Source organism: Saccopteryx leptura, chromosome 13, assembly GCF_036850995.1.
Source record: "Saccopteryx leptura isolate mSacLep1 chromosome 13, mSacLep1_pri_phased_curated, whole genome shotgun sequence".
Classification (NCBI taxonomy): Eukaryota; Metazoa; Chordata; class Mammalia; order Chiroptera; family Emballonuridae; genus Saccopteryx; species Saccopteryx leptura.
The window spans coordinates 10991994-11064082 of NC_089515.1; the positions used below are offsets into that span (position 1 = coordinate 10991994).

General features: G+C 42.4%; 1 protein-coding gene across 1 annotated transcript; it reads left to right on the forward strand.

Annotated features, from left to right (window-relative positions):
- Positions 1-5133: 5133 nt before the first annotated feature.
- CACUL1 (CDK2 associated cullin domain 1) lies at positions 5134-56704 on the forward strand. Its single transcript, XM_066355500.1, has 9 exons — positions 5134-6223; positions 24026-24152; positions 24930-25032; positions 37835-37930; positions 38834-38936; positions 42962-43051; positions 46232-46370; positions 52891-52934; positions 53351-56704. Exons 1-9 carry the CDS (start codon positions 5866-5868, stop codon positions 53389-53391), a joined length of 1101 nt encoding a protein of 366 aa, XP_066211597.1. The 5' UTR covers positions 5134-5865; the 3' UTR covers positions 53392-56704.
- Positions 56705-72089: the final 15385 nt, after the last annotated feature.

Genomic DNA, 72089 nt, shown 5'->3' on the forward strand with positions numbered 1-72089 from the left:
AAATGTTGCTATGGCACAGGCAGTGTTTTAAGAGATGAAAGAAAAAAGGACTGTTGATGTGAAATAAGATTTAAGGGAGATTTAAGTTAGTCATATGTTTATCCATTTAAAAATATTGAACAATTGCAATGAAGTGTTCTCTGGGAAAGATGACATTATGGTATTTAAAGCCACACAAAGACTAATTCTTAATGACAATGTCTTTGTGCCCATACTCCCACCCTAAATTTTAACTATTTTTAGAAAATTATCCACCATTTATATATATATAAAATATATATATTATTTATATAATATATAATATATATATAAACACAAGTTATGGCTTCCTTGTTTCTAAGTCAGTACAGTACTGTATAAGTACTGTATAAGTTTGTATAACATATTGGATAGAGAGGCATTTCTGAAGGGGAGGGAGTGGAGATACTGGGTAAGGCTATTTAATAGATAGGCTCCAATGGATTAGGTACTTGGGTTTTGTTTTGTTTTTTAGAGTTTATTTATTCATTTTAGAGAGAGGAGAGAGAGAGAGAGAGAGAGAGAGAGAGAGAGAGAAAGAAAGAGAAGGGGGGAGAGAGGAGCAGGAAGCATCAACTCCCATACGTGCCTTGACAGGCAGCCCAGTGTTTTGAACTGGCGACCTCAGTGTACCAGGTTGATGCTTTATCCACTGCGCCACCACAGGTCAGGCATGCTTGGACTTTTCTAATGGGCACTGTTGCCTATCCCGCATTCTTTTAAACTTCCCAACCTGTCCCCCAATGTTTGTTCTTATATCTTCCCTTCTCAGCCGATTACGTAAGGAAAAGCCAGTCCTATTCTGAATTCCAGGGGTAGGGCTTATTGGAATAAATCCAAACTCTTTCCAGTAAATGGCTCTGGAATGAAGGTCTAAATATTGGTTCAGGAATGGGCCAATGAGACACGGGGAGGAAGTTTACTGAGAGCTTTTGGGAAAGAACCTGCTTGCTCCTAACAGAGAGCTACCAGAAGTCATGGGCCCTCTTCATGTTGACATTGGTGTCTGTGTCCACGAGGCCTGGGGCCACTGAGAACAGGGCTGGAGCCCTGGCAGAGCTGCCCTCACCCCTTTGCCCTTCCTAGACCTTATTAGTGAGCCAATGAATAGCCTTGGTTTCAAAGGAATTTCTACTTGAGATTTCCGTTTCTAGAAGCCAAAACAAACATTTTAACATATAGAATTCCAATTTATACTTCCTTACTGTTGTTTGTACTTATTTTTAATTATAAGGCTTGGAATATTTTTCTGATTATAAAACTAATACGTGCTCATTGTAGAGAACATGGAAAACATTGAAAGATACCAAGAACCATTAAATATACTCACAACCCCTAGAAACCTGCTATTAAAATGTTTTGAATTAGTCTTTTCTTTACATACACAAACTTACATATATATATTTATTTATCCTGCTTTAGAGAAACTGACAGCCTAGTGGAAAATAGGAAACAACCTCAAGAAGCCAAACATTAATATCAGTGACTGTGGACAGTTGTAGTAATTACTAACCTTTTTTATAACTGTCCAGTGTGGCTGAGTCAATGACTGCTGGTCATGTTACTCTCCATCTCTATGTACCAGAACAAATCATTGAAGATTTTAAATAATAACTATTAAAATATATTGTTTTTAATTACAACATAATAAAGTCCCATAATGTCCGTAAAATTAACTAGTTATCAATATGTCCACTTGGTTTCCCTTAAGTAGGTGGGAAATTTTTCTTTTCTTTTTTTTAGGGGGGGGTGTTTCTCCTTATTTATGGCAAATTGCACCCTGTCACCCACTGCTTTGGCCCCATCATCATTGGATTTTTCTGTTGTGGGGTAGGAAGGAACTTGCCTCTATTTTTCAATGGTCTTTCAGCTGATCTAATAATGAATATACACAAGGCAGATTAATAAGAGACAATGACCAAATTATACATGCATGCGTGGGAGGGTCAGAGACACCACAGACACCAGAGATTCAGGGACAGGAAGTTAAAATGAGGTACATGGCATTCTGAGCTAAGGCCTTGTGGCTTCAGAGGGGAGGAAGGTCATACACAGAAATGATAAGAAGGGCAGATGTTTAGTAATTAGTAATTTGCTTTGCCCTACAGATAGGTCATAGAAAATTATTTCTGATTAATAACTCTTATTAGGGGCAAGGCCCCTAATTCAAATTCTTCTAAGTAGTTAAGGTGGGGATGGGGTGGGCGGCAGGAGCTTCTCCTGGGCCTGCAGGGTCTCAGTTGATTTAGCTCAAAATAATCCACATTATCACAAAGGCACATCTTAGGGTGACTTGTTCTGCACCCCAACACCATAACGGTGTATGTAACCAATTAGAGCAAAAATGAATAGGTCCTGGCTGGTTGGCTCAGCAGTAGAGTGTTGGCCTGGCATGTTGAACTCCCAGGTTCAATTCCTGGCTAGGGCACACAGAAGCGCCCATCTGCTTCTCCACCCTTACCTCTCTCCTTTCTCTCTGTCTCTCCCTTCCCCTCTTTTCCCCTTGGCCTAGCAGCCAAGGCTCCATGGGAGCAAAGTTGGTCCTGGATGCTGAGGACTGCTCCATGGCCACCACCTCAGGCACTAGAATGGCTCCCATCCCAACGGAGCAATGCCTCAGATAGGCAGAGCATCGCCCCCTGGTGGGCATGCCGGGTGGATCCTGGTTGGGCGCATGCGGGAGTCTGTCTGACTGCCTCCCTGCTTCTAACTTCGGAAAAATTAAAAAAAAATTGAATGTCTTATATTGATCATTTTGGCAGTATACAAGTGAAAGGTGCAGCATTCACCAATATACTGAGTTAAAATCCCTGGAGTAGGACCTTGCTAGAATTAAAGTTATATTTCATTAAAGTACCATTCCCTTCAGTTCTAAACATTTTCTAATTTCCATTATGACTTTCTGACCCATGAGTTGATTGAAAGAGTAGAAATATGGGAGTTTACTGGCTGTCTTTTGATCATTGATTTCTAACTTAACTACATAGTGGTCAGAGAATGTGGTTGCTATGATACCAATCCTTTGACATGTAGAGAGACTTGCTTTATGACCAGTATGTTCAATTTTTGTAAACGTTTACCATATACTTGAAAAGAATGTATATATCTGCAGTTATTGAGTGTAGTGTTCTGTATGTATTCATCAAATCAAGCTTGACAATTGTGTTGTTATTCAAATCTTCTAAGTCCCTAAAGATTTTGTTCCCTTGATCTGTGTATTAGTTTTCTGTGGCTGCTGTAACAAATTACCACAAAAGGGTGGCTTTGAGCAACAGAAATGTATTCTTTGACGATTCTGAAAGCTAGAATCAAGCTATCAGCAGGGTTGCATTCTCTCTGGAATCTCTAGGGAAGAATCCAGTCTTTGTTTCACCTAGCTTTTATGCTGGCTGTCAGTATTTGGGGGTGTCACTCCAGTCTCTGCCTCTGTGGTCACATTATCTTTTCCTCTTCTTTGTCTCCTCTTCTGTCTCAGATCTCCCCCTGCTTTCCTCTTATGCAGACACTTGTCATTGTATTTATGATCCACCTGGATAATCCAGAGTGATTTTCTCAAGATCTTTAATTACATCTGCAAAGATCCTGTTTCCATATAGAGTTAACATTCACAGGTTCCCGGGATTAGCACATGAATATATCTTATGAGGGGTTACTATTAACCCATTGCAATCTGCTAGAGAGCTGTGTGAAGATCATCTGCTTTGATGGCAGATTTCTCTCTCTTTTAGTACTTGCCAATTTTCGCTTTAATGATTTTTTTTTTACATTTTTCTGAAGTGAGAAGCGGGGAGGCAGAGTGACAGACTCCTGGATGCGCCCAACTGGAATCCACCTGGCAAGCCCACTAGGGAGCGATGCTCTGCTCATTTGGGGTGTTGTTCCTTAGCAACCAGAGCCATTTTAGTGCCTGAGGCGGAGGCCATAGAGCCGTCCTCAGCGCCCGGGCCAACTTTGCTCCAATGGAGCCTTGGCTCGGGAGGGGAACATAGAGATAAGAGAGAAAGGAGAGAGGGAAGGGTGGAGAGGCAGGTGGGTGCTTCTCCTGTGTGCCCTGGCCAGGAATCAAACCCAGGACTTCCCACATGCCAGGCAGATGCTCTACCACTGAGCAACTGGCCAGGTCGCTTTATGTATTTTGTGATCATGTTATTAAACACATGTATAACTTTTATCTTCCTTGAGTATTGAGTCTTTTATTATGTAAAGACCTCTCTTTATCTCTGGTCATACATACCCATCTACCTACTTAGAATGTTTATTGATGACACACTCAGTTGTTCGTCTGAAAGACTAATTCTTCCTTCTATTCTTTGTGTTGTTATTTTTGCGGGGCATAGAATTAATTGTACATTCCCCCCCTCAGCATTTCACTCAATTGTCTTTTACTTAAAAATTTCCCCCTTATTTTTTATTCCCAAAACGTCCAGGACTAGAGAATTAAAAATGTACTGATTCAAAATATATGTCTTTAATTAAGGGAGCATTGTCTGAAATCATTCTGTTATTGGTAAAACAGTTCCATTGGGTATAGTGCAGAATATACTGGGAAAATATATGAAAGTAATAGAAACAACTGTGGATGTTGTAGTTCATCAGAGCTTCTTGGCTGAAGTGATTCTTCACTTCATGCTAATTACATATTTGTGGAAATAAAGATTCATTATCTGCTAGCTTAAATGTAATTAAGAGGTTTTCTTAGACACTCCTTAGCACCAGTAGCTATCAATAGAACGAGCTCCACAATTATAATATATAATCTGCTATTACTGTTATTTGCTACAATTTGAGAATACAAAGGAATGAAAAAAATTATTATAGTTCCATAATCATTTTTCTTTGACCCTCAAGACTCTTACAAACTCAAACTTGTAGTCAGATTTGTGAAACAGAGCACGAAGCTTGAGATTTTAAGTTGAAATTTTCTGGCCTCAGGGTATGGAGAAGGAGGAACTTAAAAATCCATGACTATTTCAAACACATTAATTTTTTTAAGCCATCCTGCCAAGTGTCAGTTTTTATTCTCGGTTCTGAGTTGTGTGGGCTAAGGCCCGCGGGCGGTCCCACAAAGGGCTGTCCCATAAAGGGCTGTCCAAGGCGGCTCCACACGTTTTCAATGTGCGACTTGGGGACTTTGTGGCTCCAAGGCTTGGACCTCAAGCCGAGACCGGGCTGCGAGACCCTCTGCGGCGAGGAGGCCACAGAACCCGGGTGAGCGCAAGAGAAACACCGCCAAACGGGTAGCAGGTGCCATAAGACCCCGGGTCGGGGGTCTGCGTCCAGCTTTAGAGGCCGGTTAGGCTCCCGGTAGTCCTGGCAACCACAGTGCGACTGCGCGTGCGCGGCCGAACCCCCTTATTACGCCAGGCCGGGCCGGGGGCGGGGCCGACGCGTGCTCCCGGGACCGTCGCCCTCAGTTGTCCGGGCAGGGCCAGCCGAGGCGGGGCGAACCTCTGCCCTGTTCCGTGAGGGTGAGTGCAGCTCCCGCCCCTTTTCGTTTTCCCTTGTCGCAGCTCGTTCCTCGCACCACGTGCTCTTCGGGCCGCTCCCCCAGCTGCCCTTTCCAACTGCCTGTAGGTAGCTGCTGTGAAATGTCGTGAGGGGCGTTGCCTCTTTACGGTCGCCTCTCCCCGACGGCAGACTGGAGCGCCCACCGCCGCCAGCTCTGCCTGCGAGAGTCCGCCCGGCGGAGGGGGAGACCCGGCGCCCCGCTGCCCGCCCCGCCCTGCCGCGCCCGGCCCGGCCCGGCCCCCGGCGATGTGACCTCGAGGAGGCCGCGGCGCCCCCTGGCCCCTGGTTGAGACAGGCGGCAGGTGCCTGCGAGGCGGGCGGGTGCTGGGGGCCAGCAGGATGGAGGAAAGCATGGAGGAGGAGGAGGGGGGCACCTACGAGGCGATGATGGATGACCAGAACCACAACAACTGGGAGGCTGCCGTGGACGGCTTCCGGCAGCCGCCGCCGCCCCCCTCGTCGATCCCGGCCCCTGTCCGGGAGCCTCCGGGGGGGCAGCTGCTGGCCGTGCCTGCGGTCTCGGTGGACAGGAAGGGCCCCAAGGAGGGGCTCCAGCTGGGGCCGCCGGCGGCGGCGGAGGCCAATGGGGTGATCATGATGTTGAAGAGCTGCGACGCGGCCGCCGCCGTGGCCAAGGCGGTCCCCGCCCCCACCCCCAGCTCCACCATCAACATCAACACCTCCACCTCCAAGTTCTGTGAGTCCGGCCTCTCCCCGGCAGCCTCGGCCTTCCTCTTCCCCACCCGGACTCCGAGCCCACCCCTCTCGGAGCCCCGCTTCCTTTGTTTAAGGCCCGGGTCCCCCCTCCGCTCCGCTCCGCTCCGCTCCCTCCCGTCCCCGCCTCCCTTCCCCCGTTTGGTGGCGGCGGCCAGCGCCGCGGCGGCCCTGGCTTCTTGTATTACCTGGCCGGGAGAAAGCCGCCTGGTGCGCGCACAGCCGCAAGTTCTGCGGAGGCGATCCTTATCACAGATGGGTGTCCCTCATTGGGACGCTCTTTTCTTCTCGGTAGCCCCCTTCCTCCTTAAAGTTGCACCCTCAAACGTGAGAGGAAAATGAGGCAGTCTGAGTTTGCATTAGGGAGAGGCCTTCAGTCTTTCCTTCTTGCAGCCGGGGAGAGAAAAATCTGGCAACTTCTGTGCTTGCGCTTTCAGCCAGTCTGCCTTAATCGGGAATCAGAAAGTTGACCTACATCGACACCCGTTCTCTCTCTTCTCCAGTGTGCACCTTCTGTCTGCACCCTAAGAGGAAAATATATGAGTTGCTTCTCGAGTAAACTAATGCAGTGGGAGCTGTGACGACATCCGTTTTGAAGTTAATCTATAAAATTATTTTCAAAGCCTACACTGATGCGAACAAGCCATTCAGCATGTGTCCAAATCCAAAATTCTGTTGCGTGTTGAACTTGTACTGATTTGCCTTAACGCTCAACTGCAGGCAGAAAAACCTAAAACCAAAATCTGCCTTGCATTCCTAAACTGCCCCCAGCCAGGATGTATGCTTTCATAGCTAGGGAAAAAAGTGCGCTTTTGCTTTGAGTGGATTTTTTGGGGGGAGGGGGGTGCAAATTTACCGTTACAGCCAGAATTTTTTGTCCTATTAATAACTGCAAGTTTTGAATGGCATCTGGTAAAGCAACTGGGAGATGTCATTTCTAGTTACTAATTCTATCAAACCGCACCACTAATTGTCCAATTATCATTGCAGAAAAATGTTTGTCTTGCTTCAGATAGATAGTCACAGCCTTATACATTTGTGTGTGAGTGTGGGATCAGCACATAACTAATTTACCTTCAAGATGCTGCTTTAATTAGACATTCACAAGTAGGTATGGTTGATAAGATTTGTATTTGATTCTTTCCTGTGTCATGCATACATGCAAATAATATTTATATTGTATAGTTTTTGTGTTGAAGTCTGTGTGGTAAAAGCAGACCTTGGACAGAGTGGCAGGTGACTTACTTAAATGCTGCAGGAAGCTTGCTTTAGTGCCTAAACAGAGTTCATATGAAGAGTTAAAAAAAAACATAAAAGAGCAGAAATCTGTGAAGTTATAACAAAATTTGCCAAATTCTTTGAAGATTAATAAGCTAGACCTCTTTCTAATAAGATAAAGGAAAGAAGATGCAAATAAAATAAGTGAAAAATGGGAAATAATTATAAACATGAGATTAAAAAATAATTTTATGAATTTCTATAGGTTAATAAATTTGGAAGCCTAGCCCTAGATGGAATGTATAAATTCTTAGTCCTGGGTAGCTCAGCTGGTTAGAGTGTCATCCCCATATGGCAAGGTTGTGGGTTCGATCCCCAGTCAGGGCGCATACAAGAACCAATCAATGAATGCATAAATAAGTGGAACAACAAATCAATGTTTCTCTCTCTCTCTCTAAAATCAATCAAATCAAAAAGAAATGTAAAAATTCTTTAAAAACTATAAACTGAAAGTATCAGAAGAAAAAGATAGCTTGAACTGCCTCATAAATATTTAAGAAACTGAAATAGTAGTTAAAGGTATCTCCTTTCAAAAACTCTGGACCCAGATACTCTTATAAGTGAGTTGCATTGAACTTTTAGATAACACAATTCCTTTTTACTAGTTCTGGGAAATGAGAAGAAGAAAAAAGAGATGTCAAGCTCATTTTAGGAGATTAGTGAGATCTTGATTCTAAAACTAGATAAGGATAATATGAGAAAAGTATAACTCTTATTTTATTTATTAGCACAGATGGGAAAATCGTACATAGTGTACAAGCTCATCATATCTAACCATGTTTTGAAAGAATTCTGATCCGTAGAATTTGTTTTAGGAATGTAAGCATGGTTTAACATTTATTTATCTATTAATGTAATTTATCTCATTGATAGGCTAAAGGAGGAAAACCATAATTATCTTGGTACCATAAAATTATTTAATAAGATCCAGCTCAAAATATAAGATAACTATATAAAAGTTATTACCAGAAACCTACAACAATAATATTTAATGGAGAAATTTTAAGTACTTCAAGATTGGTAATAAGCTAAGGGTATCCCCATCACTATTACTATTTAATATGATAAGAAAGTTCCTGGCTAAGGCTGTAAAGGGAAATAGTAAGTATAAGGATAGGGAGGGAAACAATAAAACTCATTGTTTGCAGATAATACCACTTACCTAGAAAAACCATTAGAATCAAGAGAGAAACTATTAGGATTAGATCTAGTAAGAGTTTAGCAGGGTTGCTGGATTAAAGATCACCTACAGAAGTCAATAATAGCATTTACTACACTAGCAATAATCAACTAGTAACCAAACTAAATATTGTATAAAATAATAGAAACAAAACTATAAAGTCTCTAGAAGTTAACTCAAGAATACATAAAACTTTTAAAGGGGAAAACTTTACAACTTTAATAGGAAACTAGAAGAGGACCTAAATAAATGGAAAAACTTTTTTATGTTCTTGGGATAAGATTACTTACAAGAACAGGCCCTGGTGGAATAGCTGGATTGGTTGGGGCATCGTCCTGATGCGCTACTGGGGTTGCTGGTTTGATCCCTAGTCAGGGAACATGTAGGGGTCAACCAGTGAATCCATGGATGGGTAGAACAGCAAATAGTTGTTTCTTTTCTTTCTCCCTTCCTCTCTAAATCAATAAATTAAAAAATGTTTTAAAAGAATGTCAGTTTTCTCCATTTTAATCTATAAATTTAATAAGTGCTATCAAAATTCCTTTTGGTTTGTCTGACAAACTCAATCATCTAAATTTAAGATATATATGTCAGGCAGGATAATGCTTGTGAAAAGCTAAACCAGTCTTAAAGATCGGCTTTAACAGGGCTTGCCTTATTGGAAGTTAAAATACTGTTTCAAGGATATAAAACTAGTGTAAGTGCAAGAATAAAAAAAATAGATGGGAGGGGGACAAATTAGAGAGCTGAGACTTACCTGTATATGTTTAGAACTTTAAGGTGGCATCATAAATCACTGGAGAGGCCCTGGCTGATTGGCTCAATGGATGGAGCCTCATCCCAGCCTGTGGACATCCCGGGTTCGATTCCTGATCAGGGCACACAGAAGCGACCATCTGCTTCTCTTCCCCTCCCTCTCCCTCCTGCTTCTCTTCCCCTCCCTCTCCTTCTCGCAGCTAGAGGTTAGATTGGTTCAAGTGTCAGCCCTGGGCACTGAGGATAGCTTGGTTGAATCAAGCATCGGCCCCAGGCAGGGATTGTTAAATGAATCATGGGGAATCTGTCTCACTATCTCTCTTCCTCTCACTTAAAAAAATAAAAAAATCAGGGAAGGAGAAGAGAGTAGTGTTGTTAGGGAGAATGGCTCTCTGTGTGAAGAATAAACTAGCCTAAAACTGTAACATAGGATGGACTTGGGATAAAGGAAAGATCTAAATGTGGAAGGAAAAACTGAAAAATTAATAAAAGACAATGCTAAAGGAGATCTTCACCTCAGGACAGAGAAAGACTTCTCAAACTTTTACAAACTTTTAAAACTGAAAAAATAATGACTTTGATTATATAAAAGTTAAGGATTTCCATTCAGCAAAAGGCAAATGAATGAGAACATACTTTAGAAGTGCCTAAAATTTATAAGGGAATCAATAAAAAGAGGACAGTGATGTCTGTGGAAGAATGGGCAAATGATAGTAATACATAGATTACAGAATAGGACATCCTAACCAGCATAGGAAGACATTTGAAATTACTAAATAATCAGATATGTAAATTAAAACTAATGCAACATCTTTTTTGAACCTATTAGGTTGGCGATAATGAGAAAGCTGCATAGTACGAAGTGTGCGTGGGATGTGGGGATGGAGTTGCTGGGCGGAGTCCCCCTGGAGTGGACCTGTGAAGTGCTGAGATGGCCACAGTAGTATGGACCAATAATGAAAGCTAGTCGGAGTACTGGTGTAGCCTTGAGCTATGACCGTGAGTGGACTTTCCCACTGCTACGTGCAAACAGCTCTGGTGGTTTGTTCTGGAATAGATAAAAAAAAGCATTTGTTAGCTTGACGGGTACATACTAAGGTGTTGGATATACTGTGTTGATTTGTCCCTGTAAAAAGGCCATATCTGGAACAGCAACTACCATTGCAGTCTCTGCCTGATTTGATTTCCTAGAATGTGTTCTTTAAGACCTGTCTCGGCCTAACCTGTGGTGGTGCAGTGGATAAAGCGTCGACCTGGAAATGCTGAGGTCGCCGGTTCGAAACCCTGGGCTTGCCTGGTCAAGGCACATATGGGAGTTGATGCTTCCAGATCCTCCCCCCTGTCTCTCTCTCTCCTCTCTATCTCTCTCTCTCTCCTCTCTAAATTGATTAAATAAAAATTAAAAAAAAAAAAAAAAAAAAAAAAAAAAAAAAAGACCTGTCTGCTCTGCACTGGCCCAATAGGCGAGTGAGATCAGAGTGCCGCAATGATCGCTATTCCTCTATCTTTCAAGTCTTTGAAAGACAGGTTCTCTGCAGTTTCCACAGGGTGTGCTTTGAGTTTATTATTTGGGTAGGAAGGGGCACACTTAGGGCATGTACTTGGCCCTTCCTACACTGATACCCCTTAATCCATAGTTCAGGGAGCTGTTAATTGTGCATTTAGGAACTCGGAAATTACAGGCTGAGTCCATGGCTCTACTGGGCCCACTACAAGGTGGACTGAGGCCCAAACAGCGTTTATCAGTGTGACACCAAGCTGATCGGACTGGTTTGCCACAGTGACATTCTGGTCCCCAGTGGTGACTTTCAGCTCAGAGCGAGTGCCTTGCATGAGTCTATTTCCCAGATGTATTCTTCTGGATAAATAGCTGCAGATTCTGCTGGAAGAGGCCAGGTGGGAGGCTAAGGATGCTCTCGGTGCAGTTCTATAGGGCCTTTCCTCGGTGGGACCCATCCTCCCCTGCTCTGCCTCTGTCTCTGTCAACAGGCTCCATCTGTGGACTAAGGTGCCATAACCTTCCACTGTGGTCACTTCAGTCAGGCCTCTGTTAGATAGACCTAGAGTTTTTCTCTTTTTTTCTGCTGATTTCTACACACCAAGTAATTCTAGCTTAGTGTGTAGTGTCTAGTTGTTTTTGCTAAGGACATCATGGCTAGCTACCACCAGAAATCCAAGCCATTCTGATATTTAGTCTGGTCCTGCTGCCTGTTACCATAATCACGCTCATTTTACACGAGGATTGAATATTTCTACTTCTCCTTTATCACCCTGGGAATCTTATTATCCCATTGAAATGAGGAAGCCCCTTTTAATGGCAGTATTGCCTATCTTTAACTCAGAACTGCAAAGGACAGCCATTATGGCATTTTTTCAAGGATATTAATGTATTCCTCGCCAGTATACTTCTCAGTTCCTTCTCAGAGGACAGTTTAAGCGTGTGTGTGTGTGTGTGTGTGTGTGTGTGTGTGTGTCTGTGAGAGAGAGAGAGAGCAGGTTGGGCATAATAAGACCATACTGACATTCCTGCCATCCTAAATCTGGATTCACTCTTCTACTAGGGAATTTCTGGTGTCTTGACTTTTTCCCTCTCCTCTCCCTCTTCCTTCCTCCCTTCCTCCCCTTCTTCCCCTTCCTCCTCTTCCTTCCTTCCTCCTCCTTCCTTCCCTTCTTCCTCTTCTTTTTCTTCCTCCTCCTCCTCCTCCCATTTTCTTCTTTCTCCTTCCCTTTATCTCTTCTCCGTCCTCCATATTTATTAATAGAGTGTACTTATTTTGGCCATGTAGGTTGTGAATTTTGACCCAGGTGACTGTTTGATCTGGGATTTGGGCAAGCTATAAAAGAATAGCTAGGCCTACTGTGATTACTGGGTGCTGGCAGAAGCTGGGATATGCCTGGGTCAGAGAAAGAGTTTCTTATTCATGGCCCAGCAGATAGCATGAGAATCAGCAGATTTGTTTAGGTTCCCTTCCTCCCAAGTCCTCCGGGGGTGACAGAGTGTGGTCAAGATGGATGCTCCCTCAGTGGATTTATGTCGCGGCTGAAGAAGGCTGAACTTGGGGAATCCACTGCTTTTTATAGAAAGCTGTCGGCAAGCCTTCTCTTTGTCCAGGGGGAGACATGATCTCATCTTTGAAGGGTACCAGCTGTGCAGGGGCCCCCGCGTTCAGGGGCAGTTGTCTGGGCCGTGCAGCGTTGGCACACTCAACAAGACATGTAGGAGTGTAAGAGGCCCGAGCAGGACTGACTGTCTCTCCAGTAGTGACCACTACTGGTGGCTCAGTCAGGAGGTGGAACAGTTCCTTCACTGAAATATGGACTTTTTAAGCTTTGTAGTCAGTACTCCTGCCCCTAACCCCAAGTATCCATTGATTTCTGTCACTAGTTTTTCATATAAATGGAATCATACAATCTGTATTATTTCATGCTTGGCTTCTTTCCTTCACTCTGTTTTTGAGATTTGTTATTGTTTTTGCATGGATAAGTTATTACTTTTTATGGCTGATTACTGTTCTTTTTTGGGATATACCACAAATTGTTTATGTACTCATCTGTTGATAATCATTGGGGTTGTTTCCAGTTTGGGTTGTTATTAATAAAGCTGTTGTGTGCAATCATGTAGGTTTTGTGTGGACTTAGGTTTTCATATGAATACCTACAATTAGAATTGCTTGGTCATATTTTAACTATATGTTTAACTTGAGAGAAACTGCTAAACTGTTTTCCAAAGTGGCTGAACAGTTTAATTCCCACGAACAATGTGTGAGAGTTCCCGTTGCTCCACATACTAGTGGACACTTGTACTGGGAAGGCTTCACATGTAAGCCTTGTCAGTCTTTCATTTCAGCCTCTCTAGAGGTCAGTAGTGTATCTCCTTGTGGTTTTATTTTGCATTTCCTTTTTACATGTGCTGTCGGCTTTTTCAACCCTGTGCCTGTAAGATTTAAGAGATTATTTTATGGCAGTCGTGGATGCTTAAGCTAATAAATTCCTTCAAGCTTTCACCTGTTGTCAGGATCCATATTTCTCATTTCCATCATAACTGTCAGATTTTTTCTTCAAGAACTTTATTCTAGGTACTTATAGGCGATAATTTAAATAACTCCTTGCTACTGTGTGCCGTGCACTATTAGTATTATGTTATCTAATGGTAGCAATGTCATTACCTTGACATCCAACTGGATTGGAAGACCAAAAACAGCTTCCTAGCTTTTGAGAGTCTGTGTCCTGTAACTACTCTGGAACCAAATCTTTGTCACAGTTCAGTGTAAGAAACCAACGTAGGTCTCAAAGCAAGAAGAGATCTAATACTGAGTATCAGATGCTCTAGAGATTCTTGGGAAGGTTAGAGGTATAGAGGCTGCTCCCCTACAGCCTCATTCCAGAGGGCAGGTGACTGTGCCTCTCCTACATCATCCCAGCTGCCCCCATCACCCCCACGTCTGGTGACCAGACACTGGAACTTGGAGTTTGGCTGCCTCAGACTCTCACACCCCAACCTTGCTTGCTAGAACCAGCAGCAGCAGCAATAATATATCCTTTGCCTTGCTCTAGCCTTCCAAATCTCACTCATGTATCATTGGCAGAATCTAATTAGGGAAGTGTAACTGTTTAGTGTACCTCTTCATTCTATGTTAGTCAGTTTTCTATGATAGTAACCACCAAGAGCTGGCTTGTCACAAGTCATCCCATTCTGGAGAGAAGCTCTCTTCTGGGTCCTGGCATTCTCAGCAGAGACAAAGATGAGAGTGAACAGAATGGGTTTTACAGCTTCTGCCCCGATGGAGCCTATGTCGTATCTACTCATATTCCAACTGTGTTGAACAGAATAGAATGGTTCCCTCTCTGAACATGTTGGGGGATGGGGCAGATGGGATGAGGTAACAGCCAATGGATGGGTGGAGGGAGGGATCTTGCATTGATGATCCTGTGCCATGATCTCAGGACAGTCACTAACCCGGTGCATTGAAGGTTCTCTTCTGATGAACAGAACCTTCACAGTATTTTAAACTGAACTTGGTGAAATTATTCTGTTTTTTTAAAATTACTGTTAAAAATGTGTTCAAAATTGATTGTTGAACTGAATGAAATTTATTTTCGTTAAATCATAAATAAAGTTGCCCTTTACTTGGTCAGGTCCTGTCTGCCAGTTTTCAGATTGGTCAGTCATTTTACAAGTGCATCAGTTAAAGTATTCAGGTCTTAAAATATGCACTGTTTGCAGCATTGGTGGTGGTTATTCGGAATCTTCTTGCCGTCCAGATCAGTGGAATTGTGCTGCAGCAAGCATCGCTAGGATATTGATTGGCTAAATTTGGAAATCTTACCGGGATTTAGTCTTGCCATTTTTTGACATTTATTGCACAAAGTGGCATGGATGGATCTGTAAAGAGAAAGACATCAGAATGTTTATGTAAGGCCCAGTCCCAAACCCTTAGAGACAATAAATGCCGTTTTCTTCCTCTTTAAATACTGCAAGTAAAGTTAACTCTGCAAGTTGTAGACCATTATAATCACATTGTAAACTGTTAAATATTATATAAAAAAATTGTTGAGGTCCTTTTGTGATATGTCTTGGCAGAGCCAGCATGCCTTTCAGTTTTCTTCTTCTGTGGACATTTGGCTATTAATCTCTGTAGATAGAGTTGCAGAGATCTGTAATTTGTAGTTGCAGGTGTTCTGACTACGCATCTGTCTGAACGGTGTTCTTTTCAACTAACTGTACGCCAGGGACTTTAGTTTAGCCTCTGGTGATGAATGAGACTCAGTTTAGTATGGCAGATGATGGACAGATCATTAAGGTTGAGTGGTAAAGTTATGTGTGTACATGGTAGCATAGAGGAGACAGAGAAGCTGTACAAGGATGTTTGTCAGGAGAATTGAGGATGACTTGAAGAGACTTAGGCAGGCTGTGCCTAAGACCCAGAGTTGAAATTATTGTTGGAACACAGAGTGTGAGGCAGGCACATTGGGTGTGCCCCAGTTACACGTGGGTAGATAGAAAGGCCTAGAGAGTGAAGGGTGAAGGGCCTGTGTTCCCTGTTAGATGGAGGGTTTTCTTCAGTAGAAGCCACTGAGCGATGTTAGAGTCCACTTAGTGAATGCTGTCTTAGTGAGTGAATTTAGATGAGAAAGGAGAATGAATGGAGGCCTGAAGACTAGTTAGGGGGTTGTAATTATTGTGGTCTAGACAGCTGTCGGTTAAATAAGTTTGTGAATATGATATATATTTTTGCTTGCTTATAGTTTGCATTGGGGTATGAGGGACAGGCTGTAAGCAGGCAGGGTCCTTATAGCCTAAGGCTTAGTTTTAAAACTAAGCTTTTCCCCACACCCTTGACTGTTGCATGGTGGGGTGGTGCACTCTCATGAGGAATCCCATCATGCCTCAGATAGTGACTTTGTATCAGAGACTTCCTTGTTTATATATTGGATTAAAGGTTTTGATTTTTACACTATAAAATGGGGCAGAGGAGCCCATGCTGGAGCAGGGTAGAGAAAGGCCATGTGGAGGAGAGGAGAGGCAGCCAAGATGGTGGAATGCTGAGGGAGTAGCCAGTTTGTGCAGAGTTTGTGCAGAGAGGAGGAGATGGGGAACAGAGGTGAATAAGGCTGGTGAGGTAGAAACCTTTGATTCTAGGAAACTCAGATAAGTCAGTGGCTTTGGGAGCCCTGAATGGAAAGGGAAGTGTTTTCCTACTGTGTGTATTTCTCGCCTGTGGGGTGCAAGGTAGGATTAAAGCTAACTGGTCCCCCAGTTCTTGGCTCCGTTGTTTCATTACTGTCTGTCCGAATCAAATGCGAACCTGCATGGGCCAGGCAGCTGTGATGGTGGCCGTGGCAACTGGCTTTACAACAGGAGATGAAGGCTTGAACAAATACAGCATCTTAAGCAAAGTTTCGGATTTTGGAAATGTTTGGTGACTAGAGTCTATAAAATTTGGGGGTTGGGGGGGGGATAAAGAGACAAGATTTGCTGCTTTGGATGACTGGGAACTGACCTGCCTTTCACATGGATATGGGAGGTGTGTGTAGTATAGGTGGGTGTGTGCCTGTGTCTGTCTCTCTTTTTAGAGGAGCCTGTGGACCATTCTGGTAGTTTGTTGGTCAGTCTGAGCTTTCTCATTCCTGTGCCTTAGAATATTGCAAACACTGAGACAAAAATTTAATTTCACTAGATTTATTTCTCAATTTCTGAGGATTTAAGACTCAGCAAACTCTTTAGCCTTAAAACTTTGTTCTTACTAAAATACAGGCTTGTAATTTAAAAACTCAAATTGTGAAAAAGACACTTGATGAAAATCAGTGGTTCCCTCCTGCCTATTCCTGGACCTGTTACCCCGAGTCAGTCACTTTTAATGCAGTTAGCATTTCTGATATTTATCTACATATTTCAGTGTGTTAATATTGTTATTGTTTAATTTATCACTTTTATGTTACCTATTAACTTCCCATTGAAGGGAGGATTTAGTCCTTTTATATCTCTACACACATCAGCTCTTCAGTTCTCAATACCACAATCTTTGGTTCAATCAATAAACCATATTTACATTTGACTATGTAAATCTTCACTCAAGGGCTAGGAATATATCAGATGACATTTTCTTTCACAGAGAAAGAACTTTGTTGTTAGTTGCCTTGTTTATACTTGCATAATTTTCATTAAACTTACCTTAAAAACTTTGCAACACCTTTATCAGACTCACCGTGAACCTGTCCCTAGTGTTTTTACAGTGCTCAGTGAATCAGTATGTTGTTTGTGTCTGCGCGGGAAGCCGTTAGTCTTCTGTTCCTGTTTATTCCGCAGGGTCTCTACACAGTTGCTACTCAGGGACTTCCCAAATAATTACTTGATGTCTTTCTTTTTATTGGTGTATTTGTGCATGTGTGTGTGTGGTGTTTAGTTTAGAATATATCTTCTAATAGCCTCCTGAGAAAATGTGTGGATAAGAGTTTGCCTATGTAAAAAATGCTGCCTTCATACTTGATTGACAGTTCGGGTATAGAATTCTTACCCGAGAATTTTTCTTCCTTGGAACTTGTAAAGTGTTGCTTCATTGACTTTAAGCTTGCAGTATTAGAATGGAGAATTCAGGTGCCATTTCAATTTTTGTTCTTTTCTATATGACTCCCCCCCCCCCCCAACATTTCTGGGATATTTTCTTCTATTTGTCAATAGTTTGCTCCCTTTACATTTTCTCTTTTCTCTAGAATTATTATTGTAAGGTATTTTCCCCGCCGAGGAAGAAGGAAGGGCGTAGCCACGAAGTGTGGATAAGCAAAAGCTTTATTTAGTACAGCGTATCCCGCCCGACGAGGTTCTCTGGTTCCGGGGACAGAGGCCAGAGGAGTCGCATGGGGTGACCCACGTGGAGGATATTTAAAGGGTCTCTCGAGTGGTCGAGCTAATATGACGTGGTGAAATCTCACTGTCTGATAGACAGTCGCTGTTTTCCCCAGGACTCCTGGGAAGTTTCTTTTGGTGCGCATGAGTGTGGGCGGCTCTAGCCAAAGTTCCCGGGTCTGGGTTCCTCACGTGACTTTCCCCCATTGCTGACCACCTTACAATTACTAGTCAGATGTTGAATTTCCCGTTTTGATTTTCTAAGTCTATTAACTAGTTTTTGCTCTGTTCTGGGAGAGTTCCTTGATGTATTCTTTTTTCTGTTGAAGTTTTAACAGTGACTAGTTTTTAATTTTAAGAGCATTTGGATTGCTTTTTCATGGCAGTGCTTTTAATTTTTATCTTACCTCTCTGAGGATAGTAATTATAGAGTTTTTTTAAAAAGTTTTCTTTTAGTTTCTTATCTTTTTTTAATCTTACCAATTTTTGTTTGTTTTGATCTCTCATGTCTGAGACTTTGCAAATCTTGGTATCTTGAGCTCTATTCATGTTTTAAAAAGGCTAATTAGTAGTTACTTCTGTGTTTGCAAGGGGCCTTTCCAAGTGTAATTGTGGGCTTCTCTTCAGGCTAATTGGATGCAGAGCTGCTAGTTTGTGGAGGAAGCTCCAGATATTAGTTTATGAATGTCTTTTCTCTGGGACTGTTCCATTTCCTAGGGAAGGATCTTCCATTCCAATGGAGAATGGTGGGGTGGGTAGGTGGGGCACGAAAAAAGTACATTTCTTCTGGCTGCTGGCTTTCTAGAATTAAAGAGAAGAGCATGGTTAGATTTTTTTGTGCATTTTTGATGTTGACTGTTGACTTTTACTTAAAATCCACCAGCCCTGTGCTTTACATGCACACGTATGCCCTCCTACACCCATTGTGAACCTGTGTCTTGTATCCTATGCTTTTATTTTGGTTTTGCACAGAACAGCACTTCTTTCTTCTCCTGGATCAGTCTTCACCTCCCACCCCACCACCTCTCTCCCTTCAGTCCACACTCATTGTATCCTGTCCTCAAATCCTGAGCTTCTCAAAGGCCTGCGGGGCATGGATTGGCACACTTACTGAGGTTTCCACTTGAGCACACACGGCCTTCTGCTGCTACTTCTGAGTTCAACTTTCCTGGTCTAACGCAGTAAAAAGATTAACTTGTTTTTAAACAATCTTGCAGGAAATCACAGAATTTTAGAAGCATGCAACACGTGCTGTTAACGTGGTTTACAACTGTGTAGTCTCTATTTGTATATTGTGAAATTTTGGATTAGTTGGAGCCGTACTGGATGTCTTATCTTGATTGCAGTTGAACCTTTCATATATGTAGTATTGTAATGTGTTAGTTTTAGAAACTGTGTCACAGGCTCAAATGTGGCATTTTAATTGTGGAATAATGGTTGTGCAGTAACTATTTTAAAGAATGTAAGTTTCACTATTGTGGGTGGGCTACTGCAGCCGCTGTTCAGTTTTTTAAGCTAGTGGTGATGAAGGAAGTTTCTACTATTTTGTTACATTTCCTCAAATTGAGAAATGTATGGATTTCTAACCAGTAAGACACTTAATGCATGCAATTTTTAAAAAGGTTTTAGCCTACTTTAGAAGCAAATAGGCTTTATTGGGACTTAATTAACAGTAGCTATCCTCTTCTACTGACTAATCAAAATACACCTGAGTAGGTGGTGCAGGTTTTTTTGGTCTCCTAATAAGGAAAAGGATAAAGTATTTGAATAAATATTTGACTGACTTTTTCTTTAAAAACAACAACTGGGCAGTTCTCTTAGAAGCAAGGAAGTAGATATTTCTGTCTCCTTTGCCAGAGGCAGTCCCTGGGTTACAATGGGAGAGGTTCTGGAGGTTTGCTCTTAGGTTGAATTTGTATGTATATAAGTTGGAACAGGTACATTTACCTATTAAATGCAATTTAGGCAGATGTTTGTCTTAGCATAGTATTGATTTTTTACCTTTGTGTATATAAATACTTAAACATTTTCAAGCCTACAGAACCTGTCTTTCTTGTTCATAACCCGGGGACTGCCTGGTGGCAAGTTGAGAGAAATAAGTAAGGGGATTTTCTTTTTTTCTTTTTTTTTTCTTTTTTCCTTACAGAGACAGAGAGAGAGTCAGAGAGAGGGATAGACAGGGACAGACAGACAGGAACAGAGAGAGATGAGAAGCATCAATCATTAGTTTTTCGTTGCGACACCTTAGTTGTTCATTGATTGCTTTCTCATATGTGCCTTGACTGCGGGCCTTCAGCAGATCGAGTAACCGCTTGCTGGAGCCAGCGACCTTGGGTCCAAGCTGGCGAGCTTTTGCTCAAACTAGATGAGCTTGCGCTCAAGCTGGTGACCTCGGGGTCTCAAACCTGGGTCTTCCGCATCCCAGCCTGACTGTGCCACCGCCTGGTCAGGCTCTTTTTTTTTTAAGTAAAGATGCAAAACCCAAGCATTTATTATATTACACTACCTTGTTCTGATTCTGATCTTCCTCTCCCACTCTATTCTTTATTCCCAAAGCTGGACTTTTGACAATACCTATCTCTTGGCTTTGTTTTTGAGAGTCTTCAGCTTCTCTCTATCCATTCCTTGAAAGATTTCAGTCATCCTCTTCTGTTTCAGGAAGCAGAACATTCTACCAGGTGGGAATGTTTTGGACCACACAGATTTACTAGATTGGTATTGATAGATAGATGGGTCCATGGTGGCAACATGACATCATAATTTTTCTCTTATATCACATTTGCTCATCAGAGTTAAGTAGAAAACCCAGAGCTTTTTTCTCCTCCATTCAGTCAGATTATCTAGCTGTAATTAATTATATTTAATCTAAAAAGTCATTATGTTTAAGATATAATTTAGCCTGTTAAATTTGGCTTAATCATTTTCATCATAATGCCATTATAGTATTCTTAAGGAGTTTATTCTAAATGAAGGTAGTTTTTTTGGTGGGGAGAAGGGATGGAAGAGAAATAGTTTAATATTCTTTGACATGAAAACCAGAGTATTAAAAAAAAAAGTGTTGGCCCTGGCTCAGTGGTATAGCGTTGGCCCAGCATGTAGAACTCCTGGGTTTGATTCCCTGTCAGGGCACACAGGAGAAGTGAACATCTGTTTCCCCCCCCCTCCGCCCCCTTCTCCTCCCTCAGCCATGGCTCAAATGAGCAAGTTGGCCCTGGGCAGGGAGGATGGCTCCATGACCTGCCTCAGGTGCTAAAAATAGCTTGGTGGTCAAGCAACAGAGCAGTGGCCCCACACAGATGGACAGAACATCAGCTCCAGACTGGGAGAGTGGGGGCATGGCTGGGTAGATCCTGGTCAGGGCACATGTGGGAGTCTGTCTCTCTACTGTCTTGCCTCTCACTTGATTAAAAAAAAAATACCATGTGAAAGACACCTGAGGGGCACTAGCCGTCACTGTTTTGGTCATGGGATGTCATGCAGAATTTACAGCTGCAGGACTTGATGTGTTAGGTTCTTTTTCTTCCTTCATGTCTTTGACTTGGTCCTTTGCTAGTCCCACCTGCATTTGGAGGTGTAATGTTTTGAACTAATCAGTTGAGGAGCCCATGGGATTGGTATATTCTTACCTTTTTGGCACATGACATTTTCTTTCTGAGCATGTCATTTCCTTTCTTTAAGTGTCAACTTCTGGTGTGGAGCAGGTATTAGGGTGTTGTTTAGGTGGTGCACTGATTGGGATTCAGTATCCTGGAATCACATAGTGGGAAAGTGATTTCTGTTTTTGGTCTTTTATTTTTAAATTTTCTTGAATTTCCAAAAGCAGAAAGCTAGTATTCTGGAGCTGGTGTGTAGTACTTCTCAACATCTGTCAATTTCCCTTTTTCACAAGGAAACAAGTTTTAGGCTCAAAACCTTTAGCAGCAGTAGGAGCTAACTAGAATTTAATAACATTGTATTTATTTCTATATATATTTCCTTCTGTTTAATATCAAATGACACTGCTTTTCCATTTTTGGTTACTTTTTAAAAAAAGTGCAAGTAGTTATAAGTGCAAGTGGGTGATTTTAGGAAGTGCTTGTGGGGTGGAGACATGAGAAGCACAGGGAAGAAGGTAAGAGGAAGCCAGTGAAGAAATCCCCGTGGGGAGCAACGGGAGTGTAATCCCGGTGGTGAGCTCTGGGGGGCAGTGCAGTACGTGTCCCTCCCTGAGAATAGAGGGGATACTGGGGTGTTTATGCTGAATTTCTCATTAGTCATTGCCTCACGGTGTCTTCAGAACTTCCAGCCTGCCTTGCCTTTGGACTGAGCAGCTCTGGCAGCCAGGGAGGACACTGAGGCAAATAATGGTGGGTGCTGACTAGCCTTTGTGTCCACATTTTCTGCTGCTCTCGCAAACATGCTGAGCTTCTCTTGTATCCACCTCATCTTAGTAAACAGCAACCCTATCCTTCGGTGCGCAGGCCAGAAACATCGGAGCCACCATGACCCTTTTGCATCTCACATCCAGACCAGCAGCAGATCTTGTCCGCTCTTCTCATCGCTCTCACTCCCATCAGCGGGCCCAGCCTCAGCGCCTCTTGACTCAGTTTACTCTTAACACAGCCCCGCAGTGCTCCGTAGGTGAAACCTGAGTCAGAACAGGTTGCTTCTGTCCCCAGAGCCCTCCTCTTACTTAGTAAGGCCAGAGTCTTTACAACGGCCTGCGAGGCCCTCCCTGACTTGGCCTCTTTCTGTCTTGTGTGTGTGTGTGCACGCGAGCTCTCCCATGTGCAGTTCTTTCTGTTTCCAGCCTTGTATGCAGTCAGGTTATTCCTTTCTTCCCCTTCCCTTCAGTGGGCTCATGCAGCTTGTTTGTAAATTAGATTCATCACAGATTGTATTCTTTCTCTATCACTACATCCTCATTATTTTTTTTTTAATTTTCATACGGTAAATTTACTTTTATGGTGTATGGGTCTTGGTTTTGAAAAATGGATGGTGTATCCATACAAATCAGTTCATTGTTGTAAAAATTCCCCCATGTCACCCCTTTGTAGATGGACCTCCCTACCTTCTAGCCCCTGGCAAACACTGACCTGTTTACCGCCATATAATTTTGCCTTTTTTTAGTGTCACAAAAGTGAGGACCTTGTGTACCCTTCGGTCTGATCCTTTCATTTAGCACAGTGCATTAAGGATTACTGCATGCTGTTTGATCAGTTCATTCCTCATGTCCTTAAAATAAATTTATTTAAGCAACAAAAAAAGTGGATCAATTTAAAGAAAATATTGAACCTAAGTGATATAGGGGGTTTATAGAAATGAGGAGCATCTGGAACCTGAATGACGAAGGTTTGGAAATCATTCCATAATGGGATGAAAGAAGCTAGGTAAAGGCTTTGTTTACCTGGTACCTCGGGGAAGTCAGCCCCCTGCTTCCCAGTTTCTGGTAAGATAATAAAATACTGGACCGAGTAGCTGTTAGCCCCGATCTGCTGAGGTGGTGGAGGGTCACGTGACAGAAGGTGTCTTCCGTGCTTTGGGGAGTTCTTTCAAACATTAGCTTCATTTCGTTGTTGTGAGATAACTGTCCCCTTTGAATTTCAGAGTTGTTAGGACCAGGTGTTACGGAGTGCAGGAGTGAGCCTGCCAGGGGGAGTGGGGTAAGCCTTCAGTGTAAGGCTCCAGCCCACCAGCGGTCTTGCCTGTTGGGCTTGTCCACAGCGTAAGATAGCGAGAGCGTCAGCTGTGGGCGTGTCTGAGGGGGCCAGCGGTGCGACAGTCTCTGCAGATCTCTAGCAGCCGCTTTTGTTACTGGAGTAGTTGAAGTTTTTCATAGTCAGAGGCATAGGTAGATTTTCCCAGGGGTGCCCCAGAACCTTATTGTGGTTCACAGGTGGCTGTGTGTTTACATCATTGACAATGCGGCTTTGAAGGTCAGTGAATGTGGAGCTTCGCTGATAACAGAAGCTTACAGAAATAAGGAAGAGAAGCCAGAGAGATTGGCTTCTTTTTATTTTTTAAAGATGGACAGATTCATAGTAATTTGTTTTGAAATCATAACTAATGGCTACTTCAAATCCCTGACCAGGTTGCTTTTTTTAAAAACTGGAAAGGGGATAGTGATTGAGTTGTATTTAGATGATGAGTGTCAGTGTGAAATTGAAAAGGAATTTTACTGAATTGCCAGAGTTTCTGTTTGCTTTACATGTGACAACAGTAATGTTTATTTTACTTTTTACTTTCAGTAATGAATGTTATAACTATTGAAGATTATAAGAGCACATATTGGCCAAAATTGGATGGTGCCATAGATCAGCTTTTAACCCAGAGTCCTGGTGACTATATCCCCATATCCTATGAACAGATATACAGGTAAGTCAAGATCTAACATGCCTGGGTTAGAGAGGGTGTATTGATGTTCATGGCAACTTGAATTATGACAGCATGTGTGCATAACATAAGACAAGGCTCTGTAAGTTATTTATTTGTTATATACACTGTGGACTGGAAGTTTGATTTATACTTTTTGCTTCAGAATTGGTTTTCAAATCAAGACTGAGTTAGCCCCACACAACTGGACTTCTCCCCCCTCAGCCTGCCACATATAAGGCAGAGACTATGGAGGTAGCAGCAAGGGCAAGATACATAGTTTTTTAGTCTCCCAGGGAGACCCTAGCTTAATCTGTTGATGTCTATTAACTCTGGTTATTTTGTTTCCCAGTTCCTAGTAAATGGAGCAGCATATTAGTGCGGAAGAACCGGAAGAACCGGGGTGGGATGTGAGGTCAGCCCCTTCACAAGAGGAGGAAGAGACAACTGAGTTGTCGTGTGTACATGATGCACAGAGGTTACATTGCAGATATTTTTGTGAGAGAGAAGCTTTCTGCTCATTATTACTCTCTTCTTTATTTTGACATTCATTAAAATGAGAGAGATGTGGGTTTATAAGTAGCTACCATAATCAGACTCAAAATACCACCAAATGTTCAGTTATCTAGTACTGATAAAATGTGCAAGAGAGTACTCAAAAGATGATTTGTTGTCACTATATTTAGGCCTGAATTGAGTATTTGACCAGTGGCCGTGTAGCTAGGGTATGCTTTTACCTTAGGCTGATGATTAACTTGGGTTGCCTGGTTTCCCCCACAGCTGTGTGTATAAATGTGTATGCCAGCAGCACTCGGAACAGATGTACAGTGATCTGATTAAGAAGATAACTAATCACTTAGAGAGAGTCTCAAAGGAGCTGCAGGTAAAGAATGGATTATATTGCTTTTTGCTTCCTTGGGGTTTTCAGGCTGGTTGGAATTAGCCTATATAATATCTTTAGAGCCTTGCTAAATTGAGTATTATATACATTTGTAAACATTTTCTAGATGGACAGTGCCCACATCAGCTAATCTTTGTAATTGATTATTATTTTAAATTTTTTGACATAAATTGAAAAATTTTAGATTGAAAAGATTTCAGATTTTAACTAATTCATTTATTACTGTGAATATTTCTATTACTTGAAAATTTATATTTTTTCTGTTAACTCTAGTGTTTAGTGGCATTTAGAATATAAGCATGTATATGTTAATGTATTTTTTGAACTTTTAAAAAATTATCTTTGAAGAGTGGTTTGCCTACCAGTTTCTAAAATTTGGTAATATAAAAACCTGAAGTCAGCATTTTGTTGATAAACCCTCTATAGTGGAACATTATCCCGGCTGTAAAATCTGGGGCAAGTTGCAGAAAATATTCTGTCTAAGGAAGCGCTTGGCCTCTTGATCCCTACCCTGCCCCTCTCTGCCTCAGTCAGGTTTCCAGAGTGTGAAGGTCAAGTACTATTTTTATGCCAGGGCCAGATAACATTTCAGTTCTGGTGTAGAAGTAGCGTGATGTATAGAAAAGCCAGTCAGCAATAGATGTAGATGAGCAGCTCCACACCACAGCTGAGGAGTGCTCTGGCACTCTGAAATACCAGTTCCCAGCAAGTGCTGGGCGTGCTCTGGGCTTGGAGTGGTCCTCACTCACCTGTGTGCTGGAGGTCTTGGTCTGATACCCCAAACTGTTGTTGCATTAAGTAGCTTTTTATATTATTATTATTATTATTATAGCCAGAGTGTTGTTTATCATAGCCAAATGTGTACTTTTCCTGTTGTTAGTGTAAACTGTTTCCTTCATCTTTTTACCACTAAATACTAGGTCTTTGTTCATTGAACAAATATATTTAGTGCCTAGGCATTGTATATAAATTGTAGATGAAACCCAAGATCTGTGGAATATAGCTTTGAATGATTTACTTACTAATTATTCTTTTACTTTAAATAGTTTTATGTTTTCAATTACAGTTGACATACAGTAATATATTAGTTTCAGTTGTGCTCCCCAGAGATTAGGTAACTTATAGAGTGATCAGCCCAGTCAATCCAGTACCCACCTGACACCATACAGTTATTGCAGTATTATTAACTATATTCCCTCTGCTGTACTTTACATCCCCATACTGTCCTGTAATTACCAATTTGTCCTAATTAGTCCCTTCACCTCTTTCACCTGTCCCCCCAACACGCGCCTCCCATCCAGCAGAGAACATTGAAATGCTCTCTGTATCGGAATCTGTTTCTGTTCAGCTTGTTTGTTTTTAGATCTGTTTTGTCTGCTGTATTTCTTCCCCAGCTTTTTTGTTTGTTGTTTTCCATAATGAAATATCTTTTTCGTTTTTTTACTTTCATTTTGTGGGTGGCTTTCGATCTGAGTGCGTCTCTCGTAGACAGCACATATGAGGGCCTTGTTTTGTTATCTGTTCAGCCTCCATATGTCTTTTAATTGGAACATTTAAAGTAATTGTTGAGAGGTATGTATTTATTGCCATTTTATTATTCATATTTTTAAAAAATTATTTATTTATTAGAGAGAGAGAGAGAGAGAGAGAGAGAGACATACTGATTTGTTGCTCCACCCACCTTTGCATTCATTGGTTTATTCTTGTATGTGCCCAACAGGGGATTGAACTTGCAACCTTGGCTTATTGGGACAATGCTCCAACTTACTGAGCCACCCACCCAGGACTATTTATATTTTTTATCTTTTTTTTTTTTTTAATTCTTCATAAAGAAGACCCTTTAACATTGCTTGTAATAGTGGTTTGGTGGTGATGAACTCCTTTAGCTTTTCCTTGACTGGGATGTTCTTTATCTGTTTTTTGATTTTAAATGATAGCTTTGTTGGGTAGAGTAATCTTGGTTGCAAGACCTGGCTTTTCATCACTTGTATATTCATGTCAGTCCCTTCTGGCCTGCAAATTTGTTGCAAAATCAGTGGTTAGTTTTATGGGAGCTGCCTTGTAGATAACTAACTGCTTTTCTCTTGCTGCCTTTAAGATTCTTTTTGTCCTTAATCTTTGGCGTTTTAATTATGGTGTGTCTTGGTGTGGGCCTCTTTGGGTTTATCTCCTTTGGGACTCTCTGTACTTCCTGGATTTGTATGTCTATTTCCTTCACCAGGTTAGGGAAGTTTTCTGTCATTATTTTTTCACATAGGTTCTCAACTCCTTGCTCTCTCTCATCTTCTGTCACCCCCATGATGTGGTAAGAGAATGCAAGATGGATTAAAGTAGGAAGGAATGACGTAGGGAAATGACGATTGCAGCAGACTAGCTGAACCCCAGGTCCACAGTCCCCAATCTGCAGTTCAAAAATCCAAAGAAAGCTTTGAAAATGACATTTCCCCTTTAAGTTTGGTGCTATAATTCATGTGATTTAAACCTTGATCTAAGCCCATGTGAGGCTCTTAGTGGGAACATTCACATATCTCTTCCCAGAAGTATCATTGTGTTGATATTCCCAATTTCTACTTTTGTTTTTTGATGTACTATGTGGTATATATACCATATTACCTTTTTCATCTGGAAAAGTTTTGAATTATGGCACACATCTGGCCCCAGAATCTTGGATAAGAAATCGTGGACCTGTTGGTAATGAGAAGGGAGAAATATCTAGGACACACTGCAGAGATCAAGGAAGATAGTAACTGCTTGGAGACAGAGTTAGGGTGAGAAGACTCAAAGGTCATTTTTGTTTCAATAGAAATGTTGAAAGATAGGGAAGGAGAATAGATAGTGGTTTTACAATGTTTAGTTCAACATTTAGTGTCCCTGTGCTAGCCAGTGTGCTAGACGCTAGGGCTTGTTCTTTGTACTGTTTAGGGGAAGGGTGTAATGACCTTTTTTTGTTGTTGTATTTTTCTGAAGTTGGAAATGGGGAAGCAGTCAGACTCCCGTATGCGCCCAACTGGGATCCACCTGGCACGCCCACCAGGGGGCGATGCTCTGCCCATCTGGTGTGTCGCTCTGTTGCAACCAGGGCCATTCTAGCACCTGAGGCAGAGGCCATGGAGCCATCCTCAGCGCCCGGGCCTTCGCTCTAATGGAGCCTTGGCTGCTGGAAGGGAAGAGAGAGAAACAGAGAGGAAGGAGAGGGGGAGGGGTGGAGAAGCAGATGGGCGCTTCTCTTGTGTGCCCTGGCCAGGAATTGAACCCGGGACTCCTGCACGCCAGGCCGATGCTCTACCACTGAGCCAACCGGCCAGGGCTGTAATGACTTTTTTAATATACTGGGATATGTAAGTTATAGGACAAAGATATGAAACGAGTCACAAGTCTTGCTAATTTTCCTTGTAAAATGTGTCAGCTTTCTCTCCTACCACCTTGCTGGCGTAGATCCTCATTGGTAGTTTCCTGAACAGTGGAAAGAGATTTCTCGTTTGTGTCTTGGCCCTGCACCATCTCTCTATCCATCTTGTTTATTTTTCTCAGACTGGTCATCCATTCTTTTGAACCTTCTGATGCTACTGTTACCTAAAGAGCAAAGACTGCACACACTCCATGACGAGGATCTTGAGGCTCTGCAGTCTGCGCTGAGCAAGGCCGCGACCAGTGCTTTTTCAGTTTGAGTGGGCGGTGTCTTTCCATCTCTGTGTTTCCCCCTTTGGTTTCTTTTCACTGCTTCTTTCCTCCCTTCCCTTTCCATGGAGGGTGCTTGTCTGTCAGGGTTTGCCCGACGTTTAACTTCCCTACTCAGATAGGTTTAATTAATCATGTCTGTATCACTTTATTTGTATTGCTGTTGTGGTCCTTTGTAGGGCACTTTGGTATAGATCGCGTTACCAAGCAGGGTATCACCTTTGCTGCCTGGAGCTTCCTGAGGGCAAGCATCCCGACTCTCTTGTGTTGGCTTCCCTGGGCCTGTTGTAGTCTTGGACCGAGTTAAGTGCTCATTAGAGAAACATGCCAGCATAATGCTGTTGACCTCCTGCTTCCAATTCTCTTCCTTCTGGATGCACGGTAGGACGTACTTCCCTATCCCACTGAAGTTACACTTGCCCAGGTGACTGACTTTGCCTGTGAACTGAGTGGAAGTGAAACACGTACCCCAAATCTGAAGCCCGTGAGGGCAGTGGTGCGGTCCTCATGTTAACGCACCCTGCCGGGTGGTCCGTCGGTGGGGGTTCCCTGACCCTGGGTTTCTGGTCAGTCTGACATGGAGCAGACTCAAGGTGGGCATGGCACGCAGCATGAGGGAGAAAGAAAGCTTCGCTGTCCATGCTCCCTGGATTTTTAGTCCCTCAAAAATTTCTTTAATTGAGATATAATTCACATGCCCTAACATTCACCTTTTCAAAGTGTATATAACTCAGTGGTTTTTAATATAGTTACAAAATTGTGCAGCATCACCACTAATTTTAGTCACCTGGACTAACAACCCAGGACTCGTCAGTAGTCACTCCCTAGTCTTCTCTTCTTTCTGCCTCTCACAACCACTAGTCTACATTCTTTCTCTGTGGATTTGCCTGTTCCGGAATTTCATAGGAACGGAATTGGAATTAGACAATATATGGCCTATTGTGTCTGGTTTAATGAACATAGTGTTTTCAAGGTTCATTCATGTTTATGGCATGATGAATACTTCATTCATGTTTATGGCTGGATAGCATTCCATTTTATGGTTATACCACATCTTGTTTATTCAAACTTTGTTATTTTAAGTCCCTGAGATTTTAGGGGGGGGTTGTTTTTTGACTGACACTATAAGTTTGTGAATTGAGAATATTTAGAATATCTTCTTTTGCCCTACTACATTTGGATAATTTAACTTAATGATTCTAAATAACATCCTCTACTCTTAAAACTGTATTAAATAACACTTCCACATTTTGATTATTTTTGTGTACATCTGTAGTTGGAATTCACAAGAGTAGTTGTGAGACATTTTTCTCCCCATGTAGTGTTAATAAATTTATTGTATATATGAATGCATTTTATTGAGTTGAGAGTATATTTTTACTTTTACCAAATAAAAGCATTCTGATGTTTTGGTCACGTAGCTTTATATTTAGGAATTCAGTAGCAACAGTTTGTCAGTGGTTTGGAACTGAACACTGCATTGCCCCTAATAGACAGTGTTCAAACAGATGGGGTTCCCGGGCCAGGAGAGTAACAGTATAGCATTAGGAACGCACCAGTAATACTGAGCTCGGGGTCCTGAGGAGGAGGCCACAAAGACAGGCGGAAAAGGAAAATGGTGCAGTTTTTGTTCCTAAAGAGGGCTGCATTTAGAATAGTTTAAATGAGTATTTGCCGACTATTTCAATTAAAAGGAAGTCAATTTCACTTAACCTTTCCTTTTAATAAAATTAGAATATCTAAAATGATTATTTATTGATTTGAGAGAGAGACATTGATTTGTTGTTCCACTTATTTACATATTCATTGGTTGATTCTCATATGTGCCCTGGCTGAAGTTTAATCTGCAATCTTGGGGTATCGGGATGACCAACTGAGCTACCTGGCCAGAGCAGAAATAGAGTATTTTTGATGTCTTTTAAGCTAAATATAGTTTGATTGGGATAAATATAATTTGACTCTCAAACTACTTAATAATGGAAGTTAATAGAAAGTAAACTATAATCAGTCAATGTTACTTTGATGCACTCATCAGAGACACTGCTAAATTGTCCTTAAATTGATCCAGATTTGCTTGGTGTTTAAAATCAGAGCAAGGTTGCCTTGCTATTTGTGTTTTGTCCAGTGGGTGGCAGCATAACTCAACTTGTCTTTTGAAATTTTATATACTTTGTTTCTTATTTATTAATTTAAAAATATTTTATTTATTGGTTTTACAGAGAGAGGGAGGTGGGGAGAGCGAGACGTATAGTTGCTTCACTTTAGTTGTTCATTGCTTGTTTGTTGCTTGTCACTTGTCACATGTGCTTTGACCAGGCAAGCCCAGGGTTTGGAACCAGTGACCTTAGTGGTCCCGGTCGACTTCCTATCCTCTGTCCTACTGCAGGCCAGGTTGAAATTTCATGTATTTTAAAGGCTATCATATCTATACTGTTGAACTACAAAGTATTAAAAAAAAATCTTTCATTCTTCCAAAGGTGGTATTTACTCCTTGCTAGAACGAAGGAGATTTTAGATAATAAGAAAGTTGCCCAATACCCTTTCTACGTGGGTTTCAAGTAAAATAAATATTGTCGTCAACTGGTATGTAGCTCTTCACATGCGTATTCTACTGAAATTTTTTCTGAATAAGTTATTTGGAGATCTATTAATCCAAGCTAGAACTTAAAGCAGTTGTTATAGTAAAGTTGTCCTTATCAGAGAATTTGCCAGTGAGACACCCTGTCAGTTTACTATCATCCTTTCAATGCAGGGACGGTGTTTTCCCCCCATAGGACTTAATATCAATATAATGCCACGTCCCAAAGAGAGCTGGTAAAATACTTACTAGTTGATAAAAAGCGTTTGTTAGCGGTACAGCTGAGATCACTAGAACCATCTCCTTGTTTCATGCCAACAGCATCCTGAATTCAGAAGGTTGGACTTTGATGAGCAGGAGAGGCAGATGGCTTAACCACAGGACAGCTACTGCGGTTGTACATTGTCACAGTGAACGCAGCACAGTTATGAGCTGTACTCTTCTTAAAATAAACGTTTTGTTTTGAGGCAGTTATGTTCTCAAATTGGAAAAGATAAGGAAAAAGTTTCCTTTAAAAAATAAGCGGATCGGGTTAAGTGGTAGGTTTGGTCCGCGTTAAGAGGTGAGGTGTATGGGCAAGTGAGAAGTCATCCTAGTCCGCTAACTTCTTTAGCTGTTTCCTGTTTTTCACTCCTCCGGCCTGACCCTCAGCTCTTAGCAGGGCCTGCTTCACGGAGGGGCATTCTTGGCACCCTTGCCCCGCCCCAGCAGTGAGGGGATGGATGGACAGCTCTTTGTTCCGTGGTGCCGGTGCGGGAGGTGAGAGGCCCACCTTGTGGGGTTTTGTTCGGTTTGGTTCTCCTGCCCCTGCCCCATATGTCGTCGGAGTCTGAGCCCTCGGAGGCGGGGCTCCCATTCCCCGCGGCCCCGCCCCTCCCAGGTTCAAGGTCTGGAGCAGGGGCTGGTAAACTCTTTCTCCTAGGAGTCTGAGAGCAGATACCCTCGCAGGCCTTCTGGGCTCTGTTGCTCATTGCCAGCTGAGTTGTTGCAGCATGAAGGCAGCCGGAGACCATTTGTAAATGGCTGGGCTTGACTGTACCTGTACAGCCTTATTTGTAAAAACGGGGTGGACCAGATTCAGTAAACGGCTGGGCTTGCCTGTTCCCTGTGTGAGGCCCCGGGACTGTACTGCTAGATCACACCTGGCCTTTGGCCATTCATCACAACTGCCGTGGTTGTCTCACCAGCTCTGAAGGCTGCCATCACCAGCGGAGAAGCGCTCTGTGTGTCACTCTCGGGAATTCATTCACCTGGTTGGACGTTCTGTATGTAAAATACAGAGACCTCAGTTCCCTGATAAACTCAAAAAATAGATTATGTAGGTTAACCAGATTTGGGAGATGTAGATATGTAGCTGAGTAATAAGAGAAGATCACAAAGTAATGAAATTCCATATTTGTTACACATACAGACACACACAGAGACTCGCACACAGATACAAGAACAGAACAAAATGTTGATGATAGTTATCTACCAATGTTGGTAGTGGCTACTTTTCTATAATTATATTTTTAATTAAAAAATTTTTAGTGAACGTGGATTACTCTAAAGGTTTATGTGCCTTTGTAATGGTTATTAGATTCTTCCCTCCTACCCTTATTTCTTCCCGATTTCATTTTAACATGGAAAAATCATTACTTGTTTAAGAAAACCAGAATGTTTTTGTGACCATAAAAGCATATATTCTTAATTTTTCATGTTTCATTTGGGTGGAGAAAGTGGGGCATAGGAGGAGGAGGTGTATTAATTTGGAATCGTGAGCCTTGTTTGTATTTTATATCTGCAGTGTCCAGTTTGATGACCTCTAGCCCCATGTGACTATTAAAGTTAAAATGAAATAAAAATTCACTTCCTTAGCTTTATTAAATACATTTCAAATGCTCAGTAGCCATATGTGGCTAATGGCTGCCGTACTGGACATTTCTATTATCACAGAAAGTTCTGTTTGACAGAACTGGCCTAGATTATAGTATGTTTGTTTATTGGGTAGTAAAAGTATTAAACAAATCATGTCATTCTAAAATTAATACACATTTAATTAGAGTAACTGACTGAACCTCCTTACCTAGTTTTCAGGGTCTAGCATAACGAGCTCTGTCCCTGCCCCACCTGTGAAGGTTTGACATAGGTATCAAATCCGAGCTTCCCTTTCTTGCTCTGAGGCACTTCTCACAGTTTACTTACTAAGTGATGTTTAGCAGATGGGATCTTCCAAGCTAGGTGTCAAAATTATTTTGTTTTCATCTAATGATACGTGAGGTTATCATCTAGTTCTACCATTTTAACCTTAAATTTTTTTGTTTAAAATTGTCTACAAAAGAACATCTGTATGAAGTCATTGACTGCAATATTGTGGTAACAAAAGATGAACAAAAATAATCAGTCTGGGTACTGATTAAATAGTACAGTCACCATTGTACAGTACTTATAAGAACAGATTTCGTAAAGTGTGGTTTGAGGACCTCTGAGGGTCCCCGAAATCCTTTCAGAGGGTCTGCAAAATGAGAACTGTCTTTCTAATGCTACTAAGGTGTTACTTGCCCTTTCTCTCTGTTGACATTTGCTCTGCTGGTACAAAAGCCACGGTGAGGGAAACTGCTGGTATCTGCATGACGCCTCACTTCCACACACTCACAGGAGGAAACCAAAGAGAAACAAACCAGTTCCACTGAAGAGTGTCCTGCATGAAGCAGTGGAAATTAATTCATTTTATGAAATTGTGACTTTGAGTATACTTTAAAAAATATCCCATGTGCTCAGATGGGAAGCTGCATACCAAAGCACAATGATTGTTTTGAGGAAAAGCCCTTGGGTGGTTATATGAGTTTTGAGCTAAACTAGCTTGTTTTTTTTCCCTCGCTGTAGAATACTAATCACTATTTTTATTTGAAAGGATGACACATTGACAAACTATGGTTATTTAGACTTTGGTATTTGACAGACATTTTCTCAAAAATGAATAAAGTAAGTCTTTCACTTCAAGGGTAACAACTGACATTTGTTGTCAATGATAAAATTTGAGCTTTAAAGTGAAAATTAGAACTACGGAAAACTTGTGTCTACCACCATGTCCTTTATCACTTCTCAGTACCTAGAAAGACTCTTCTGATTAGATAGGTGGTGATATTACAAATGCAGTTTTTTGTATATAGTGAAATATGTCAACATTTGGAAGGTTTGCATAACTCTTAGTATGTAGTGACCAAATTGTGATGTTATATGTTATAAAATAAAATGTATGCGTAAAAGATCCATTCTAAATAGAAGGTAGACCAGTGGGTTTTAATTGCTAGAGAGCAACGAATTATATAGTTTCTGATTTCATATTGTAGCTGCCCTTTACGAAACCACCGCTTGTCAAGTTTCAGAGAATATCCACAATTATGTGAAAAGGCTGCTACAATACGCCTTCTTGTTCTGTCTAGATATCTTTGTGAGGGTAGATATTTCTTCATTTATTTCAACCAAAACAACACATCATAGCTCATTCAAACAGAAGCAGATATTAAGCCAGACTCTAAAGAGACTTGCAGTAATCTGAAAACAATTCCACTCTTCTTACTAATTATTTTTGTTTTGGAAAATATTTACATTTAAAACATAAAGTTGTATTTTAACATTAAAATATGTTGAAATGAAATGAGTTTATTGTCATTTTAGAATGAATTTATATTTTTAAAACCCAGTTTTGGTCCTGGCTGTTTACCTCAGCAGTCTAGCGTCGGCCGGTGTGTGGATGTCCTGGGTTTGATTCCAGGTCAGGGGATATGGGAGAAGGGACCATCTGCTTTTCCACCTCTTTCCCTTTCCCTTCTCCCCCCCCCCCCCTCTCTCTCCCTCCCTCCCTCCCTCCCTCCTGCAGTCATGGCTTGGTTGGAGCAAGTTGGACTGGGTGCGAGGATGGCTCCATGCCTTGCCTCAGGCGCTAAAATAGCTCAGTTGCCGAGCAGTGGAGCAAGGCCCCAGATGGGTAGAGCATTGCCCTGTAGGGGGCTTGCCCCGTGGATCCTGGTCAGGGTGCATGTGGGAGTCTGTCTCCCTGACTCACTGCTTCTCACTTAATAAAAAACAAACAAAAAAACCTCAGTTTAAGTTTTTAATGTGGTGAATATTGACATATATAACCTATATCATAAAAGCTTTGTGTAATCTTTGGTTATTTTTAGGAGTATAAAAGATTCCTGAGACCAAATATGTGAGAACCACTAGAATAAACCAGTTTCCAGAATACATTTTTAGAACAGTTGCGGATCAGTGTGATTGTATGTTAGCGTTTGTGTGGAAAAGGGTATAAATGAGATACTTAGTTTTTGCATATACGTAAAATTTTTCTGTAGGGATATAAAAGAATTAAGTGTTGGCCCAGTGAGAGAGAAATGAAACTTTTTAAAACATTTGAATTTTAAATCGGATGAATACATTACTCATTAAAAAACAAAAATTCCTCCTACCGGCCATGTCACACATTGCGGGGAATCAGGTCTGTTGTGAAAAATTGGAGCAAGTTTGGAGTAACAGTTATTTTTCTTGCGGCCCTCTTTTTCTTGTTTGAGAAGAATATGAACCTTGCTTGTTTTAGGGGTAAAAAAATGTCATTTTATGTCTAAGCCAAATATATTCATGTTGAAATAATGTAAATCAAATAGGTAGTGATTTCCCCACTGGGGCTCAGAGTATACTGACTAAGTTTTAAGGACGAACAATTTGATTAGTTTTTAAAAATAGCTTTTCTTTAGGTTCCTAGTAAAGAGATTGGATTTATTTTAGAAGATTGTTATGATTTATAGTCCTGCCATTTCAAAGGTTTTCAATAAGTGCCATGTGAAATGTGGAAATAAAAAGCTAAGTAAATGTTCTGACATTTCATTCAGTACAAAAAGTACCTTTTATTACTCCTAACCTTTGAGGCTTTGGGAATTTTTGAAGAGAATAAGGAATTCAATTTTATTTATTCTGTCTGCTACTAAGTATGCCTTTTGATCAATGTTCATACTTTTAACTTTGAGATAGATAAAGTGTCCTTTTACGAAAGGGAAAATTATTTTAATGCAAAAACTTCAGATTTTTTTCATATAATACTTCTAAAATTAATTTCTTTGAATACTGAAATATTATTTCCAGAGCTCATTGAAGCACTTTAGAGAGAGAGATTACATGTGTTTCTGTTCATTAGTTATAGTTAAAAGTTTGCCCATAATGTGGAACCATTTTCCCCAATTCCTTTAGTTTATAAGGAATGTTTTTTAATAATGTTCATGGGTTTTTATGAAGTATTAGACAAATGGGTAGTTAATTCAGAAAGTTTACTTGTTGCATATTCATGTATAATAGTTGACATTTTTTCAAGGCACTTATACGTAATTTTCTTGGAATCTAAGCACATCTTAGAAATAGCATCATTACCATTTTTCCTATTTTACATGTGTGGAAATTGAATTCGGGGACTAAAATGAATTGTGTAATGTCATAAAGCCTTGTTAAATAGTGAAATAATTTAGACTTAAGGTTAGGTTAGATTTAGATTTTAGTAAATTTGGGTTTAAGTAAGACTGTCCTTGTGCGACATGCCTTTATGTATACCTAGTATGTTCCAGGCTGTGTGGTTGGCACTGGAGATGTAACGATAAGACATCGGTCCTGCTCCCCAGGGACTTGAAGTGTAGTGATGAGACCCCCCAGTGGGAGAAGTGTGTAAGTGTGATGGTTCCTGGTTGAAGGGCCATATATCCTAGTATTTATGAAGAAGTAAGTGACAGATCTTGAAGTGAATCTGGTTAGGGGGCGGTGCTAAAGACATTCAGGTAGAAACATGGCTGGTCAAGGAAGAACCAAACAGCCTACAGATGCTGTTGGGTAACTGCTAGCAGTCTGTGGGTTTGCTCTGCTGGGCTGCGCATGAGGGAGTGGATGTGAGTGCAGAGGGTGCCCTGAGTTGGGAATTTGAACTTTCCTCTAAAGCAGGCGTCCCCAAACTATGGCCCGCGGGCCGCAATGCGGCCCCCTGAGGCCATTTATCCAGCCCCCACTGCACTTCTGGAAGGGGCACCTCTTTCATTGGTGGTCAGTGAGAGGACCACTGTATTTGGCAGCCCTCCAATGGTCTGAGGGACAGTGAACTGGCCCCCTGTGTAAAAAGTTTGGAGACCCCTGCAAAGGTTTAGGGTGCTAAGAAAAGGAATGTCAGTAGATGGAAGGACTAAGGCTGACCAAGGTTTGAGACTCTATTCTTGAGCTTGTTAGCTGTGAGGCCATAGGCACGTGACTAAATATTTTGAGCCCTGGTTCTTTCCTATGTAAAGTAGAAATAGCATTCGGTTTGCAGGCAGTTAGGAAAACTAAGGAAAACAAATGTTAAAGCATCTAGTGTGCACCAGACCTTAAGTCCTCACTCATGGAAGCTGAATTAGAAGTAAGGAGAGTCACTGTACACCCTCGAAGCTTGTAGGTAGAGCCATTTGCACTTGAGGTTGTGACTGAAGGCCTTTAAACCTGGTTTCCCAGAATGCTCACCTTTATGTTTTCCCACAGGCCAGCCCTCCAGATCTCTATATTGAAAGATTTAATATAGCTCTTGGACAGTATATGGGAGCATTGCAGAGCATTGTGCCTCTTTTCATATATATGGTAAGTTAGGGCTTGCTTTATTGGTCTAAGCATAGAGAGCGAAGCATGTCCTGTATTTTTTTTACTATACATTATAGTAGAAATGGAAATTAACCCATCGAAGTGGAATATATGGTGGGAGCTAGTGGGCGCATGGTTTATACCTGCTCTCAAAATGGGCAGCCTGTCATTAGTGATTCCCAGTGTTACCTTTAAATGATAAGCTTGTGTGTGTGTGTGTGTGTTTTTCTGAAGTGAGAAGTGGGGAGGCAGTCAGACAGACTCCCGCATGCGCCCTACCGGGATCCACCCGGCATGCCCACCAAGGGGCGATGCTCTGCCCATCTGGGGCGTTGCTCTGTTGCAACCAGAGCCATTCTAACACTTGAGGCAGAGACCATGGAGCCATCCTCAGGGCCCAGGCCAATTTAGCGCCCCTTGGCTGCAGAAGGGGAAGAGAGAGATAGGGGAAGGAGAGGGGGAGGGGTGGAGAAGCAGATGGGTGCTCTCCTGTGTGCCCTGGCTGGGAATTGAACCTGGGACTTCCACATTCAGGCTGACGCTCTACTACTGAGCCGGCCAGCCAGGGCCAGGGCAGATGATAAGGTATTTTTAAAGGGCATTTTAAGTGCCTGTCACACACTGTGGGTCCATGTGTCTGTACATCCCTGTCTAGGTCATGTTGGTATCTTCCCATGTTCTTTTGGGGGGGGGTGTATGGTTTATAGCATTTTACATTTCCATTCTTTTAACCCCATGCCCAAAAGACCTGTAAATAGGACAGGACTTTCTTATGTTGTTCGATGTTGGGTTTTTACGTTTTAATTGATGCCTTCTATGAGTTGTTTCCTAAAATAATTTATTCTTCAGTTCATTAATCATTTTCCCTAATTGATGCACTGAAAAATAATTTATCTTTTTCAGAATAAGTTTTACATTGAAACCAAGCTTAACAGAGACTTAAAAGATGACCTTATAAAGCTGTTTACGGAACATGTTGCAGAAAAGCACATTTACAGCCTAATGCGTAAGTAATTCAGCCTACCAGGAGTGAGAGAACACTAACCGTGACAGATACATTGTTTTGATCAGAGAGCACTGGCGCATGAACCCCACTGTGGACATCTTCTGAATCATACAGTAGAAAGTGTTGAAGCCTGTCTCTGTAGAGAGGGGCACGAGGAATTGAAAATAGGACTTGAAGGTCATGGATATGCAGCTGGGAGCTGCATAGCCATGTTAACCAACAGTGTATCATGTCTGGCCCGATCCTTGCCTTTTTTCCCCTTCTGACGGGGAGACATTGTTAAGGAGTTCACCCCTACCTTTGTCACTGGTACCTCTAAGGAGCGCAGTGTGATATCTTTGAAGTGGTAGCACAGAATCCTCTCTGATTTTTACTCTGGTGCAGAAACCCCTCTCTTGTCTGGCTCTGTCATTTATTAACTATCTCAGGCAAGCTTCTGAGCCTCTGGTCCTGTGTTTTCTCTCCTGTGGATTGGGGTTTGTAAAATGTTTAACGTGGTTATGTAGGTTAGGAAAGCAGATCAGAGAGCCAGGTTCAGTTTGGCTTTCTTTCCCCCCACCCCCAGGCCCTGCCCCCTCGCAGTAGGCTGCATCTTACCCTACCTCTCCTAAAACAGTAGACCTCTCCAGCGCGTTTAGGAATCCCGTACAACCTGACGTGTCAGGATCCTTTAAAAGCTCATATTTTATGCACTGTATCATCAAGTATGTTAGAATTTAGCACATACTAAATGGGCTTGTGGTATTTTTTACTTTCTTATAATCATAGTTATTAACACAGTGAACTTTTACCAGAATTTCCCAGAGAATTGTAAGCTTGACCATAAACTCGTATCTTTTTGAGTGTAAAGGAAGAGAAGGAATATTCAACGTTGGGCCAGTTTATTTTAGAAAGGCAGAGTTTTCAAATAATATTGAAGATGAAGATAATATATGTTTTATTATGTTCCGAAGAGATTCCAGAATCATAATAGAGGTCTAGAATCTTGGGAGTATGCCCCCCTTTTAAGTGCTGGCTGAACATTTATAGATATCTTGAAACATTATATCATGATATGTTCCAGCTGTTAATTATGACTACTTAAGTATTATCTCTGCTGTTGACATTGTCTGTGTATTTTTATAAGCTATAACACAGCATTTTGGAGTCTTTCCTGTTAAAATTCTTTAGACCAGTGTAATTTGGTAGTAAAACTTATTTACTATAGAAATGTGTTTTTATATTTTTCATCAATTTGGAAATCACTTTTATTGGGCATATAATTTAATTGGACAAAGAGAATATGGTAGTCCAGATCTGGTGCGAGAAAACATAAACAGATTACTTCTTTCTTTTGTTTATAATATAATCTGATTTTCAGTAGAAATTACATTTACAGGTGGATATGCCTTTTCTCTCCCAAGTAAACTGAAAAGGCTTAAGCTTTTAGGAAATTGGATAAAACTGAGCTTATGAGATATTGAGCGGGCAGGAGACATTGTGCTTAGAGTAAGGGATACAAAAGTGACCCCTGGCCTCATTGCTTTGGGCTGTGTAACAAGAAACTCATAAATATTTGACAATGTTATGTGTGTGATCATCAAAAAGAGTTTCTAAACCAAACACACACACACACACACACACGGCTTACTGTGTGGTGTGGGACTTGTTCTAGACACTTTACAAGTATTACTTATTTCTCATAATTCTAAGGAAGGTATGATCATAACCTCTATTTTACAGATGGAAAAACTGAGGCACAGAGAGGTTAAATGTTTTTTAAAAATATTTATTTTATTGATTTTAGAGAGAAGGAGGGAGAGAGGGAGAGAGACAGGAACATCAATCTGTTCCTGTATGTGCCTTGACTAGGGGTGGAACTGGGAGAGGTTAAAATTATTTAAAAAAACAAACAAAAAACCTCACAGCTGTTAAGGATTGATTTCTTGTCTCTAGTTACACATTTTCCTATACTCACCTTTCACTCTACCAAAACACATAACTACATTCAATTTCTATAATTTTTAAGAAACTGATCAGTAATTTTCTTAACTTGGCTTCAGATACATTTGAAAATGCTAGTGTTTCATTTATTACTGTTGTGTAACAAATTGTCCCAAACATAGTGGCTTAAAACAACAACTCTATTTTATTTTGCTCACCAGCTTGCTAGGGCAGTTTATCTCTGCTCTGGTCAGCATTGGCTCCTATGACCCCATCAGGGTTTGGGGACTTTTAAGATGGCTCACTTATATGACTGGCAGGTTGTACTGGCTTTTGGTTTCTCTCTTATGTTTCCTCGAAGAGTGAATTTCCCAAGATATAGGAACTAGAAATTGCCAATTTCTTAGGTTCTGGGCCCTAACTTGGCACAATGTCACTTTGCTATAGTCTGTTGGGCAGGCAGTTACAGAGCCCAGATTCCAGGGGAGAGGACATGGACACACCTCTCAATGGGAGGCATGCCAAAAGGATTTGGGGGCCATGTTTTAAAACCAATACAGCAGGACAAAATGAACACCCATTCTGCTAATAAGTAATTGGTACTTCTTAACCCCTCCCCCCTTTTCACGCAGTCCCCCAACCCCTTTTTCATCTGGCAGCCATCATTAACCCCTCCCCCCTTTTCACGCAGTCCCCCAACCCCTTTTTCATCTGGCAGCCATCATTAGCCCCTCCCCCCTTTTCACACAGTCCCCCAACCCCTTTTTCATCTGGCAGCCATCATTAACCCCTCCCCCCTTTTCACGCAGTCCCCCAACCCCTTTTTCATCTGGCAGCCATCAGTTGGAACAAGACTTATTGAAGGTCAGCACAGTTGGTCAGAAAGTAGGAAGATGAATTAATATAGTAGTTAGAGCCTGGGTTTGGGCTCCATGTTGAAGTTAGAGCAGACCTTGAGTAGAGGAGACTCCTTCAGAACCTAAAATTTAGAATTTTAATTTTTAAATGTTATATTTTTAAAACATTTTCTGTAGTGCTTAAATTAACATTTGTCTCCTTAAAATTTATCTATGCCATTCAGAATTATAATTATCTAGTGATGATAAATCCAAAGGATAAATTTGAACAATGTACCTTTGGCCTTTACCACATAAATTAACGTGTAACTCACATTGACTGTTTGAAACTGAAGTCATTGTTGGCCAAGAGAGATGGCATTTCTATTTTTTTTTTTTTTTTGGCATTTTCATTTTTAAAAAAGCCATGAACAGAAGAAAAGCAGCTTGTCCAGTTTGACAAGCCTGGCGTAGAGTAAAAGTATGCCAAGTTGTATGGAGTATTTTGGTTAGTAAATCACAGGTTTTTGAGAGAAAAATTAAAAATGAACCATTTTGAATCAGTAGTTACCTGTTTATCCAGTAAATAATGGAACTCGTTTCTGTTAATGATGTTACCTGGAGGAATCGTTTCTATCCATTTAAAAATGTTCTCATAAAATTAAAAGAAATCTGACTCTGTTGTCACGTCCCGTCAGGGTCCTGTGGTTACCAGGGTCATGACAGTGAGAAGGGGGGGCGAGCGTGGTCTCTTGCTGTTACCTTTGGTAAGGAAACAGAACATATTTGCGACTCTGATTGCAGTCAACGAAATGACTAATAACACGTCTTTTAGAAAAATCCCAGGAGCCTCAAACATGGTGATTTGGGGGAAAGAGAAATGACTGAGAGAATTAGAGAACATTTTATCTCCCAAATGTAAATCTTTTGAATCGTGAACATAATGGAAGCACTTTGAGCTCGCTCACTAAGTACCATCATACCATTGCTTTTAGAAAGCTTTACTTGTTTTCAGAGTCTCCACGTTTTGAATTATTTCCATTAGTGTTTCCACAGACTGTACATGTTTATTTACTAGATCGAGCTCTGTTGCATTGGATTTAAAAAAGCCTTAGTGTATATAACCTCTTGGTGTGTCCTCTTGGGCTGTTCTCTGTCCTTGTACTTGTTTACCTTTCCATCTTTGGGAGACGTAGTAATAGAAAGAAAAACCGTTACAGTAAGTGTTCCATCATTTTCATATCCCATTTTTTCTTCTTATTTCAGCTTTACTTATAGAAGCGCAGTCAACACCATTTCAGGTCACACCTTCAACTATGGCAAATATTGTGAAAGGCCTGTATACTCTCAGACCAGGTAAATTTGTACGTTTCTTTTGGGGTCGGGCTTGTTTGTTTCCAGTCCTATCCAAGCGGACAGTGTTTCTCTGTTTTCTGAGGCCTAATGGTATTTGGATTTGTTATGGCAAAAAAAAAAAAAAAAAATCATCGTGAAATGTGAATTCAGGACTCAATTGGAATGATCTCTTGTTCCAGTGAAAATGAACATTTAGGAAATAATTTGTAGAAGACACTTTTGATGAAATTGAGGCTCATGCCTGGCATGAATTCTGCCTTTTTTGTCATGGAGTTTCTCCTTCACTCCAGCCCCCACCACGGACAGGCGTAGGCTTCCACGTTCACACTCCGCCTTCTCAGGCCTGTTGTGGAACTCGCAGGGAATCCACTGGAGGTCTTGGAGTGTACCCGCCGCAGGAAGAGGGGGTCTCCTTTCATTTTTATGTGAAATTCTTTTATCATTTGAGAATTAAATGAAATAAAACCTGATCTAAATTTCTTACCACAGTACCTGCTAATATAATGAGCATGCTAATGTTAACTGTTTTGACTACACACTTGGGTACAGTGGTTTTATTTTAATTGGTGGCTTGATCGCTTGTTTAATTTAGAAGATATGTCAGAATTTAGCTTGCTAAAAATGGAAATCAAGTGAAAACTGCAGTGCTAAGTATAGAGTGAGGTCAGATTCCTCGTCAGGCTAAACAATTAGTGACTTCCGCAATATTCAGATTTAATGTGACTTATATTTAATCAGGACTTGCTCTTTTCATCATAATTTTTAAGCAAATTAACTGTATAATTACTTATAACAATAGCAAATTTATTATGTGTGTCCAATAAACTGATGTTTTTCTAGTTTCTCAGAAATTTGAATTTCATTTTACTAAATGTGATGAAATGGCTCACGGGTTTTTCCTTTAGTGCTAGTTTGTGAATGATTTATTTTATTTTATTTTGGAAGGTATCCAAGCGCAATATGACAAATTTCTAAATTCTGCCTCCCAAGTATGCGGCTTTATCATAAAAGCTCTGACTTTTATCATAAGTAACAAATTGCAGAATAAAAGTAGTCACTAAGGGTAGAAACACTTAGAGATACATTTTCATTTAATTGCTATTTTATCTAAGTTTGGGCTCTTATAATAGGATTCATATTACTCGTGAGAACTCTATTTGAGAATTGTCCTTTTGAAAGGTGAGTTTTATGACAGGCTAAACTTTTGTAACCCTAGGCATTTTCTGAGTTATTATTAAACATATCTTGACATTTACATGTCTTGACCATTGTTCCTGGTTTATTAAAGCAGTTTTATTTACCTGACAGATTAAGGTTAAACTATTTTAAGAGTTGAATTTTCAAAGTTTCTTTTATTGCAGTGGTTCTCACGGGCAGATTTTGGTTTAATGAATGCATGTGAGTCGACCAAGAAGGTTTTTGAAAGTGTATATAGATTGTTGGGCCCTAACCCTTGGAAATTCTGATGACCATTATCATTTTAGGTGTGTTTTCCTTTGGTTTTAGAAGCTCAGCTTAAAAATACTTGCAGCCATCCTATCCGGCCCTTCCTCATTTAACACACACTTTTGTTGTTTCTCCATCTTTATTTGAATGACTGCCTGGAGTCTCGGACAATGGCAGGTCTTTCAAACTCCGGCCAGTTCGCCCTGACTGTTCAGTGGTTCTGCAGAGCGCTGTGTTACAGACTCTTAACCACATTTGAGCTGAGCTAAAGGGAGAGACACAAGTGAGTGGATTGGCTCTTGTGTCATTTACAGTGCTTATTATCATTATTATTATTATTATTATTGCCAGCTCTAACTTAGCTGTTGTCATGTTGAAATATTTTTTACTTACCAGTGACCCAGCCTTGCACAGCATTAGCATAACCTTTTCAAATTTAGATTGTATTTACTCAGATCACAACTTTTAAATTGGGCTCAGTGGAATAAATAGAGCACTGATATTTTATGGTTGAAAAAACATTTTTAAATTTTGATTGTAGGGAATGGGTTAGAGAGACAGACATTGATTTATTGTTCCTCTTGTTTGATTTATTGGTTGATTCTTGTATGTGCCCTGACTGGAGATTGGACCTGCAACCTTGGCTTATTAGGATGACGCTCTAGCCAACTGAGCTACCCAGCCAGGGCATCTTTTTTAATTAATTAAAAAATTTATTTTTTATTTTAACATTTTATAGTTTTTGATATACATAGCTAAGATGTTTTCCAAGAGGGAAAATTTGAAAGGGCCAGTTGAAAAGACTCCAGAAGGGTAACGATGCTCAGTTAGGGCCACCAGGAAGGAGAGAGAGTGCTCATTTCATCACGCCTCTGCTACACCTGCTACAGGTGCACATTGTTTATAGCGAAGAATTAATTCAGTGAGTAGCGGGAAGGGACTGCGCTTATTTTAGCTTGAGTTGTGAATATTAACAAGGCATTTATTCGGTTTATTTTTTCTCATGAATTATTCAGTTCCTGTCTTTCATTTATCTGGTCTTAGTGGTTTATAAAAATGCTTTATAATAAAAATATTAATTCATCTTTAATGCAAATATTTTCCTTAGACTTCTCTTTTATTTCTGAATGTTTTTCTTTATTCTCTTGATTATTTATAAAAAATAATTAACCATTTAATTCTTTTCTTTTACTGTTATATATATTTAATTTGCTGGCATTTAGCACGAGTCAAAATAAGTTTTATTTCCAAAGTACTTATCAGTTATCACCAGCCTATCTTAGTCAGTAAATGTTTAATTTCCCCTCCATTTCTTTTTTACGTGTCTGCTTACTACTACCTGTCCAGTCCTATTTGTGGTCTAGTATATTGTTTTGACTAGTGCTTTAAAGGGCTAGTATCTCCACCAACCCTCTCCCTCCACTTCGCCTCCCACTCACAATTCCTCAGTTATCATTCATGTTTTCCCTCATATTTAGAACTTTTGATGAGACCCATTTAAAATTCTCTAGAGATTTTCATTAAATTTTGTTATATCAGTAAAATGTAAAACCATCTTCTTTCTTTACACTGTAAATTCTTTTTAGAAAGGAAATATAAGCTCTTATATGTTTGTTATAACAATGGGAAAGCACTTAAGTTTGGTTTAATACATATTGAACAAACTAAAACTTTCTCTGTTTCATTTAACGTGTCTATGTGACTTTCTTAATGAACCTTTTTCTTCCCTCACAGAGTGGGTTCAGATGGCTCCAGCTCTCTTTTCTAAATTTATTCCTAACATTCTCCCTCCGGCTGTGGAATCTGAACTCTCTGAGTATGCTGCTCAAGATCAGAAACTTCAGAGAGAACTTATACAGAATGGTTTTATGAGGCAAGTTTTTTTCCTTTCCTGACAAAATATGTTCATTTTCTTAGGCCAGTTGGCAGGGCAGGGATGCCCAGGTTCTTGGAGGGGAAATCACCACGAGAGTGGGGGCGCCGCTCCCGGCGTGGCGGGGGCTCGCTGTCCAGGATGCGGAGGCCTGGGTGCTGGCTTCACGGCCGCTGTTCCTCCCTGGAGGGGCTCTGTGGAGGGGCTTCTCGCCAGGCTGCACTTGGGCTGGACGCCTCCAAGAGCTCGTCTGGTTTTGATCCTGTTAGTTCTGAACATTTGGAAATGTGTTGTAGAAATTTTATGATCAGTTATAAGGTATTGTTCTAAGTTAATATGAAGAGGCTTTATAAACAAACATTCTGTTTTTCATATTTTCACTTTTGCCCTAAATTCTAGTTGTTTCTTCATAAAAAAAGTAGGGTATTTCTTTAATGTGGCCAGAAAGTTTCCCTCCCTTGGTTTTGATGTGTACACTTTGCTAATTTCCCTACAATTTACAGTTCGATATTGTGGTTGGCTGTAACCCAGAAAATCTGCAGAGTGCGTCTTTTCAACTAAAATAAACTGTGTAAAACCTTTGTGACTTCCTGTGGGAAAAGGCTGTTCAGTCATTACATCGTTGAAGGGTACCTAGCACCTTACAGTTTCACACCCCTTCCTCTTCACTTCCGTTCTTACATATCTACTCTTACTTGGACCCGCGGCATTAAAGGAAGAGAGTTTGGAAGGGAAGAGACGTGGCCTCCTCACTTAGGCACAGTGTGACAACAAATAGTAGGTTGACCATTGACTCACCAATCTCAGGAGGACTGGGGACGGACATTCGCTCTCATAGCTTCTGAGGCCACATTAAATCTCAGAACGTTGGTCTTGGCCAGGATCCCTGTTACCAAGTCTCTGGTTTCAGCACAGGTTAGGAAATAAAGCAGATCATTTGTTGACCCATGGATTGACATTTTTCCCCAGTTTGTCCTGGTGGCATCTGTATTCACGTGGTGGTGGGGACACTTGAGTAATCCACTGGTATTACCCCACACACGGGCAGCTTACCCGGGAAAGGCTCAGTGGTCAGGGAAGGAAGGGCCAGTGGGGAATGGTGGCGTGTAGACAACTAGTTTTTCTCTCCGATGTCCATTGGTCACGTGTTTCCTGACATAAACTGTAATATTTATAACAGCAGTATTATTTTTATACACAGAATAAGGCCACTTAATGCTACAGTAGTTTTACTTATTCATTTTTGAAAAGCTTATATATTTGTGTGGTTCAAAATTCAAATGATACACTTCGAGCATCAAAAGTAAACACTGAGAAGTGTTGTTCCCGCCTGTCTCCCCATCCCCTCCCCACCCAATTAGGTAATCATTGTTTGTTTGTAGTTTCTTGTGATTCCTTCCAGTGTTTTTCTTGATACACAGATACAGGCAAATAAAATATATGTTCTAATTTTTACCCATTTCTTACACATTGTGTTGTGTAGATAGACTACAACTAGCCAGTCCCCAGTAGATGGCAACCAGATTAATTCCAGTTGTTTGCTCTTACAGAGAATGCTGCAGTCACTAGCCTTGGCCGTGCTTAATTCTGTACTTGTTCCAGGTGTATCTGGAGGGTAAATTCCCATAAGTGGGGTGGCTGGGTCAGAAGTAACTGCAGTTGTGATTTTGATTAATATTGCCAAATTGCCCTCCATAGGGGATTGTGCCATTTTGCATATATATACACCAGCAGAGTTGGGAAGTGCCTGTTCTTCATGGCCTTGCATATAGAGTATGGTGTTAAACTTTTGGATTTTTGCCAGTCTAGCAGGTGAAGAAAAATAATTACTCAGAGTTGGTTTAATTTGCATTTCTCGTTATGGGTGAGGTTGAGCATATTTTCATGTTTGTATTTCCTTTTCTGGAAACTGTCCTTGACTCATTTTTCTTTTTGTTAGTTTGATTTTTTTAGTTTCTAGGTGCTCTTTCTATAGTGAAGAGATTGATTTTTTGCCTGAGATAAATAAGACATTTATTTATTTTTTCTAAAGTTTGTCTTTTGACTTCACTTTTATGGTGTTGGTTTTTCTTTTTAATTTTAAGTCACGTAGAAGTTCTTTTTTAATTTTTGTGTAATTTTACAAGTTTTTGTTTTTCTGGCTTATGTGTTTTGAATTGTAGTTAGAAGTTTTATCTTACGTATTTTAAAATAAATGCAGAATAAACTGAGTATACCTTTTATGCTTTTTCCCCTATAATCATAGGCATAAAATTACCATAATTTTGAAGTCCTTTATGCTTTTATTCATGCTTTGTTTGAATATTTCTTTTAATTCTAGAGATGAACTTAGCGGTATTTTTAAAAACCAAATAACCTGAAAACCTCACTGTGAAGCAGTTTAGGGAGTTAGTAGCTCCTGGGACTTCTCCTTTGGGAGCACTGTGGGTAACTATTTAAACACGAGACATTTCCTAGCCCTGGTTTCGGAGCTGGAACAAGACAGCAGAATGCAGGACTGCTTGCTGTGTGGCTCTTACCTAAATTTGCTGCGGGCGAGTAACCAACTCCACGAATAGCTTCATGTGACATTGCCCTCAGACATGAATGACTAACATGGCACGTCTCTGCCGAGGCCAAGATAGCTGTGTTCAGGTGGAAGTGCCTTGGCGTTTTGGTGGAAGTTGGATCCTTTGTATCCTAAGACCTGAGAAAATTAAACTGTTTTATTTTACCAAGTGAATTGGGCCATTTCTAGTTAGTATTTTGCTACCTGTTTACTGTGAGTATGAAGGTGTACCTCACAGATTGTTCTGAAGGGAGTTTAGCACAGAGTGGGCCCTGCCTGGGCTGACTGACACTCCGGCTCAGGATGGCCCACTGCGGAGCCGGCCCAGCCCGGGCAGAAGGATGTGCAGGGCCACACGTGTGGCCGCCGGGAGAGCGTCTGCCGTGTGCGTGTCCTGCTCTCGGTCCGCGTTTGCCCTGCCACCTGCAATGCCTCCCGTGACCAGTGTTTGGCCAGACTTGTTTTAGAACAAGTGGTATCCACTGGTACAAAAAAAGCTTTTTAAAATTTTTTTAAAGAATATTGTACAGGCTATTTAACAAGAATTATGTTACTGGGTATTCCGATATGCATGGTCATTTTATGGTTTATTTCTTACCGATCGCATGATTCCTGTTCTACTGTGTAAACTATGATATTTTTTCATTTAAGATTATGTTCTACTTACATGATGTATGGAGTCCTCAATAGGCAGTACACAGCTTTAATGTGAATGGCACAGACTATCTTTGAAATAATTTAAAATAACGTGTGAATATTGTCAAATATTATAGATTTTCTTTTGCATTTAGTGGACAGATCCTCATTTGAGCTGGAGTTTGTGTGGAAGCTCTTCAGGTGCATAAAAATACCACGTGGACTTATTTCAAAGCTAGAGTTAACATATAAGCTAAGAACAGTGTTTTTTATCTGTTTACCTACATAATCGAATTGATTATTGTCATGGAAGACAGGTTGGTGTCTGTTGTTGTCACACTGCATGATGAAAAACAAGCTCATTTGGGAACTTGGAACGGACCTGCTCTGAGATAGCCTGGCTTGTTTACAACCAGCCTGTGGTTCCCTTCAAAGCGGGGACCAGATAGCTTTAAAAGGAAAATAAAATGCTCTCTGAGTAGTTGGTACCTGGATTTCTGAAGGCAGATAGAACTTTGTAGGGTAGGGGTGGTGTTGCTCTGTAGCTGAGAGGGTTGCTGTAGATTGGCGCTTTTCCTTGTAGCAGCAGGGGAAGGTGGAGCGCAGCCCACAGCGTCCCCTGCCTGCTGCGCTAGGTAATGTCTTCGGCTGCCTATTGCGTGTGTCACGTTCACACTCTGCTTTCTTTCTCCTTGAGGTCTCACATCTGTGTTTCAATCTGATTTTTTTTTTTTTTTTGCATGTTCAGTTTTTATTTAGCTTTTGGGCGTTGGGAGTGAAGATTGTCTGTAGCAGTTGAGGTTCCCTATATAAAACCCTACATTTTCTTTTTCATCAGCAGTACCTCGTTTGTGCAGAATATGTGGCGAGCGCTCTGTGATGACGTGAGTGTGAGTAGTAGTGACGAAGACTCTCGGCTGGCCGGTGGGTGGAGTGCTCACAATAGATGGAGGTGTTAAAAAGTAGCGTAGGCACCTGTTCAGGGTCTTCAGGCCGCCAGAGGCTCGTCCGTGCAGAACATTGTGCTGTTTTTCTCTAACTGCCCAGCCGAGAGGACCCCTCAGAGGTCACACGGTGCTCTTCCTGCTGGCCACGAGGACCCTCGCCCAGCCCAGCGAGAGCTTTCTCTCCTAGTCTTCAGCAAAACCAGAGAAAGGGGACAGTTTTGGTAATCTGGTAGAGTATTCAGAAGCAGAAAATAATTTCTTGAGCTAGCATTTTAATCCTCTGTGGAGACCATTTATGAATTATTCTCTATTTGTTAATTCAGCAAATAACTTACTGTCTTCGATGTATTAGACACTGTTCTAGGTACAGGGTGAACAGGCAAAGTTGCTGGTTTTAGTGGAGCTTGTGCTTGAATTTAGGGAGATAAATAATAAACATGTGAACAAACTATTTCAAATAATAGTAAATGTTATGAAGAGAATGAAACAGTATGGGGTGGAGAGGGTGTGACCAGAGCACGTGTGAGGGGCTGTTCCCGCTAACTTGGTAGTGTTGTGCCTTCTGAGGAGGGGCCATCGCAGCTAGGGAACAGCTGACAGGGAGAGAGACACTGGTGAACCGGGGAGGGGATTGCAGGCAGGAAAGTGGTAAGTACAGAAGTGCTGACATGTCCAAGGGACAGAAAGACAGCCAGAGAGGCCGAAGTGGAGGGAACAGAGGTAGATAAGGAGGGTGGAGGGGTAGACAGGAGCCAGATCTCACAGGGCTGAGAAAATGAATTGATTCTTAACTGTAATGGAAACTCACTGAGGGCTGTAATCAGAGGCATGAAATAACCTCATTTGTGCTTTTATGAGAGACCATTCTGGCTCTCGTTTGGACTAATAGTAAGACTCCCGCAGTTATGGAGGGGAGAGACGGTAGTGTCTTGGGTTGGGATTGTCGCTGTGGAGTGGATGAGGGGTGGTTCATTTTGGATTCTGTTTGGAGATACAATGCTCCCAAGTGAGGGAAAGAGAGGAGTCAAGGAAGAGCTAGGACTCGGGCCTGAGGAATTGGGTGGGCAGCGGTGCCCTTGACTGAGGAAGACTGCGGAAGGAGCAGGGATGGCGTGCAGCCAGCGTTCGTCCTGGCCGTGGTGAACTGGCAGCGTGTATGAGTCATCCAGGCGGCAGTGGTGAGGAGGCCATGGCTCTGTCTGCAGAGCAGGGGGACATGTCAGAGCTGGAGTCCAAGCTGGGACCCACTGGCAGTGGGTAGTGTTTCCAGTCCCCGGACCAGTATGATTATTGTTCTAGACCAGGGGTAGTCAACCTTTTATACCTACCACTTTTGTATCTCTGTGAGTAGTAAAATTTTCTAACAGCCCACCGGTTCTACAGTAATGGTGATTTATAAAGTAGGGACATAACTTGACTTTATAAAATTTATAAAGCAGAGTTACAGCAAGTTAAAGCATATAACAATAATTACTTACTAAGTACTTTATGTCAGATTTTCGCTAAGTTTGGCAGAATAAATCTTTATAAAACAACTTACTATAGGTAAATCTATCTTTTATACTTTGGTTGCTCCGCTACGGCCCACCATGAAAGCTGGAACACCCACTAGTGGGCAGTGGGGACCAGGTTGACTACCACTGCTCTAGACTAAGGAGAACATACAAGGAAAAGAAAAGTGGCCAAGGACAGGGTGTTGGGTAGCATCAAAAAATAGTGAATTGGTTGTTATTACTTTGACATTTTAGTCATTTGTCTGAGAAACTAGAGAGACAAAAATAGGATTTATGGGTAGCCTAGGACCTAGTCAGAACCTCTGTTTTGTAGTCTACAGTGGAACTAGAACTTCGTTGGTATTTGAAGATAAACTGGTAAACATGTAAAGGTTCATGGTCTCCTACCTGCAAGAAGGGTATTCATATTCATCTTGAGATTCTGAGGTTTTTGAGAAGTTCGAAACAGTTTTCAGTTTTATCGTAGGGCTTTTTGGAGTAAGATTTTGAATTGTCTTTTCTGTTTCATATTAGAAATTTGCCCTACTATGAGGTCACTAGAGATGTTAATAACAGAACCCAGGTTAGTCTTCAAAAGGCATTTTAGTCTGAACCTATTTCTAGAAAACATCTTTGTAGATAATCCCTTCTTCATTTAATAGCTTTCTATATTTAAAAAAGACGGCGCTCGTTAGCTCAGAATATTCAGGTTATAAATGACTCAGCTACTGTTTAATGTCTATTTTATTCAGTGTCTATTTTAAAATAGGTTGTTGGGTTAGAATTGAAATAGCTGGTGCGTTTCCAGTTATCAGGGGTGTCAGTTCATTTCTCCTGTTTGGTATGTGAAGACGCCAGGCTGATCTGCTGACTCACTCTTCTTGTTTCAATCCCAGAGGCGACCAGTCCCGGAAGAGAGCTGGGGATGAGTTGACTTATAGTAAGTACAGTAATGATGTTCCTTACCGTCTTTGATGGTCTTATGATGTGAAATAGCCCTGGAAGTGACCAGACAGTGAATATAATGCCACCCAGTGTTCTTGGTCTCATTGGTGTGACCAGGGGCAGATTATCCGGCAAGCTGTGGCTGCTCTGAAGTCCCGTTGGTGGTGGTGGTTCTCAGGCAGGTTGCCAAGAGGCCATAGATCCTCTAGTCAGCTAGAATGGGACCGTGCCCCATCTCAGTAGCTGATGATCTAGCTGCCCTTTCGCTCCACTCAAAACCACAGTAAAAAAAAAATCTCCTTTTGGGGGATAGGGACAGGGGTGAGGAATGCGTGTTCAATAGGCAGATTCCTACCATTGTCACATACTGCCTGCTATTCATGCTTTGTCCTGTTCCCTTGTTTCTTTCAGACAACTCATCAGCATGTGCGAGTTCCAGAGGGTACAGATAGTGAATGTGTTGAATGTGCTTTCCTTTCTGAATAAAGGACACCCTGGAGCCACAGAGACTGGACTGTTTTCAGAGCACAGTGGGGCCCTGCATTCGGGAGCTCTGTCACAAAGCTGTTCTTGGAAGGTGTTGGACTTCTTACTTTGATTTGTAATTTTAAAAAACAAAAAACTAACAAAAAGAAACTGTCAGTTGCTGCTAGACTTGGGGATGATTTTGAAATGGGACAATCTTTTAATGAAATCTATCTCCAGATTCTGTGAGGAACAGGCATCTTGGAAATGACCATTGCTATGTGAAATCCCGCAGCCCAAATCAGCAGCTTCCTCCAAAAATGTAAGAGCAGAAGAATTTTTTCTAAGCACTATTTTATTCATTTGTGGACTTGGCACTTGGCAGATTGGTTTCACACATCAAGATACCTTTTGCTTTAAAATCAAGCAGATCATTACAATACAGTATTTTTCACCCATAACTAAAACAAATCCCTTGAAAAGAGTTGGTCTTTGTTTAGCATTAGAAAGTTTTGGGAAAGGACAATGCTTTCGCTCTACCTTTTCCCTATTAGGTCACAACTTTTTTTCTACTCTGTGCCTTGAGCTTTGTGCACTTTGCAACTCTCTGACCACGTTGTCAAACTCACAAATGCTTCCTGAGAAGGTGGATGGTATCATGGACTAACCCACCAAGCTGTCAGGTGGGACTTCAGAGCAGGATGCTGAAAGAGTGGGAAAACCGACCCTTGTTGCACATTGGTCACGTTCCCGCCTCCATGGCATACTCATGATAATGTTGGGGACCAACTCGTGTAGAGCATTTCCGTACCCTCTCTCACGTAACACGACTTCACCAGCGGCTGCGGTTCTGCACCGCGCTGGGTCAGGGGTGGCCAGTGCTTCAGCCCGAAGCAGCCCGTTCAGTGCTGAGCAGCACCCGGCAGGAAAAGCCAGCTCCTGTGGTGTCTCGGGAAGCAGAGGTGGCTCTTAGCTCCAGATATAATCAATGGTGTGGAATTCCTGATCCATTTCATTGTAAATGGGTATAAGTACTTTAGAACAACAAAAACAGAAACTGGTCTGCAGTCTGCATCTTTACACATTGTATGAGTCCGCTAGGGGGTGTGGCCCGGGCCTGTTCCTCTGCACCCACAGTGCTGTTTCATCCCGTTCAGACGCCGAAGCCGATTCTGGTTCTTGAAAGGCAGAGAAAAAGATGTGGCAAACGAAAGACTTTTCCTTTCTCTTCTGCTTGAATTTAAATTGAGCATTATCCTGCAGTCTGCTAGGCGATGTCAGGCTACTCTCTTCCTCAGAGGACTTGGAGCAGATAAAGGAGACAGGCTGCCCCCTTCTGGTGTGCCGGCCTTTCGGGAGGGTTGCCGCTGCCCGTTCAGTCTGTCCTTTTTCGGGGAGCTGGGGGAGTGCGAGAGTTAGAAGTGTGATCTTGGGAGCAGATACGTCATCTAATAGAAGTCCTCTGAGGAGTTCAGGCAGAGAGGTGAAAGTAAAGGATGTCAGATTTATTTTTTTAAGTGTGTATCAACCAGAGTTGGGAACTCTGTGGAGGACTTGAGTTAGGCTCGTTAACTCTGTGGGTATCATGAATTGTTTTGATAAACACCGAATGGCTGTAAGGACATGTACGGACTCTCTGTCTGCCCTGGAAGGTTTGATTTGCTGCACCAGTAACATTCTAGTATCAAGGAGAAATCCCATTTTACCACGATGGCCAAAGTTGACTTTCCTCAGTGGAAGGCTTACTGTGGGCTTATAGAGAACACCTGCGAGTCAAGTCTCCTGGGTGGTTTTAATAATATTTCTGCAAGGAATAAAATTGGATTTTTTATGTGGATGAATTCTTCAGTAATTTAATAATACACCCAAATGCTTTTTTGAGACTATTCTTTGGCCAACAACAGAACTTTCCCTATAAAATCATTGTATTTATTAATCATGTGAATTGGCATTAAAATCTTTGGATGTTTTTGCATTATTAAGTTAATAGAGAAATATTTTATATTCTTTTTATTATAACGTGTGAACAAAAGGTGGGCTGAGTAAAGTCTGCAAAATTCAGTTTCTCTGAATTTGTTGTGCAGAGATTGCAGCCAGCCTGGAGTTGTGGGGAGGCCCAGGGGAGGCATCTCCACGTTCTAGGACAGCCGCCCTGTTGTTCCTCACTCTTCCCCCAGGGTACGCTGCAGTATGAAGAACTACTGGTTTTAAGCCAAAGTGGACCTTGCTTATTTAATTGAGGTTCTTAACAAAATTATTAGTTTGCAACATGAGAAGAAATAAGATTTGTCCTCAATTTTGATGAAGCACTGTCAGCCAGAAAGTCTTTTCTGATGTTTACTTACAGCCCTGCCGGCGCAGCGTAAAGTTCCTCCACCCCAGTTAAACATTGGCTTTTGTGGGGCCCAAGTCAGAAGATTGTACATGTGGTCGATTGGCTCGTTAGTCAGCCCATGAGTTGATTTGGCGAAACTGACTAGTGCATTTGTGCAGCCTGAATCATGACCCTCCAAGAGAAAGCTAGTTCAAGCATGTTGCAATAACATCACGTAAAAGTATAAGTAGATGACAGTGGTTTTGAGAGATGGTACTTATTTTAAAATTTGGCCTGAATCTTCAGAACTCATCTTATGCCCTCCGGTGCCACCACTGTACCCTAGCCCAACAACTGCTGTGCTTTGTTTTCTGTGGGGCAGAAAGCAAACCCTGAGATGGTTCTTAGGTAGAGGGAGAAGAAGCACACACCTGGGTGCAGGAGTTGTGCATTGTTACAGTTTGTGGAACAGTTATATTTTTCCCTGCCCCTTTAAAGTTTGAGGTAGCTCCCCTCCATTTCTTTGGGGTATAGGATGAGGACTGCAGAAGAATGGATGCCCAAGGTCATTAACACTGCACGTGCGTCCCCAGCGCGGCTGCCCCCTGAAACTGCAGGCCTCCTGGCTACATGTAGATGCTTTCTGTCGGGTTGCAGATTTGCACACGAAAATAATTCCTCAGGAAGAGTTTGCACATGCATCACCTCGCAATATGCTGTCTGACTGCACAGGGATCTGGATGGCCTGCACAGAGAAGCACGCGCGGTCTGCGCATAGCAGCGGGCGTGGCGATCTAGCAGATGCCATTGATCTGCAGGTGTGAAGTGAGCAGGAGCACGTGGACCACAGTCTGTAGTAAGCCCGTTTACTCCCCCAGAGTAATCTTGCAGATGTGTCGTCGTGTTGTTAGCTGGCTGTATTTTCTTTCATGTTCTTTTTCTATTTTATTACAATTATTTCCATGATTATTGTGCAAGAGGTATAGCCCTTAAGCCAAAAGCCAATTGTTTAATAAGCAACTGTTATTAAAATAATTCAACCTTGTTTTAGGAATACACTAATCTGAGATATAAGAAACTTGACCATTAAAAAGCAACACAAAATAACCTACATTAGCTGTGAAGCCATTGTTTGGATGTTTTCAGTTCAGTTCTTTATGGTGTCTTACTGAACTTCAGAGTATTATGTTTACTCCAGGTCGAGGCCTCTTAGGGGGGCCTTAAAATTGAAGATCAGAATGTGAATTCCTTGGCTAACACCTTTAAGAGGGTCATAGGACCTTTTGGTTGTGATTATTGTTTTCATATGATTGCATAAGACAAAATTCATGTTTATCAGAAGTTAAAATAGAGGTCATAGTACTTTATGGAGAAATGGCTTTCTGATTATTTTCATTACCTTGCTGAAATTTGGCCTAGTTTCTGGCCACCAGGATACAGGGTGGGGCACAAGTGGATTTTCAGTTGTTTGTATGGACAGTACTATAATAAAATACTACAAGAATAAACTCTGTATTTTGCATACTGAACAGCTGTAAAACCTTTTTTGCCCCACGCTGTATATGAAAGGACCCTATTCTTTTCCAAGGGAAGTGATTCTTCTGTCCCCACTGTTTATCAGTTAAGTCATTGACACTTGCCCGCCTCCACTGGTCAAGACCCTACTTGAGCCTCTTGCACAGCTGAGTGGCACAGTCCTACTGTTTCCGCTCATGTTGGTGGAGGGCGTGGCTGTAGGCGAGCTACAGAAAATGCTAATCGGAGGTGCACACTTACAAGACCTTAGTATATGCTGTACCCTGCTGGTTGGAAATGGGCTTCAGTTCTGGCTGGACTGGATTGTTTAGAAAGATGTCGTGGCTTACAATTCTGGGAAATTTAGAGTGTGGCTCTTGGATGAATTCAGTGGATTGAAAAAAAAAATTTTTGTATTGATTCCCACATGTCATTTTAATGTTGTGACTAGGTACTAAATGCAATAAGACTGGATATTCTACAAGGGTGTGTTTTGTGAAACAGATGACAGTTTAATTGCTCTCATTAGTCCTGTTTGTCAATATTAGAGCTGTGTGATTCAGGGGAAATTATTCACATGTGAATTTGTGGAGAGCTATGGCGGGAACAGGAATGCTCATGAGTAGATGGAAGGTCAAGGCAGACAGGAGGCTTTGCTGCCCACCAGCACAGCCAGAGCAAGGATGAGCCAGAGCGGCGAGGTCTAGCCCTGGTGGTGCTGGTTTGTTGGAAAGCATGGCAGAGCTCTTTTATAAACGCAAGGAAAACAAAATGTGAGGGAAACTTACTGACCAGGGATTTAGGCCACTGACTTGGGTTCTGACCTTCAGCCCTTGGCTGTTTTGAATCATTCAGTCCTTCTGTATTAGGGGGTAAACTGTCACTCTAAAACATTGTGGTTAATGAAATAAATCTTGTACAGGTGTCCTTCGCCTTGTTATGTTGATACCTGGTCCACTGGAACTTTGTTATAATGTGGAATGTAATGGTTTTGCTGATAGTACATTCGGAACGCCTCCCAGGTGGTAACCACGCCCAGCACATGTCTGTTCTGCCATGGTTCATCAGCCCGCAGAGGGTGTGTCCATCTCGACCAGTGACGGAAAACAATGTGTGTGTATTTCACTATATACATATGCAGTATGTATACATATGTACATATATATGTAGTTTTTCTTTTTTAAACACTGGATACATTTTGGATTTTTAATCAAATCTTCTGACTTGGGGTTTTTTTGCATTGATTATACCGTGCTTTTTACAAAATAAGCCTTTGTGTTTTCTTGCTATGAAATTAGTTATCTCTCCTAAGGTTTGTTGAAATCTTTATAATTTTAATTTCTCTCACTGTCTCTTTGCAAGTGTCCTTGCCTACAGGGTTCTCAGAATGGAGGATGCCATTTTTCATCCTCCCTTTTTTATAACCTAAGCTGTGTTGGAATGGTGTCTACTTTGATTACTACACGGAGCTGGATTTAGTGACTTTATCTTTTCTTTTTCTCTGCATTTAAATCACCTGACATTTTCCTTCAAGTGTTTTTCCCTCAAAATAGGGAGCTGTTCAAGTGCTCTCTTTTCTGTTAGCAATTGTTTTTTCAAACTGAGCATACAACTTTTTTTTTTACTAGAGTCAGTTCTTAATATATGTTTATATATGTTTATTTTATCTGTTGGTCTATTTCTCAATAATTCAAAATTCTAAAACATTTGAATTTCAAAAAACATGATATAGTAGAAAGAAGATCATACATAGACTATAAGAGCAAAAGTTTAAATCTTAACCAGTTGTGTATGTTCTTGGGTGAATTATTTTTCTGAACCTAAGTTTCCCCATATTAATATTAAGCCCGCTTCCCCCCATCCCAGGCTGCTAGTGGTAGGGCTCCTATGTATGGCATTGGGCTTAATTTTCTAGAAGGATATAACTTCTAAACTTATTAATTATGCACCTAAGTGACTAGTAATATACCTCAACATATATAAAGAAATGGCCACAACTACAAGGAAAAATAGATTAATCTACTAACATGCATTTTTTTAAAATTTATTCATTTTAGAGAGGAGAGGGAGAGACAGAGAGAGAGAGAGAGAGAGGAGAGAGAGAGAGAGAGAAGGGGGGAGGAGCTGGAAGCATCAACTCTCATATGTACCTTGACCAGGCAAGCCTAGGGTTTCGAACCGGCAACCTCAGCATTTCCAGGTCGGCGCTTTAACCACTGTGCCACCACAGGTCAGGCCTAACATGCATTTTTAACCCACCACCCTCATTAATTAATAGATCATGCAGGAGACAAAATTAATGATCATTAAGAGCATAGAAGATTTAAATAGCACAGTTAATGAATTTGATCTGATGGAGATATATGTATCTCCCCCTTTGTACCCTCCAGTAATAAGCATTTTTGCAAACTAAATCTAATATTATATTTAAAGTATAACAGATGACCAAATTGGATTTATCTCAGGAATGCAAATTGGTTAATATTAGGAAATCAATTACTGTGACTCATCTATTCATGGATTAACATTGCATGATTAGATTGTCTATGAAAATCCAAAGCACCTACGAGGCAAATTAGGAGACTTAAGAGTTTATCAGAGTTGCTAGAATGAAGTCAATGTGCAAATGGCAATTACATTTTCATGTACCAGCTACAAGCAATAATGGCTTTAAAAAATTTAAACATAATTAAATAAAACTTACGTTAGGAACAAAGATATAAAGTACCTAAGAATGAATTTTAATAACACGTGTATGCTTTTTAGTGAGAAAATATTTTTTAAAACCACCTTTACTGACCTAAACGTGCAAAGAGACTGTGATGGATAAAAAGTTCATGTAGGTCTTGACTCTGTTTACAAATTGGTTAATAAACTAATGCAATTCCAATAAATCATCCCAGTGGTTTTCATTGAGGTACTTGACAAGCTGATTCTAGAATATAAATGGAAGAACAAAGGACCAATGATATCTAAGACATTCCTAAGAAAGAATGAGGAGGAGTAAGCCTCACCAAATTGTAAAAACTCAGCGTCCAACATTGTGATTAAAATGATGTGGAAATAAAGAAGAAAGAGCTCAGCAACTGATCCACTCGTGTTCCGGGAACTTGATTATTAAAAGGGCAGCTGTCCCTGCAGATCAGTGGGGAGAAGGGTAGGGGGTTATAAATGGGGCGTCAGTAACTCTTCACACAGGAAGAGAAAGAATCGGACTTCTTTCCACCAGGCACAAAAGTTGGTCCCAGGTGGATTAAAGATTTCTGCCAGAAACTTAAATTTATAAAACTTTACAAGACAATATGGGAGCATTTTTTAAATGACTTTAGGGAAGGTAAGAACTTTGTGAACAACACCAAGTGCAAATTGTTAATTAAAAGATAATTTGGGCCTGACCTGTGGTGGCGCAGTGGATAAAGTGTTGACCTGGAAATGCTGAGGTCGCCGGTTCGAAACCCTGGGCTTGCCTGGTCAAGGCACATATGGGAGTTGATGCTTCCAGTTCCTCCCCCTCTTCTCTCTCTCTGTCTCTCCTCTCTCTCTCTCTCTCTCTGTCTCCCTCTTCTCTCTAAAATGAATAAATAAAATAATAATAATAATAATTTGGGCCCTGCCCGGATAGCTCGATTGGTTATTTTCAACCTTTGTTTCTCACGCACTCATAAACTAATTACTAAAGAAAAAGGGGCTCTGACCTCTTCTTCTTTAGTAACTAATTTATTTATGCCATGAGATGAAAATGGTTGTATTTAGTCTGGGGCACTGACCTTAGTAATTAGTGTTTGTGCCATGAAAAAAAAAAGGTTGAAAATCACTGGTTAGCATTGTCCTGAAGCACAGAGGTTGCCAGTTTGATCAACACTGTATGTGGTCAGGGCACATAGAGAAACAGATCTCTCTCTCTCTCTCTCTCTCCCTCCCCCCCCCCGCCTCTCCCTTTCTCCCTCTCTCCTTCTCCCTTTCCCTCCCTGCTTTCCTCCCTTTCTTCATCTCCCTTCCTCCCTCTCCCTTCCTCTATCTAGAATCAATAAAATAAACATTAAACATTTTTTAAAAGCTAATTTGGCTACATTGATAGTAAGTACTTTTGTTTACCAAACGTCATAGAATGAAAAAATAAGCCCAAACTGAAATAGGGTACAGATAATCACAATATGTACATAACTGTTAAAGAGCACCTCGATGCAAATCTGTAACCAAAGCAATTGGGGAGATAAATGGGCACAATAAAAACACAAGGAGGCAATTGATAGAAGGAACAGGAATGGCCCATAAACATGAAAAAATGTTCAACTTTGTTAGTTGAACATTGAAATGTATACTGAAACCATAAACACCGTTTTCCGGCCATCAAATTGGCAGCAACTAAGATGTCAGAAAATACCAGTTGGGGAGATTCCATCTGCTCCTGTTGGCATGTGAGTCGGCACTGTCACTCTGGGAAACTATTAGTGAAGGTGGACACAGGTGTAGCTGGCAGCCCAGGATTCCTGCTGTTAGAGCGACTCGTGTGTGGGTGTATACACCCAAGGCACATGTACGGGGAAAGTCACAGCACCATTATTTGTAATAACCAAAGGCCCGTCTCCAGTAGAACGAGGAGGTGATTGTGTGTGTGTAATGGAATTCTATGGAGCGGCAAGTGTAGCCAAGAGCTTTGCAGACCAGCACAGGTGAATCACTTCATGCTCATAAAAGAAGCATGTCAGAAAAATACACTCAGCGTGGGTACCTTGACTTAAAGGTCGAAAACAGGAAAAACACATTGTTTCAGAATGCGTAAGTAGTAAAACTAAAGAAAAGAATTAACATTCAAGATCGTGGTTTTCTGGGGGTGTGGGGCAGAGGGGCTTATAAGCACTTGGAAATTGGAACATCATGACCACGGTAACCGTGTCAGTTGAGTCAATGCTGAGGATTCAGTGCGAACCCAATCCAAATGCCACGGGGCATTTTAACAAATTAAAAATCCACGATGTACATTTGAAACTAATATAATGTTAGGGGTCAATTGTACCTCAAAGAAATTAGGAAATAACCTAAATGCCCAACAAATAAGGGGGTAATTAAATTATAGTATGCTTATATAACGGGAGCATCAAAAATGGCCTCATAGAAGGTTCAGTAACAGGAAAAAGCAAAAGTATATATATGAACCTATTAGATGAAGGTAATGAAAGGAATACACAGAAATGGCTTTTAAAAAAAATAATTTTCATTTTCTTTGTTTTTTAAAAAATATGTGACTTTTTAAAAACCATATGGAAGTATGAACATGAAGATAGGGAAGTCTTCATTGAAAGGGGGAATAAAAGGAACTTGCAGTACCAGAAAATGATGAATGTTTCTAAAGTGCAGTTAGTTTTTTACACTGGGATAAAAATAGACGAGGGTAATAGAAAATTGTTTTTAAAAAATAGACCCAAATATGTTTAAGAGGTTAGAGTACATGAAAGATGGCTTTTTGAAAGAATTCCAGCCGTGATGGATTATTCAATAAAAGCTGTTAGTATGTATAACTGGCGAAAATTAAATTGGTTCCTATTACACCATTCACCAAAGTCCATTAAGTTATAAAAACTAGACACAGTATAGTTCATGTTTTCTTGGGCCTGGAGAGGTTTGTTCTAAAGGTATCCACACAGTGGCGTGAAATGCTACCCCTAGCATGTGTGTATGTATAGATGTATGTAGATCTTTTAAAGTTAATGTTTGTGTAATATCCTAATACATGAAGACAAAAATAGAAAAAAAAAAGATGTAACAATATTTTGAAGTATTTATGTGTGTATTTGTGGTTTAAAAAAACGCCTTTCCCTTTTTCTAAAACATTTTCCTTTTAGTGAGAGCCATATGATTAAAAATGCCTCATTATTTTTGCAACTCCTGGTTTTAACACTTTATAATGAAAACAACTTACCATCAGGTTCCCAGGTAAGTTTATTTGAATGGTTATTGTAGCTGTAAAAGCAGCTTCATTAAGATTTGTGGGTCCAGAGTACTGTGCTCTACTGAAGAACAACCATTTTCCAATTCCATCCACCAGTCTGAAAAAGTGTTGGTTGAAATCTTTATAATAAATTTCCATCTTTCTCACAGTCGGTAACTTGTTTTTGCTCAATAAATGGGAGTGTAGCATGATTGCCGTTGGTAACAACTGGGTCCAGCACCTACCAAAACTCATCTTGGGATTTCATTTTCCAAGTTTAAGTGTGTACTTAACAGGAATTTGTATAGGTTATTTTGGGCAGCACATTTTCCCAAAGCTCAAAGCATGGCGAACCATTTTCAAAATGCATTTAACATGAATTTCTTTCAGAAAAATGGCTACTTACTCAGTCTATCATCTTTACCTTGAAGGGTCAAGGGAAGTCTGTTCTTTTTATTTAGTACTTTCCAGGTTGCATATTACTGATAAGCGCTTGTCACCACCACACACACACAAAAGTTGACGAATTGCAAACATTTGTCTTTTTATCAATAAAATGTATATCTTTTAGTTTGACACAACTTCTAAGAATGTTGCTGTGAGATAACCAATAAACCGGTTTTGGGGTTTAAATCTTCCCATCTCAGAATCTTGTAAAGAGGCCCGTATATAAGCTAGTAAGATGGGTCGGTCCAGTTGCCTTGTGGCGAGCACCCAATTTTCTAGGCCTCTGAAAGGATGGACCGGCGTCAAGCCCTCTGCCTGTGGAGCTCCCCAGCCCTTTCGGGATAGCCCGGCTGTCTCCGGCTACCTGACCACTTACACGTGCAGTGTGTGTGTCGGCCAAGCTTTACCCCTGAAAACATGTAAATCGTGTTTCCTCTCTGCCCCATGTGCATCTTGTTTGCTCTGGAGACCCCTAGCTTAAGCATCACGGGAGATTTATTATCTCACGGAAGTTCCAAGTTTGGGAGGTTCTAGAGTCAAACTCCAGCAGCTCGTGGACCTCAGGCACCCAGACGTCCAGACTTCTGCTTGGCCAGCCTCAGTGGTCGCCATGTCATACTGCCTCCCTCGTTCTCGCTGGGCTGCTGCGTTGTCAGATATGACAACAACCACTGGAGAGGAAGTCTTTGTCCCCCAACATCTCTTTAAGAGCAAGGGAACTTCCCGGATGCCCACCAGGAGAGTTAGCCTCACTTCTCACTGGGGAAGAAGTTGGGACCCAAGAACATGCCAAACTAATAACTGGGAAGGAGAATGGGACCACCATGGTGGTCTTAGGTTCATTAGGACTCACTTCTTGAGGCTGTGGCTGGCCTCAACCTCCCAGTGGCCTCAGGAGGAGGCACCTGTTCACAGCCAGGTCTCAGACAGAAGGGAGGATGGTGATTGGTTGCATGAGCCAACTACACGGAACTGTGGCTACTGCTCATGGCAGGCTCTGGGGGACGGCGAAGCAGAGACCTCTGATTCCACGCAGCCTTGTTTTCCACACGCGTACGTACACAAACACACAGCAACGCTTCCCACTTCTCTGTGAACTGATGTGCTGTCGTTTAAAAGTCATGGTGGTCCAAATCTAGAATCTTGAAACAACTAAGAAGGTAGTCACAGCTCTGACTGGAATACCTAGAACCTACAAATAAGGAAAAAGCTGGACGGAGCTTGAGTCTCTGGCTGGGAAAGAAGGTTCTCTCTTGGGTATGTTTAGTTTCATTCATAAAGCTCAGGGGACTGAGCCCTGTTGTAGGGAGAGCTCATTCTAGAATCTGTACCAGGCTGGAGATTTTGGCTCCACTGTTAATTCATCAGGCAAGTCACTTACCCACTCTGACCTTCAGTCTCTTCATCTGTAAAACAAAATATTAGGCCATGTTGGTGAACATGTTTGGATCTGCTCAGCCTCCTCTGCCCTTCTTCATATAATTGATTGCAGGGAACTGCTTCTCCCTGTTGAATGCAGTCTTGAGGGCATTGCTGGTCAAGTCCTACCTCCCCCAGCAATCAGAGGGGCACGTGGCACAAGCCAACCAAACTTTCTACCCTGGAGTTGGACTGTGTATGGAGCGCGTTGAAGTCTGGAAAGCGCAGCAGGTGCTGGCGCTTCCCAGGAGTGGGAACACCGGGACTGGGCTGGGGTTCCTCCTGCTGAGATCCCAGAGCGGCAGGTCCTTGTCCCCCCAAGGCTGGCTCTTCAGCTCAGCTTTCCACTTGGTGACCACCTTTCCTTCATTGATGGCCTTCCCTTCACCTTAAAGGGTCAAGGTCACTGCTTGTTGCTTGCAGCCCAAGGACTCTAAGACCCCCCCCCCCCAGGAGATCTCTGGAGCTCTTGCCGCCCTGTGGTCCCTTCCCTAGAGGGGGTCTTTGTTGAAACAAGGTAGTGAACCAATAAATATATTTAAAAGATGGAGACTTGACGGTTTCTCTCTCTGCATTTTTGTCTCTGAAAAGGGAGATGTTGCAGTTGATTCTCAAACCCGAGGTTCCCAGAATGGAGGCAGCAGGGATTTCGTCCCTAAGAGCCCACTCGTGGACACCCACTGGCAGAGAAAGCAGGTGTCTGCTCAGCCCAGCCCCTGTCCGGCACGGCCGAGCCTCTGCCCGAGTGAGCGGATGTCATCGGCATGGCTCTCCACGTGCCGGTCGGTACTAATGAGCTGCAGGACACTGTGTCTGTGGCCTCTGCTGGCCGTTTGTAACTTGCTCTGGCCCTGGTGCCCGCAGAGTGGAAATGCATTTCCAAGTCCCAGGCCCCGTGCATGTATTTCTGTTGTGCAGCAGCTGTCACAGGACAACCTGAGGGCTGGTCCTGGGTTTCCTGGGCTTCGAGTGGAGCCAGGCTGGTCTAGGGAGGGATGGGCAGGCCACAGGCACCGTTTGGAGACTCTTGCTCCTCCACACACACACATTGGGCTCTAATGATTGGGAGTGGGTGGGGGCAAAGGTGACCCTCCTGTTGCCCACCGTGTGATATCTGGAAGGACCCCCACCACCACCCCGGCCTCGCTGGGTCTTGAGCAGGACACAGTTCTCGGCCTCAGTTTCTGTCCTCTAAACGAGGCCATCTAGGAATAACAACCCCGCTTAGCAAGTCCTTGCTTGGTGACACGCACTGCGCCAGCCTGGTGTCCCCGTGAGAATACTACCGTTCACCCCATTCTCCATGTAAGATTTGGTCGGGACCGCCTGACTATGAGGGGCTCGGTTATGCTGCCGCTCCCTCTCCAGGGCCACCTCCTCCCCAGGGCAGCTCTGTCTGTATGCCTGGCCCGGCAGCACCCTGGGCTCCATGTGGAGGGAGGGTGATGGGGAGGACTGCTTGGGGCCTTGTCATCTGTCCCCTTCCATCTGGCGAGACAGGCAAGTGTGAGAACTGGAGCTGCTTTTCCTCCTGACATTCGATACAGAGCCCCTGTTAAGAGCCCAGTTCTTTGGGGGCAGGCAGATCTCAGCTCTGCCGTTTGGAACAAATGTGACTGCAGTTTAACTCCCCCCTCTGATCCACTGGGCCGAATGAGAATGGCTATGACTAGAACGAGTTTAAATGGCCCTTTAAACTTGCAGGCGTCTCCAAACTACGGCCCACAGGCTGCATGCGGCCCCCTGAGGCCATTTATCCGGCCTGCCGCACTTCCGGAAGGAGCACCTCTTTCATTGGTGGTCAGTGAGAGGAGCACTGTATGTGGCGGCCCTCCAACAGTCTGAGGGACAGTGAACTGGCCCCCTGTGTAAAAAGTTTGGGGACCCCTGCTTTAAAGGAAAGCATTTAGCACGGCAGGGGTAACTATCCTACTGTCTGTCTAGCCGAAGCCGTTGCTCAAGTTGCCTTTTAACTTTCTTTTTGGGCTAAAATTAAATGTCTTAAAAAAAAAAGACAAAACAAAACAAAAAAACCCCTCAATAAACAGCCACTGAGCAGCCACCATGGATTAGGTTAGATGATTTCCATGGTAATCTTACTAGATCTGTACCCTCAGCCTCTGGCCAAGGCTGTGTGTGGTCCCAGAATTGAAGTCCTGGTTAAAAACAGTAGCTTTCAATTATTGAGTGTGTTCCTTGTCAGGCTGTGGGCTCAGCACTTTATATCCACGGTGGCACGTAACCCCCAAAGACATTTCCTAAGAGAGCTACTAACATTTTCAACTCCATTTTCCTGGTAGGTTAAATGGGGTTCAGGGAAATGAAGTAACTTATCCAAAGTCCCTCAGCTACCAGGGCGTAGAGCTGGGTCCCACTTGGATCTGTCCCTAAAGACGTGCTCTTAATTCCAGGCCACTGCAGACCCTAGAGGGGGAATGCGGTTCTGAGCCCCTCTGTATCTTAGGACACTTGCTAGGAACCAATCATTCACCCCTTAAGTGCTGCTCAGACGGGCTCATTTGGCAGCTGAAATGCTAGTAACTCTTCAGGGCCACCCTGGAAATCTCCTTCTGGTCTGATTGGCCCTGATGGACAGTTAAAGATGGGATGAACCTGATCGAGGGTGAGTTAGCCTTTACCTGCCCTGAGGGGCAGTAGGGGTCCGGGGTCTGGTGGGCCTGGGAGCTGGGGGTGAAGGGGACCAAGGGTCTGGGGTGCTTCCGTCTGGGAGCAGAGGTGGAGCTCAGAAATAAGGATGCGGGTAGGCGTCGGGGCACCGGGCGGGCCTGGAGAAGTGAACACTGCTGAGTAGCCTGCTCATCTCATTCTCCTCACAGCCCCCAGGAAGCAGGAACTCGGGTGATTTCCAGTTTCAGATGAGGAGCCGGGGCTCAGGGAGGTACCCAGGGCGGCAGAGCTGACATGGCCAGACTCAGATCGGAGCCCAGCCTGAACTATTTATTCCCTACACTGTCCTCACTGCTGGCTGCGGACCGCAGACCAGGGGCCACGCTTCTTCCTGAAGACCCCGCTGGACTGAGGCCCCGCCTGCCTGCGGGTGGAGCTGCTTCTCTGGCTCACAGCGCTGCTAGAGCCTGGGTCCCCTTCCACGCAGCCGAGATAAGCTTGCAGCAGGACTCCAGAGCCTTTTGTCTCCCTGCCTCCCAACAGGTGGAGCACGGGCCACCACCCTCTCCCTTCTCCTGGGCCGGCTGGTCTCAGCATGTCCCAGAGGGTGCCTCGGACCTCCCCTTGACAGTCCTTTGTCCTCTCACTGGTTAGAACAAGGGTTTCGGAACAAGGGTTAGAAAGAGAGCTCATGTACGGGGCGCTCCTTACCCCCACCCTCCTGCGATTCTGGTTTTGTAGGTCTGAGCAGGACCCGGAAACATGCATTTCAGCCCCACGCCCCATGTATGTGGGGATGTGTATGTGGGGACACACAGGGTTAGATCAAGTCTAAGGTTCTAAGTTATATGCTGTCTAACTGAAGACCGATTCTCCAGTCATCTTTCAACTTTTCTCATCTAGGGCTAAAATTAGAATCACAGATTTAGTTGACCTTTTCATTCAAGTCTGTCGCTGTGGAGCCAGGATCTAGGGGGAGGAGGTGCTGATAGGGACACACAGTGGTCCCTGCCCTCCTGTTTAGGACTCATAACAGTCCTTGGCGGCAGCTAGGAGTCACTGAGCCCTCCGGTGGGCGCTCAGCATGCAGGGTGTACAGGTCCTGTTTTTTGGAATTCACAAGGGCTTTCTCCCTGAGTGTTCTCACCCTTCCCGGCCAGGGGTCCTGAGGTGGCCTCTCCCTCAAGCCGGGTGAGCTCTGCTATGGATGGTGAGCAGCCACCATATCTCGGTAGCTGTTCAGCCCTGGGGACGACACTGTCTGCTGGCCCAGTGAGGGCAAAGCTACTACCTAGCTTGCTGGCGACAGGCCAGGGAGCTTTGGGATGGAACCCCCACCCCCCACCCCCCTGAGCCCTCTGCAGTAAGGGCTTATTAATATAGATTCACGCGCATAGACCGAATTCTTGATTTCCTCTAATAAATGGATTTGGAAACGGTTACTGGGGCAACCAGGCCTGGCTCCATTCATTATCCAGGGGAAGGAGATGAACTTGTTGGATCTCTTTTCTTGCCCTTTACAGTACTTTGCACTCTGTGAGTTCACGAGGTGGAGAGACAGGAGCTGTGTGAGTAAAGGTGTCATTCTTGGACCTCACGCTGGAGCAACAGAATCGGAAGCTCGGGGGTGGGGCCAGCTTGTTACAATCTGTGTTGTAACAAGCCCTCCAGGGGACGCTGGGGCGGGCTGGCCTGAGAGGGGAGCACTCAGGGCTTCCAGAACCCCGGCTCTGAGCAGCTCCTGCCCCAGCCGGGCCCGGCAGCCCCCGGCCTATGCCCTGGCTACCCTGTGATCTGTACCTGGACAGGGCCCCCCTCTCCACACCTGCTCAGGACCTGAGAGTAGGCCACGAAGCAATGGTCAGCAAGGGCTGGTCCCGCCTGGTGTCCCCTGCTGCTGGCCCACCGCCTGGTGGGGCGTCATTAATAGGTAGTTTGCGGGGGCTGCTTCTCAGACTGCACCCTGCGAGTAATGAGCCCCAGAGAAAGTGGTGTGGGCACAGATGCTGCTACCCGCTTGTTCAGAAAGGGGTGCCTCTCCCCAGCTGATGGCTTGTTGTGACTGATTGTTAGCCTCAGCTGAGAGCAGTCGGTGAGAGCCATCTGCCACCGCCTGGAGTTCCCAGGTCCCCGAGAGAACGAACGAGAGGGGAGGGAGGCTGTGGAAGAAGGGACTCGGCAGACAGGCTGTGGAGGCAAAGGCACAGTCCTGCACTCGGCCGGGCTGCATATCCGCGTACCCGGGGAGGATGCAGGCTTGGGGAGCCCAGGCCAATGAAGCAAGACCCTGGGGGGTTGCCTTGGGTGCTGACGGTTTTTAAAAGCTCCTTGGATGGCTCTTCCCCCCCCCCCTCCAGCTTTATGGAGATATAATTGATATTTAATATTGCACAATTTAAGGTGTCCAATGTGATGATTTGATGCATGAAACCAATGCCAAGGAATGACCACAATAAAGTTAGTTGGCAGCTACTATTTGTTTGTCATTGTGATGAGAGCATTTAAGACCTACTCTCTTAGCAGCTGGCAGGTATACAATGTGGGATTGTTAATGGCCATCAACATAAATAGATCCCAGGATTTATTCCTCTTATAACTGGAAGTCTGTGCCCTTTGACCTGTATCTCCTCTTTCTCTCCAGCCCCTGGCCTCCACCAACCTACTCACTCTTTGTTTCTATGAGTTTGGCTTTCTTAGATTCCACATATGAGATCATACAGGATTTGTCTTTCTCTGACTCCCGTAACTTAGCAGAATGCTCTCAAGGGTCATTTATGTTGTCACAAATGATAGGATTTCCTGCCTTCTTTATAGCTGAATAAAATCCCACTGTGCATATATACTCACACACACCATATTTTCTCTAGCCATTTTTCCATTGGTGGCTATCGTGAGTATATATGGGCGCCTGTCTCTTAGAGATAGTGACTCTGTGATTCTAATGTGTAGGCAACTGAAAACCATTGCTCTAAATCAGCCCTTCTCTCCCTTTAAAGAGTGCTAGGAATATCTTGGAGATTATTATTATTTTTTTTACAGAGACAGTGAGAGAGACAGAAAGAGGGACAGATAAGGACAAACAGACAGGAAAGGAGAGAGATGAGAAGCATTAGTTCTTCTTTGCGGCTCCTTAGTTGTTCATTGATTGCTTTCTCATATGTGCTTTGACTGGGGGAGGGGAGGCTACAGCAGAGCCACTGTCCCCTTGCTCAAGTTAATGACCTTGGGCTCAAGCCAGCAACCTTGGGCTCCAAGCCAGCGACCTTGGGCTTCAAGCCAGCCACCATGGGGTTATGTTTATGATCTCATGTTCAAGCCAGCGACCCCGCACTTGAGCTGGTGAGCCTGTACTCAAGCCAGAGACCTTGGGGTTTCAAACCTGGGTCCTTTGCGTCCCAGTCCGACACTTTATTCACTGTGCCGCTGCCTGGTCAGGCCTTGGAGGTCTGGTTTAAAATGCAGATCCTGCTTCAATGAGTCTGGAATGGGGCCTTAAAATCTGCATCCTAAAAATACCCATCAGTTTGCCAAATGACCGATTTGTCTGCATTAGTGGATTTCCAGTTTGATTTGGTCAATGTAATACTTTGTAGTTTATTAAAGGAAAATTCACTTTTGCTTAAGATATTTCATCAGCAGAAAGACAATTACCAGCATTTCATTAGAGAATTTTAGTACTTATGCTAATTTTTCATGCATGATATTTTCAATTCCTTTGGATAATTTTCTACTTTGCAAAACGATTCTCAGTGAAAGGGCTGCACGCGGTGTCCTTGGAGGAGTCCCTCGGCCGGCCTGGGGGATCACACGGGGGTCTCTGGGTGCGCGTCTGACTGTCCCAGAGCCGCCAAACTTATTAGGCTGGGCCTCCACTTGGTTCATATTCCAAGAATCTGCTGCTAAAAGTATTTGAAAACAGGCTCTAATTGTATCTAAATGCTGCGTTTGAGAGTTGAAAAACATGAGGCTCAGAGAAGTGAAGCAAACTTGCCCGAGGTGGCACAGCCAGGCCATCAGACCAGACAGATGCTCCAAGCCTTACCTTGTTGTAATAATAGATAGGGCCTGCCGGACATCCTCTGCCACCCGAGAGTGTGAAACTGAGTGTGGGGACGCATCCTTCCTGTGACCATTGACCCTATGAAAGCATCAGATGTGGGTGACGTTAGAGCAGCCTCTAATAGAAGTGCTGTTCATCCTCATGCCAGTGAGCACTGCCCCACCCCCAGGACCTTCCCTGCTTGACCCGTTAGCCCAGGCTCTGCTGCGTCAAGCCGGAGAGCCAGCATGCCGGGTTCAAAGCCACATCCTCCCTGCCGCCTCCTCCCTGGACAGTCTCCCGAAGCTCCTGAACCTTGTCTGTGGAGGGGGCAGTGTAGGACCTCGCAGACAGACCGAGCGTTCAGGGAGCCGGTCCATGTAAAAGGCTCAGG

Coding starts and splice junctions, on each gene's coding strand:
- CACUL1 (XM_066355500.1), top strand. CDS start 5,866: ATGGAGGAAAGCATGGAGGAGGAGGAGGGGGGCACCTACGAGGCGATG. Junction 6,224..24,025: donor CACCTCCACCTCCAAGTTCT/GTGAGTCCGGCC, acceptor TTTTACTTTCAG/TAATGAATGTTATAACTATT. Junction 24,153..24,929: donor TCCTATGAACAGATATACAG/GTAAGTCAAGAT, acceptor TTTCCCCCACAG/CTGTGTGTATAAATGTGTAT.